At 41.1% G+C, this 72,089-nt stretch overlaps 1 protein-coding gene across 1 annotated transcript in view; it reads left to right on the top strand.

The window, feature by feature from the left end:
* The first annotated feature begins 70,193 nt into the window (after window positions 1–70,193).
* LOC140781713 (uncharacterized) overlaps window positions 70,194–72,089 on the top strand; it is a 2,493-nt gene continuing 597 nt past the window's right edge. Inside the window, exons 1-2 of the mRNA XM_073127825.1 lie at window positions 70,194–71,520; window positions 71,595–72,089. The exon at window positions 71,595–72,089 is cut by the window's right edge and continues 597 nt beyond it. Coding sequence (XP_072983926.1) covers window positions 70,382–71,520; window positions 71,595–72,089 — 1,634 coding nt within the window. The 5' untranslated portion in view covers window positions 70,194–70,381. The remainder of the gene's footprint in view (window positions 71,521–71,594) is intronic.

The following is a 72,089-nucleotide window of genomic DNA, read 5'->3' as shown; positions in this document are numbered from 1 at the left end:
TGGTGCAGCCTCGGGTACAATCTCTATACGATGGTCCGCCGCTCTCCTCGGTGGCAACTCCTACGGCTCCTCAAACACTCCAAAAAAGTTATCTAATAAATTAGACAATTTAATTGTAGTACCTAAACTCGTTTGAGGCTCATCTCCTGCTAGTCCTAATTGAAAAAGATAGGCCGAATCATATGCACCAAGCAGCCCCACCATAGGCTGCATCGCAGGAATCGGCGAAGTTCGTACATCATCAAGGCGCACATCTTTGTTTCCTTGTTTATATTTCATCCACATGCTTCAGAAATCAAATGTGATGGGTCCCAAACTTTGTAACCACTGGGCACCGAGGACAACGTCTACTCCTCTTAGTGCCAACGGATACAAGTCCACAATGATGTCGTGTCCTTGCACTCGTATACCGACTTGGCAACACAAGCTCTCCGCCCTAAGGTTCGTGCCGTCTCCAATAGCAACGTCAAACCCCGTAGTCAGTTCGGCATCCAAACCCAATCTCTTCACTAACCTCTCGCCTAGAAAGTTGTGTGTATTCCCCGAATCAATGAGGATGTGCACACAATGCTTTCTAACGAGTCCATCTACACGTAACGTCCTCGACGCAGAAGTACCCGAATATGCATGCATCGATATTTCAGCTTGGATATCTTCCTCAACGCCCTCCTCAATGGTCTCCTCTGGACACTCTCCATCATCATCAATCTCATCATCCTCCTCAGGACCATCGATAAGCATCACACTCCTGATCAGTTTAGAACACCGATGACAGGGGGTGAAACGCTCACCACATCGAAAGCAAAGGCCCTTCGCTCTTCGCTACTCCACCTGAGCAGGTGTGAGAGTTCGAACGGGGGGTCTAGTGCCTCCTCTAACATCGGAAGAAGGTCTCAAAGGTGGTCGTGGTCTAGTAGTCACAGCCGCTGTTTTTGAAACCACAAAATTTATAGCCGGCGGTCTAGGTGCAAACTACCTATCTCGGTTGCCCCAATTGGTTTTCACTGCCATCTTTAGAGCCCTATGTTTTTGTTCCATCCTCACGGCCTTCTCAAAGGCCTCCTAAAGAGTAGTAGGGCATAGAGCACGAACATCGGCTTGGATCTCCTCTCGCAGCCCTGAAATAAATGTACTCATCAATATATGTTTAGGCCACGGTGGCTCACAATGACTACTAACTCTTTCAAACTGAGCTTGGTACTCCAATACGGTTGCCCTTTGAACCATCTTGCTTAATGTGGTAGCAAAATCTTCATATGCCGCTGACCCAAATCTATATGTAATCTCCTACAAAAATCAGCCCATCAGGTAAATCCACCACCATGAATAATCAATCTATATCAATGCAATGCCGTTCTTTGGAGGTGAAATCTTGCCATCTGGACTTTTGCATCTACTGCTGTACCTTGACAATCAAAATATTGTTCAACTTGAAATACACAATTCGTTGGATCATCGCCTTGGAATTTTGGAAAGTCCAAACGTGCGGTTCTCCCCCGAATAGCATTATCAGGTTCATAAAAGATCCTTGGTTCAGGTCTAAACCTTTGTGCATGTTGATTACCTTCTCTAAATCCTCGAACACGTCCATCACCATCTCCATTGGGATCAAGCGCATCCTTATAGTGCCAATCCTCCTCATCGAAGAAGCCCACCGTTGCTTCACACTTCTCGAGTTCCACCACCGCCGGTCTTGGGTTTTGTAACGGAGGTGGGGGATGATGTGAAGGCATAGGTAGGAGGGGATCATTGACACTCATATGATGCACCTAGACCTGTGGGGTATCAATTCAATGGGGTACCACCGCTGGTCCTTCTTGAAACTCCGTTCATTGTCGAGGAGATAACGAACCCAATCGATTCACGACATATTCCTTGAATTCATTGTGATCCTTTTGTATCTTGTCAACTCTATGCAACAATGTTTGGAACATGCCCCCTAGTTCAACCATATTTGAACCCATAGACGTTGGTTGACTTGGTCCTGCCGTGGTCACTCTAAGGGAATCGGCCTCATGGTTAGGATCATCGTGCATAGAGTTCTCCCTTATCGGTGTGCTCTCCATAGGTTTCTTTGTTGATGTCATCTTCTTTGTTTCAACCATTAATGGAGGTCTGAGGTTCGCCTACTCTGATACCAAATGATAGGCTTTGATACCAAATAATAGGCTCTAATACCAATTGATAGGCTCTAATACGAAATGATAGGCTCTGATACCAATTGATGATGCTCTGATACCAATTTGATATGATCTAGAACCAAAAGATCGACAACGAAACAATTTCGTAAGATCTGAATTTATTGTAGGAAGCAGTCCATGCAACTGTGGAAAAATATTCGTTAGATATTCTTCTGTAGTTAGAAAATTATGAAACCAATTGGGTTGGATCCGTATCTTCCTAACTACAACTTTAGTATTCACGCCCTTCGCAGATTCGAACTGTAGCAGGGACAAAAATATGGAATAACGTGGATGATGATGGTGCTGATGGGTGGAGTGGATGTTAGGGTTATGGATGGATATGGAGATGAGGGTGGATTGTGGAAGTGATTCAGGGATATAGATGAAGGGAAAGAAGTGGTCGAGATCCCAAAGAAGAGGGGTGGCTCGACAGTCGAGGGAGATTAGAAGCGAGGAGAAACCTTGCCAATGGTAGAGGTGGAAGGATGGTGAAGAGGGAGGAGGGAGAAGTCTAGAGAGAAGATAGGAGGCAAAAAATCAATAATCCAATAGCAATACAAAGTTGGGTACCATCCACATATTTATAGAGGCTAGCCAATAAGTCCTAAAACAATATGAAACCCTAACAAACCAACTAAACTAGTATTCCTTATCTTCTCCGAATACCTTTTGGATTAAGCTTTTATTTTGTCATAGGTTTATTCCGAATATCAAAGTTGTAGATCTAGAGGTTGTCGACCTTATCCAATTGTTTGATATTATTTGGATATGTGTCGAATATTCTATAAATATTTTTTCAAAACTGCGCAGAGCTAGATTTAGCTAATTAGATAAAATCCTAACTAAGTCTACTAGAGTACCAAGCTAAGTTTGAAATAGTTAGTAGTCGTTGTGAGCCACCGTGGCCTGAACGTACATTGATGAGTACATTTATTTCAGGGCTGCGAGAGGAGATACAATTGGATGTTCGTGCTCTATGTCCTACTACTCTTGAGGAGGCCTTTGAGAAGGTCGTGAGGATGGAACAAAAGCATAGGGCTTTAAGGATGGCAGCGAAAAACAATCGGGGCAACCGAGATGGGCGGTTTGCACCTAGAACACCGGTTGAAAATTCTACGGTTTCAAAAACAATGGCTGCGACTACTAGACCACGACTACCTTTGAGACCTTCTTTCGATAATAGAGGAGGCACAAGACCCCCCGTTCGAACTCTCACATCTGCCCAGGTGGAGGAGTGAAGAGCGAAGGGCCTTTGTTTTCAATGTGATGTGCGTTTCACCCCCGATCATCGATGTTCTAAACCGATCGGGAGTGTGATGCTTATCGATGGTTCTGAGGATGATGAGATTGATGATGATGGAGAGTGCCCAGAGAAGACCCATGAGGAGGTCGTTGTGGAGGGCGTTGAGGAAGATATCCAAGCTGAAATATTGATGCATGTATATTTAGGTACTTCCGCATCGAGGACGTTACGAGTAAATGGACTCGTTAGAAAGCATTGTGTGCACATCCTAATCGATTCGGGGAGTACACACAACTTTCTAGACGAGAGGGTAGTGAGGAGATTGGGTTTGGATGCTGAACTGACTATGGGGTTTGACATTGGTATTGGAGACGGCACGAAGCTTAGGGTGGAGAGCTTGTGTCGTCGAGTCGGTATACGGGTGCAAGGACACGATATCATTGTGGACTTGTATCCGTTGGCGTTGCGAGGAGCGGACATTGTCCTTGGGGCTCAGTGGTTATAGAGTTTGGGACCTGTCACATTTGATTTCCGGAGCATGTGGATGAAATATAAACAAGGAAACAAAGATGTTTAGCTTGATAGTGTTTGGTCTTTGCCGATTCCGGAGGATTTGGACTATCTTCTTTAGTTAGGACCAGTAGGAGATGAGCCTGAAATGAGTTCAGGTATCCTGTTTCGGTTATCGAGGAGTTGTTGGACGAGCTTGCAGGAGAGACTATATTTAGTAAGCTTGACTTGAGGACCGGGTATCAACAACTTAGAGTTCACCCGATAGATGTGCACAAAACTGCATTTCAGACTCTAGACGAGCATTACGACTTTCGAGTGATGCCTTTTGGTCTCACCAATGCTCCAGCTACCTTCCAAGGCCTCATGAATGATATATTTTGGCCTCTCTTGTGAATGTATGTCTTGGTATTTTTTGATGATATTTTGGTGTATAACAGGACTGGATTGGAGCATTGGCGGCATTTGAAGGGCGTGCTGAATTTGTTGGAGCTAAACCAATTGAAGATCAAGAAGTCCAAGTTCATATGAGGAGTACCAAAGGTGGAGTATTTAGGCCACAGCATTTCAACGGATGGTGTAGCGGCAGATCCTCAAAAGGTTGCATGTATGACTGCTTGGCCTATTCCTACTACTACCACCGGATTGAGAGAATTTTTGGCAAGATCGCTGCTCCTCTCACTTCTTTGTTGAGAAATGACTCTTTTAGATGGACGGATGAAGCCACTTTAGCCTTTGAAAAATTAAAAATAGCAATGACGACAGCAGCCGTTCTAGCGCTACCAGACTTCACCAAAGAATTCATTGTTGAATGTGATGCATCGGATGTTAGCATAGTAGCTGTACTAATGCAAGAAGGATGTCCCATTGCCTATCTTAGCAAGGCTTTATCGCAAAAATCTCAGCAATTATCGACTTATGAGAGAGAGATGTTGGCAATTCTGCATGCATTGACAAAGTGGAGGCCTTATTTGATCGGTAGACGATTCATTATCCGAACCGATCAAAGGAGCCTTCCGTACTTTTTGGGGCAGCGCATACACACTCTGGCACAGCAGCGATGGGTCACAAAATTGCTGAGGTATGATTATGAAATTCAATACAAGAAGGGAATAAAAAATAGAGTGGCGGATGCACTATTGCGCCAACCCGATACCACCAAGCTTGCAGCCTATTCATCTCCTACCTTTCCCTTCCTTGACGAGCTGAGTATGCATGTACATCTGACCTAGATATTTTGAGATTGTTGCAGGAGGTGATGGATGATCCGGAGTGCTATCCCTAGTTGGAGAATCGAGGCAGTTTGCAGTTGGACCGCGGATGCATTCGAGTGCCCGCCAATTATACATTGCAGCAGAAATTGTTGGAGCATTTTCACCACACTCCAGAGGCTGGTCATGAGGGTATCTTCAGGACATATAGGAGGATATCTCAGAGTTGCACGTGGCTAGGATTGAGACGGGATGTGAGGAGTTTTGTCTATGCTTGCGAAGTCTGTCAAAGGGCTAAAGGAACCACTTTGAAACCGACCAGATTACTACAGCCTTTACCTATACCGGACCGTGTTTGGGAGGATATTCCTTGATACGATTCGGACTTCACCGACGTCGTCTCGAGCATGGATTCACTTTAGGAGAGTTTTTGCTTCATGTTTTAGTGTTTAATTTCCATTAAAATAAGTTTTCTATAAGTGGCGTTCGAACGCGGGTGGAGTGAGTTCGAACGCGGTTTGTGAACGGGGTTGTGAACGTGGTGAACAGAATGTACTGTGCGTTCGAACGCACTGTGAACGCATGCATCGCGTTCGCAAATACCGACAGGCGCGTTCGATCACACGTTCGAACGCTTGCATCGCGTTCGCAAATCCAGAAGAGCGAACTCGGTGCGTTCGAACGCGGTCGGGCGAGTTCAAACGCGGTCGGCAAAAATTGTGTTTTAGGGTTAATGTGAGTTGTTGGTTAGCCTATAAAAGGATGTGTAGGACAACCAAAATTAACATTGATTATTGAGATTGAGTTTTGCCTTGCCTCCTTCGTCTTCTTCGCTCCCGTTCTCTCAATCCCCGGCGACGCCGCTTCTAACCTCCCTCGTCCGGCTAATCACCCTAGTCCCTTAGGGGTGGCCCTCTTCTCCCCCTTCATCCAATCTATCCAACACTTGCCCTAATACTTCCATCAACCACAACCCTTCCACCATCACTTTTCACCGGTGCCACCCCATTAACGCCGGTCCTCCACCATCCACCATTACCTAGGATCTCGTGCCTCCATCCACGGATCCAAAACAGAGAATCCTGACGTTCATCCACTAAACGAACGATATCTCGAGATCCCCAACTCCGATTTGCCTAAAACTTGATTTGTTGGAAAGATCTTTTCCGGGCCTAAAACATATCAAAATTTCACGTCGATCCGACGGCGGAATATTTCGGGATCTTATTTCAAAGTCCCGTGCAAGATCTAGTCCAGATCTGAGAATTAGAAAAGATCGATCTTTAGCCTTAAAGGAGAGATCGTATCAATCCTATGGACTTCATAGAGAGTCTTGCACTGGTACGTGGTTATTCTGTTATCTTTTTGGTGGTTGACAGATTGAGCAATTATACGCACTTTTCAGCATTGTCTCATCTATTTTCAGCCAAGACGGTGGCTGAAATTTTTGTTAGAGATATTTTTTGATTACATGGCATGCCACGCCCGATTGTCTCGGATTGGGATCGTGTATTTATGAGGTGGTTAATCGAGGTATTGAGCAGTATTTGAGGTGTTTTGTTGGAGAGATGCTGAGATGATAGTTGGAGTTCTTACCGTGGGCGGAGTGGTCTTATAACACCGCCTACCATAGTAGCATTGGCATGACTCCATTTGAGGTGGTGTATGGACACACGGCTTTGACGTTACGCGCTTATGATCCAATGGCATCTACAGATTCGACAGAGGTGGACTCAGCATTGATGGATAGAGACGCCACATTGAGGAGGTTGTGTGCTCATCTTAAACTTGCTCAAAATCACGTGACCTTATGTCTGATGCGAAACTAAAAGTTAGCACATTACTACTTTAGTCTAGTTGCATATCGTTTGGAGCTGCCGGCGAGGGGGGGGGGGGGGGTCGAGAGTGCACCCTATCTTTCATGTTTCATTGTTGAGAGAGCGCATTGGAGGTCATGAGATTGTTGGATCGGTTCTACCGAAGCCATTGGAGGAGATAGGGATCATAGAGCCAGTTCGAGTACTTGCTAAACACCGACGACGACATGGTATCAAATTGGAGATGAAGATTCTAGTTGAATGGCTTGGCGAGCCATCTGATAAGGCGACATGGGAGTTGGAGATTGATATCTTATAGCGTTTCTCTGACTTTTCACCTTGAGGGTAAGGCGGGGGAAGCGTGGTGGGCTGATACACTTAGTTAGGATCTTTTCTTATTGCATTAGGTGTTTATTTTTATTAAAATAAAATTTTCTGTAGGTCACGTTTCAACGCAGGTAGAGCTGCGTTCGAACAACCTTGTAAACGTCTTGTGAATGCCCATGTTCGAACGCCTGGTGAACGCCGGTGTTCGAATGTTTGTGTTGTGTTTGCAAATCCGGAGAAGGGGCTTTCTTGAGTGCGTTCGAACGCGATCGGGCGCGTTCAAATGCGATCGACGGGAATCCTCTAGAATTAGGGTTTCATATTGTTTTAGGACTAGCCTCTATAAATATGTTGATGGCAACCAACCTCATTATAATATTGGATTCTTGATTTCTTGCCTCCTATCTTCTCTCTACACTCCTCCCTCGTCCCTTTTCACCATCCTTCCACATCTACCATTGACAAGGTTTCTCCTCGCTTCTAATCTCCCTCATTTGTTGAGTCACCTCTCTTCTTTGGGATCTTGACCACTTCGTTCCCTTCGTCTACTTCCCTAAATCTCTTCCATAATCCACCCTCATCTCCATACCCATCCATAACCCTAATATCCACTCCAACCGTCACCACCACCATCACCCACATTATTCCGTATTTTTTCGTCCCTACTACAGTTCGAATTGGCGAAGAGCGTAAACAAAAGTTGTAGAATAGGAAGTTACGGATCCAACTCAGTTGGTTTCATAATGATACGATTCGGACTTCACCGATGTCGTCTCAAACATGGATTCACTTTAGGAGTGTTTTTGTTTCATATTTTAGTGTTTAATTTCCATTAAAATAAGTTTTCTGTAAGTCGCGTTCGAACGGACTGTGAATGCCTGCATCGCGCTCGCAAATACCAACAGGCGCGTTCGATCGCGCGTTCGAATGCCTGCATCGCGTTCGCAAATCTAGAAGAGTGAACTCGGTGCGTTCGAACGCGGTCGGGCGAGTTCGAACACGGTCGACGAAAATTGTGTTTTTAGGGTTAATTTGAGTTGTTGGTTAGCCTATAAAAGGATGTGGTAGGCAACCAAATTGATGATTGATTATTGAGAATTGAGTTTGCCTTGCCTCCTTCATCTTCTTCGCTCCCGTTCCCTCAATCCCCGGCGACGCCGCTTCTAACCTCCCTCGATCGGCCAATCACCCTAGTCCCTTAGGAGTGGCCCTCTCCTCCCCCTTCTTCCAATCTATCCAACACTTGCCCTAACTCTTCCATCAACCATAACCTTTCCACCACCACTTTTTCACCGGTGCCACCCCATTAACGCCGGTCCTCCACCATCCACCATTACCTAGGATCTCGTGCCTCCATCCCCGGATCCAAAATAGAGCATCCTGATGTTCGTTCACTAAACGAATGATATCTCGAGATCCCCATGTCCGATTCGCCTGAAACGAGATTTGTTAGAAAGCTCTTTTCCGGACCTACAACATATCCAAATTTCACGTAGATCCGACGGCGAAAATTTTTGGGATCTTATTTCAAAGTTCTGTGCCAGATCTAGTCCAGATCAAGAATTGGAAGAGATCGACCCTTCACCAAAAAGGCGAGATCATATCAAGCTGGTATCAGAGCACCATAGCCAGAGGCGTGATGGTATCAAGCTGATATCAGAGCCACCGTTCCTTAGACAAGCGCTTCCAATGACGACTACCAGATCTATGGCTGCACGGCGAGATGATGAAGAAGAGATTCACCCAATAGAGGAGGGAGAAACGATTGCAGGGACTTCCACCTGTGGAACCGCCCGATCTAATCAGAATACAGAAGAACCTAGCGTTCAAGCCATGTTGGAGTCTCTTTCAGAGCAAATGGCCATCAACAACCAGATGATGATGGAGATGATGCGGGAACTACGGGCGACAAGGGAAGCAATGGCGAACGGGAAAGCACCATCGACCCCACGACGCGAGTCCACCCCCTTGAACCCATCGCCACCGGTTCAGCCTTTGCAACCACAAGAGCCGCTGCTACCACCACCCTATGGGCAGAGGCAAGCAAGGATGGTTACACCAGGTCCAATTGCAGGTGAACCCATCCGACGGGTGAACCACTATGGAGACCGCCTTGGAGATCAAGATCCGTGGGCGGGTCAATACGATCCGGAACCACGGCAAGTTAATCAAAACCGAAGGAAGGATCATCAACCCTTCATGGTGCATCCTCGCCCGGTTAGACAAGGACATGATCCGGAACGAGACAATGGCATCCGTGGACAAGTCGTGCGTCTCCAATTCCCCAAGTTCAAAGGTGGCGATCCGATCGATTGGTTGTATAGGGAGGAGCAATTCTTTGCATACCAAGGAACGGTGGAAGAGTACAAGGTGACGCTTGCGAGCTTCCACCTTGAGGATGCGGCGCTTCATTGGTTTCAAGCAGCCAATGCCACTGAGGCTATCGAAACTTGGGTTGAATTTTGCGTCGATATAACACGGCGATTTGGGCACCCTTGAAGCCATCCCAAGATGTGAAGTATGCACCTAGAAGAAAGAAGAGCCAAGGGTCTATGCTTCCGTTGTGATGAGAAGTTTGTACCCGAGCATCGCTGTGCTAGACCGATGGGATCGGTGATGCTAATCGATGGATTGAAGGAAGCGGAGGACGAGTTTGCAGCTGAAGGTGCAGATGTGGCTGGACATCAAGGAGAAGAAGCTGAGGAGCAACCCGTGGAGGACATGATAGCCGAAATCTCCCTCCACGCCTATTCGGGGACAGCTACGCCAAAGACCTTGCGGGTGAACGGGGTAGTCAAGAAAACCACAGTGAGAATCTTGATTGACACCGGGTCCACCCACAACTTCATTGACAAGAGGCTCCTTAGGAAGATTGGGCTCGAGTCGGAACCCACGAAAGGGTTCGATGTGATGATCGGAGATGGCACCACATTGCGAGCAGATTTTATTTGTGGAGGTGTGGAATTGAAGGTGCAAGGCCAAACTTTCACATTGGACCTTTATCCGTTGGCCTTGCGAGGTGCCGACATTGTTTTGGGGACTCAATGGCTTCAAAGCTTGGGGCCCGTAACATTTGATTTCTCAAACCTCACACTGACATTTTGGAGGAATTGAAGAAGGGTGCTGCTGGATGGAAATCAACTGCGGCAAGGTCCAACATTGCAACCACTTGTGGGTTTTCCTTGTGCAGGGGACCGAGCTCTACTATTGCAAATGGCTGTTGTTGAACCAGAACATCCACCACCAAGGGAAGTAGCTTCTGACATGGAAGAGCTGCTGCAGGAGTTTCAGGATCTCTTCAAGGAACCCCGAGGACTACCGCCGAACCGTCGCCATGACCATTGCATCCAAATCATTCCAGTGGCTAAACCTGCAAATGTCCGACCCTATCGGTGCCCGCATGTCCAGAAGGAAGAGATCAGTAAGTTGGTGGAGGAAATGCTCGAGCAAGGGATTATTCAACTGAGTAGAAGTGCCTACTCATCGCCGGTGCTGCTGGTTCGGAAGAAAGACCGGAGTTGGCGGTTTTGCGTCGACTACCGAGCCTTGAATGCAATTACTGTCAAGGACCGGTATCCAATACCGGTGATCGAGGAGTTGCTGGATGAGCTCACAGGGTCGGCCTACTTCAGCAAACTTGACTTAAGAGCGGGATACCATCAAATCCAAGTCGACTCTGAAGATGTACACAAAACGGCGTTCCGAACTCACGATGGCCACTATGAGTTCCGAGTCATGCCGTTTGGGCTCACCAATGCACCGGCCACCTTCCAAGGGCTGATGAATGACCTCTTCCGCCCACTCTTGCGTCGGTACGTGCTCGTCTTCTTTGACGATATTCTAGTATACAGCAGGAATTGGAGTGAGCACTTGCGACACGTGCGGGAGGTATTAAATATCTTGCGACAAAACCAGCTAAAAGTTAAGATGAGCAAGTGTCTTTGGGGAGAGTCAAGAGTGGAGTACTTGGGGCATATAATCTCTGTAAAAGGAGTGGAAGCTGACCCAAGCAAGATCAAGAATATGGTGGATTGGCCGATTCCTACTAATCAGAGGGAATTGAGGGGATTCCTTGGATTGACAGGGTACTACCGGCAATTTGTTGCCAACTATGGCAAAATTTCTGCCCCGCTGACCTCCTTACTCAGAAAAGGTGGGTTTCAATGGACGGGCAAAGCAACGGAGGCCTTCAAAGCCTTAAAGACAGCTATGTCTACAGCTCCGGTTCTAGCACTACCATATTTCGGCAAGCCCTTTGTGGTGGAGTGCGACGCTTCGGGTGAGGGCATTAGAGCAGTTTTAATGCAAGAGGGCAGACCCGTGGCATATATGAGCAAAGCATTGTCAAGTCAGTCGCGACAGCTATCTACGTACGAGCGTGAAATGCTAGCGATTCTACACGCCGTCACCAAATGGCGACCCTACTTGATTGGCCAACGGTTTACTATCCGCATGGACTAGCGTAGCTTACCCTACTTCATAAAGCAACGTGTGCACACCCCAGCCCAACAACGGTGGGTCACGAAACTCCTTGGGTATGACTACGAATTAGTCTACAAAATGGGGATTGAAAATTGAGCCGCCGATGCTCTTTCGCGCCAACCGAACACAAGTGAGCTTGCCTCTCTTTCAGCACCAGCATTTCCTATATCTTCAGATATGTGGGGAACCAATGCAGAAGATCATACCATGGAGGAACTTGAGTCAGAGTTCAAAGATCGCTTCACAAACGTGGGTGGATTGATACGATTCGGACTTCACCGACGTCGTCTCAAGCATGGATTCACTTTAGGAATGTTTTTTATTTCATGTTTTAGTGTTTAATTTCCATTAAAATAAGTTTTCTGTAAGTCGCGTTCGAACGCGGGTGGAGTGAGCTCGAACGCGGTTTGTGAACGGGGTTGTGAACGTGGTGAAGAGAATGTATTGTGCGTTCGAACGCACTGTGAACGCCTGCATCGCGTTCGCAAATACCGACAGGGGCGTTCCATCGCGCGTTCGAGCGCCTGCATCGCGTTCGCAAATCCAGAAGAGCGAACTCGGTGCGTTCGAACGCGGTCGGGCGAGTTCGAACGCGGTCGACGAAAATTGTGTTTTTAGGGTTAATTTGAGTTGTTGGTTAGCCTATAAAAGGATGTGGTAGGCAACCAAATTGATGATTGATTATTGAGAATTGAGTTTGCCTTGCCTCCTTCGTCTTCTTCGCTCCCGTTCCCTCAATCCCCGGCGATGCCGCTTCTAACCTCCCTCAACCAGCCAATCACCCTAGTCCCTTAGGAGTGGCCCTCTCCTCCCCCTTCTTCCAATCTATCCAACACTTGCCCTAACTCTTCCATCAACCATAACCCTTCCACCACCACTTTTTCACCGGTGCCACCCCATTAACGCCGGTCCTCCACCATCCACCATTGCCTAGGATCTCGTGCCTCCATCCACGGATCCAAAACAGAGCATCCTGATGTTCGTCCACTAAACGAATGATATCTCAAGATCCCCAACTCCGATTCGCCTGAAACTAGATTTATTAGAAAGCTCTTTTCCGGGCCTACAACATATCAAAATTGCACGTCGATCCGGAGGTGGAACATTTCGGGATCTTATTTCAAAGTTCTGTTTGAGATCTAGTCCAGATCAAGAATTGGAAGAGATCGACCCTTCACCAAAAAGGCGAGATCGTATCAAGCTGGTATCAGAGCACCATAGCCAAAGGCGTGATCGTATCACATAATTGTCAAACTACGGAGAATATCTGACAAATATTTTTCCACGATTGCGCGGACTGCTTCCTACAATAAATTCAAATCTTAAGAAATTGTTCCATAGCCGATCTTTTGGTTTCAGATCCTATCAATTTGGTATTAGAGCCTATCAATTTGTATCAGAGCTTAACAATTGGTATCAGAGCCCTAACAGGTGGTATCATAGCTTATCATAATAATATTATGACATTCCTACGACTCGGTCGGATTGGATCTATTCGCGGAATATTTGGTTCTGATACGATACGGTCGGATTGGATTCACTCGCGGCATTGGGTTCATTAGGATGATCCTATTTATCTAGTTTTGTGTTTTCTTGTGGGAATAAGGCCTTTTGCCAGGGGGGCGTTCGAATGCCATGGACCCGCATTCGAACAAAGCTGTTCGAACGCCTGCACACGTTTGCAACTACAGAGAACGCAATTGAACGTTCGAACGCACCGTGGTGAAAACTGTTGGTTTTGTTAGAGTTGTTTAAGTTAGTTAATGAGTCCCTAGGGTGAGCCTCTATAAAAATATGGAGGAAACCCTAATTAGAGTTTATCTTAGATAATTGAAATTGACTTTGGCCTTTATCTCCTTCTCAACTTGTCTCTAGCCAATGGCGCCCTCTCCCGCCTCCCTTCTTCCACCGCCTATGTCTTTGGTCGGCCTCCTCTAGGTTCTAACCCCCCCTCTTCTACAGCAACTTCTCCCTCTTCACACCAAAGAGTTATCCTAGCATCTATCTAGCCATTGGAGGGCTATCAAGCTAGGATTTAATTGACCTTCGGCTACTATTTGGTCGATATCTTCAGATCTAACCATCCAAATTCGGTAATATTGGATTCATTAGTTATAATTTTATCAAAACCCTTTGGAATTTATGAGCCTAATCGACTCCAGAACCATTACGGATCGGATTAGACCGGTTCGTAATAGGTTCATTGGGATGAGCCTATTTATTTAGCTTGATTTCTTGCATTTCTTTTTCGCAGTGCTCTTGTTAGTTGAGCCATAAACTCGAGTACGTGCTAAATACGTGCTAAATATGGACTCAACTTATTAATTGATTGAGTCTAGTCAAATCGATTAATTATTTTAGTCGAGTCATGAGATGTATTGTGAACTCGAGTTCGACTCGGGTTAGTCGAGTGGTATTGGTTTATCTAGTCATTATCTAGGTCGATCTAGGGTTAGCCTCTATAAATATGTGGAGGAAACTGTAATTTGATTATGATCTAATTATTAGAGCATTATCGCCCCCTGTCTAACTCTCTCTAGCCGTCAACTCTCCTTCCTCCTCCCTCATTTCCCACCGCGCCATCACTCCATTGGTTCGATCTCTCCTAGCTTCTAGTCCCCCTCTTCTACATCCTCTACTTCTTCTAATATTTCTACATCGCCCTAACCTTTGCACCATCCCTAACATTCCACCGCCATTATCCCTACCGGTGCCACCCCATTGCTGTCGGCCTACCACCACCATACCTCACCTTGGAGTTCGTGCCTCTATCCACGAATGTCAAATCCCATGCAGACTTGAATCTCGTAGGTCTGACCCGCCAACCTTTGTCTACCTTTTTGAAGATATCTTCCAATTTATGTGGAACTAGATTCATTGAAAAGCTCTCTCCTAGAGCTACCTCATATTAAAATTTCACATTGATCTAACGGCTAGATCCTCTGAACTATCTCTTGAAAGTTTTGTGCAAATTTTGACGAGAACCAATTGCGAGATGATCAAATCTTTTGAGGGGAGATCGTAACAGACATTTACGTTCATGTGTTATTTATCAGCATTTATGTATTATTATCTCATGAGGATTGAATACATGATATGCACGTTATATGCGCTGATACGATTCAGACTTCACCGAGTTATCTTGAGCATGGATAAACCTTATGGATGTCTTTTCTTATTGTGTTAGTATTTTATTCAGAGAAAAATAAGATTTCTATAGGTTGCCTTCGAACGTGGGTGAGTGCGTTCAACTGCACTTACGAATGCTTGTAGGCATTTATATCGACAGAGAATGCAAATTGTGCGTTCGAACGAGCTTGACCCCCCCATTTGAATGTTCGCGTGCGAATGCCTACATATATTTGCATTGATAGAGAATCCAATTTGTGTGTTCGAACGCAGTCGGCGGAAATCCACTATTTCTAAGGTTAATAATTGTCATTTTTGACTTGTTTGGTTAGCCTCTTAAGGTGTGGATGGGAACAAAAAAGAGGATGATCAATGAATTAAGTTTCTTGCCCTAATCTTGTTCCTCTCCTTCCCTCTCCTTCCCTCATCCCACGACTCCACCGCCTCTAGCCTCCCTCGACCGGCCACTCACCCTAGTCCCCCCCCCCCTCTTCAAATCTCCCTCTACCTGCACCCTAACCCTTTCCACCATCCATAATCCTTCCCCATCACCTTCCTTGCCGGTGCCACCTCCGACCTACCACCTCCATATTCCACCTAGGATTTTGTGCCTCCATCCACGAATCCAAAATTACATTCTGGTCTGAATTTTGTAGATTAGACTCCCTAACGTTCGCCATCTTATCCGAAGATATCTCCAGATACCGCCGTCTGAATCACCTGAAATTAGATTCATTGGGAATCTCTTTTCCAGGGCCCCTATAAAAATTTCACGTTTCTTCGATGACTATATCTTCAAGAATATCCTTCTAAAGTTCTATGCAAGATCCTGCCCAAATTTGATAATAGGATAGATCAAACCAAATCCAGAGGAGATCATATCAAAGTGGTAATAGAGGCACCGTTTCTCGGACACGCACTTCCTATGATGACAACCAGAGCAATGGCCGCATAGAGAAATGAGAAGGATGAGATTTCCCCAATGGAGGAGGGGAAAACGGCTGCGGGAACCTCCAACACGGATTTGCCCAACCGAATCTAAATATGAAATAACCTAGCGTTCAAGCCATGATCGTACCAAGCTGTTATCGTAAGAGATCGATCTTTAGCCCCAAAAGAGTGATCGTACCAAGCTGGTATCAGAGCTCCATAGCCAGAGGCGTGATCGTATCAAACGCATGTACTCGCGTCCGAACACGTTTGTGAACGCAGCTCTCGGTCTGGGTGAACGCAAGTACCCGCGTTCGAATGTGTTTGTGAATGCAGCTCTCGATCTGTGTGAACGCAAGTACCCGCGTTCGAACGCGTTTTGGAACGCAGCTCTCGGTCTATGTGAACGCAAGTACCTGCGTTCGAACGAGTTTGTGAACGTGGTGTGAACTCAACAACTTTGGTCCAATAATCTTGTAATTCTTCAAATCAGAGATTTTCTAAACTTGTATAAAGCTCATAAACATATAAAAATACACTTAGAATATTTTGTACACAATTGCCAACAATTAAAAACCTAACAATCTCCCCATTTGGCAATTTGTGACAAAACATCTTGATTACAAGATATCACAAAGAATTCAAAATGAGCATTCAACAAGTCTAGTACATGTAGCACATCAATCCCTGCAAATAAAAATATATCAATCCAAGATCAAGTGTAAATAACAAGAATTGAATAACAATCTAAACATAAGTAATCAAACAAGCAGTTCACACGTACTCATGCAAAGTTATTATGCAGTAAACATAAGCTAGTAAACTCCCCCTACGCCAGTAGTCCCCCTACGACAGTAAGCTCCTAAACTCTAACCACACGTCTAAACTCACTAAACTCACTCTCCCCCTTTTTGACACAAATGCCAAAGACTAGGAACTCGGAGGGAACTGACGATGAAGAATCGACAACACGGAGTCGAGTACGGTCCCCTAACAAGCTTGCTCAGCTCGTAAATCATTCATGACTGAATGGAGGTCCTGCACCTGAGTGCTAAGCTAATCAAAATGGTTAGAGAACTGTGGTAACTCCCCTTCAGTATGTGATGAATCATCATCATAACTGTCATCAGAAATGTCGAGGTGTGATGAACATCCAGCGGCAGAAGAGGACGGCTTGAGAGGAGACGACTGATCATGAGATTGACTCCGCTTAAGAGTTATCCGATCCAACGGTTTTTGAGAAGTAAGCGAAGCTTCTGAGGCATCCACTTGCACCCCACTCTGAGTGCACAAATTGGTAATAAAAATACCAAACGGCAACCCTTCACGAGGCGCTTCTTTTTGTGCAGCTGTCAAAATGGAATCGTATATCACCGTAGCCAAATCAATAGAAACTCCCAACAACATCGCATGAAGGAGGAAGACACGATCCGGACTAATACTGCAATGTCAAGTCTTGGGGGTGATGTTGTAAAGACAAAACAGGTGAAGCATACGAGCCACTAATGTCAGTTTCGCATGAGGCATCATGTTTCCTTTCCAACGTTCCCCTTTGATTAACACAATACCAGCATAGTCTTTAACATCAGGAAGCGGATCAGATGATGGATACTAGAACTCATCATCAGGAAGTTGGAGTTCAGCACGAATGACATTGAAGTCCAAGTATATCGAAACCCCACGGACAGTAGAACATATACAACGTTCCAAAACCGTGGCATTGCTGAAAAATTCCTTGACAACTTCCATAAATACAGTCCCGTTCATCCGACACACGGACAACCAACCTCGCTCTGTAAATATCTGTTCGATCCCTAAGGCGGAAAAATCAGAAATGACAACTGGCCGTTCACAGATAATAGATCGAGTACCAAAATTATGTTTATAACGGCCTGCAGTAGTAGATGTAGAAAACTTTGGAGCCGAAGTTGGTGACAAAGGCGGCCTTGGTTTCTTGGAAACTGCAGCTTTTCTAGGCATTCTAGAGAAAGAAAAAAGTCGCAAGATTCAACATTCCCCCAAAGCATACAAAAAGATAATAAGAAATCCAAAAAATTCTAGAAACCATGAAGGCCCTAAATGAAATCCATCTTCCACTTGAAAACGCTAAGATATCACGTTCAATCGGACAAGAAACATCAAGATATTAACTTTAACGTGATCAAAACTCGAAAACACACGAAATCAATCAAGATCAAGAGACTCAATTGAATAAAAAAATAAGAAAATTGATGGATGATCATACCTCACAAAAGTGAAGAAAAACTAAAAGTTTCAACCGAAAGACGCTAGATCCGGAGGAGAACTACCCTCTAAAAGGGTTTGAAGTGAAAAATTTGATGAAAAAGACCAAGATCATGAAGATTTGAGAGGGAGAAAATGAAGGGTTTCTAGGGTTTGGAAGATGGAAGATGAAAACCCTTGGGTTCGGACGCACTATATAAAGAACCCTCGAGTGTGTTCGAACGCATTAGTCTGCGCGTTCGAACGCGCCAGTTACCGCGTTCGAACTCAAAAATCTGTGTTCGAACGCCCCCTTTTTGTTAAGTAAAAGAATCTAAGAAAAAATCAAAAATCTTTTTGGAGATGCACTTCTAGAAATTCAAAATAGATTCAAGACATAAAATATGACAATCAAATGAAATAAGTCATACATAGATCAATCAAATCATCAAAAGCATATTATAATCAATTCTAATGCATCACTCAAAATTAAATTAATCTTGATTGATCATAACAATATGCATTTTTGATGACTAAGCATGAGGTCAAACTGTGTAAATCAAATTCAATAGTGAGCTATTTAAAAAAATATTTCAAGATGTCATGCTCACTCAAAAATATACACACATTATAAGTGCATTAAATTTAGTTTAATTATCATAGAAGTCGAGAGAGTGAATAAATCAGAAATTATACAATATACTACAAGTTGACAAAATTGACTATAATAACTCATAATCAAGAGAAAAATCATATTTATATGTCAAGAGTATATTATTGAATTAGGCGTGCATCAATTTTTTTTATGACAAAAACTCTCAACAAATCTGAAATTAAAACCAAAGAAAATTTCAAAGTAAAAGAAAACCAAAAAAAAATGAAATGAAATAAAAAAAACACGCAAATCAAAACACTAAAAAAATCAATCCAAAGCACAAATCCCTAAAGAAGTACGAAGATATTCAAATCTCTGTAAATCCAAAGGTTTTCTAAACAGATCAGCCAACTATTTCTCCGTCTCAACATGTTTCAGTGCTATTATTTTGTCTTCAACTAACTCGCGTATAAAATAATGTCAGATATCAATATGTTTTGTATGCGAGTGTTGAACAAGATTTTTCGATATATTAATAGCACTCATGTTGTCACAATAAAGCACCATAGTATCTAGTTCAATGCCGTAATCTTTGACCATCTGTTTCATCCATAGTAACTGAGAACAACAACTTCCCGCTGTAATGTACTCGGCCTCCACAGTAGATAAAGATATCGAGTTTTGTTTCTTACTGTGCCAAGCAACCAAATTGTTTCCAATATAAAAACATCCACCTGAGATATTTTTTCTATCATCACATGAACCTGCCCAATCAGAATCCGAGTATCTAGATATGATAGCTCCCGAGTCATAAGTAAACCAGATACCTAAATCAACTGTGCCACCGATATATTTTATGATACGTTTCACAGCAAACAAATGTGTCGCCTTAGGTTCAGATTGAAACCTAGCACACACACCGATACTAAATGCAATATCTGGTCTACTAGCAGTTATGTACAGAAGACTACCAACCATGGTCCTATACAGTGTCTGATCAACACTATTTCCTAAAATATCCTTACCTAGTTTGATAGTTGTACTCATAGGAGTTCTAGCATGTTTTGCATTTTCTAAATCGAATTTAGTCACAAGATCCTTAGCATACTTGGTTTGAGCGATAAATATCCCTCTTTCCAATTGAGTAATTTGAAGTCCCAAAAAGAACTTCAACTCACCCATTATACTCATCTCAAAATGACTATGCATGAGATCTGCAAACTCCTTAGCTAAAGATCGACTCGTTGCCCCGAAGACAATGTCATCCACATATATTTCTGCCACAACTAAACTCTTGTTCAACCGTCTAATGAACAATGTCTTATCCACTCCCCCTCGAGTGAACCCCGCATCCACTATGTTAAGTTTTTAATTGTTGGCAATTGTGTACATAATATTCTAAGTGTATTTTTACATGTATATGAGCTATACTCAAGTCTAGAATATCTCTGGTGTGAAGAATTGCAAGATCATTGGAGAAAAGCCGTCGCGTTCACACCGCGTTCACAAACGCGTTCGAACGCGAAAACTGCGTTCACACAGACAGAGAGCCGCGTTCACAAACGCGTTCGAACGCGGGCACTGCATTCACACAGACCGAGAGCCGCGTTCACAAACGCGTTCGAACGCGGGCACTGCGTTCACACAGACCGAGAGCAGCGTTCACAAACACGTTCGAACGCAACCTAAAGAATTCAAGCTGTTGCGTTCGAATGCACTTGGGCCCGTTCGAACGCACCTGAGATCAAGTCAGGCCGTTCGAACGCACACGGGCCGCGTTCGAACGCACCTATGAAGTTTGCAATTTATTGGATTTTCGTGAGTACGAATATAACTTGGATTTGGCTCTATCTTGGAGATGATATATAAGGATAGTGTTGCCCTAACTTGAGGGGGTTGAAGAAGATTATTCAAGGAGACTTTTTGGAGGCTACATCGGTTCTTCAACTAACAAGGCTCTTCTCATCTACAAATCTTAATCTTTCGTCTTAAGGGCTATCGAGACGAAAGATCAATCTCGAGGGTTACTGAGATTGGACTTCAATCATGAGAAGCAGTGAATCATGGGTTCTAGCGAGCAAGACTGAGAGGAACAAAGTCGTTTGGATCGATGGATTGTTTTGTGAGTCAGTCTTGTAACTGCTACTATTCTAGTTATTAGTTTTGATCCGAGTTTGGATCAGTGGTTTTTTCCCGTTTGGGTTTTTCCACGTTAAAATCTTGGCGTACATCTCTGCTTTCGTTTTTAATATTTCGTCCAATGTTTACTTAAGCAAACGAAAAATATCATTGCCTAGTGTTTACATACATAGGTGTGTCTAGGGGTTATTTCAATTGGTATCAGAGCGGGTTCTCTCACTCTTTGAGAGAGATCAGATAGGCATGGATTTTCATAGAGATGGACCCTCATCTATTAGACCTCCTATTCTAGATGGATCAAATTATGGATATTGGAAAGCTAGGATGAGAGCTTCTTTGAAGTCTATAGATGAGCGTGTATGGATGGCCATTATGAACGGTTGGAGTCCACCAATGTACATGGTGAATGATAAGTTTTTTGATAAACCGATTGAGTTATGGGATAAGACAGATTATGAAAAAGTTGGCTGGAATAGCAAAGCAATAAATGCAATTTTTAGTTGTATTTCCTCAGAAGAATTTAGAAGAATTTCTACTTGTGAAATAGCAAAAGAAGCCTGGATGATCTTAGAAACAACTCATGAAGGAACTATGGCTGTAAAACTTTCGAAACTTCAGAGGTTGACTACTAGTTTTGAAACCCTACGTATGGAGGAGAATGAGACATTTAATGAGTTCTATGCAAAGCTGAGTGATATAGTCAACTCCAGTTTCAACCTAGGAGAGAAAATTCCTGAAAACAGAATTGTCCGTAAGATTCTTAGGTCTCTTCCAGAAAGGTTTCAGGCGAAAGTTACAGCTATTGAGAAAAGTAAGGACATCGACTCTATGAAAGTTGAACAATTGGTAGGAAATCTTCAAACATTTGAGTCCAGTCAATCAAAACCGAGGAAGTCCAAATGGATGGCTCTATCCACTGTTGAACAAAATTTAGAGGAGTCTGATGATGAAGGTGATTTAGATGTTGAGATGTTTGTTATGTTTGTCAAAAAGTTCAATAAATTCTTTCGGAAGCCAAACAAGTTCAATAAATTCGAATATCACACAAGAAGGTAAATTCAGCTACCACCAACCGTGTGCTTCAATTAGTTCACATGGACTTGATGGGTCCAACAAAAATGGGAAGTCTTGGAGGTAAACGCTATATATTCTTAATGGTCGATGATTACTCCAGATATACCTGGGTTACTTTTTTACGTGAGAAGTCTGAAACTTTTGAAGTTTTTAAATCAGTATGCTTAAAATTGCAGAATGAAAATTCTACTACCCTAGTTAGGATTCGTTCTGATCATGGTAGAGAATTTGAAAATGAAAATTTAGCTCCTATAACTCCACAACAAAACGGGATTATGGAAAGAAAGAACCGAGTTGTGCAATTCTCACGTAAAAAAGTAACCCAGGTATATCTGGAGTAATCATCGACCATTAAGAATATATAGCGTTTACCTCCAAGACTTCCCATTTTTGTTGGACCCATCAAGTCCATGTGAACTACTTGTAGCACACGGTCAGTGGCAGCTGCATTTACCTTCTTGTGTGTGATCCGAATTTGTTTTCCAATTTGACACGAACCGCACACTCTTTTTAACATTTCTTTCATCTTAGGTATTCCTCTTACCACTTCTTATTTAGACAGAGTAAATAATTTTTTGTGATTCACATGTCCAAGACGTTGATGCCAAAGATCTGCAATGTCGAAAGAGGCATTGTTACATTTCAATTTATGTGAAGTTCCAACAACATAGCAATTATCAGATGTTCTAGATCCATAACATATAACATTACCAGCATGATCTAGAATAGTACAATCAGTTTTGGAGAATTTTACCTCATAATCTTCATCACAAAATTGACTGATGCTTAGTAGATTTGCAAAAATCTAGGTTTTTGCAAAAATTTGCAATGAGGTCGAATATGCCATAGAATACCGCAATGATAGCATGTCGGAACAAACGCTTTTCTACTCATCTTTTGTCGAGGAGTGTGCCTAAAGTTTACCTTTGGTGCCGTTGAAAATTCACCAGTTTGTAGATTCAACTTCAGTTTAGAAGCATTTATCCAGGATTGCTTTGTAAATGCAGTTGATGACTTCAGATATTCTTCCTTTTGTATACTTGTAGAAACGAAGACAGTTTTGTTATTATTTGAATTACTAGTGTATCCAACACTATACCTGTATTTTCCAGAGATCTGAGCTTTTAGAATCTCGTCAAGTTTGTTCTTCCCTTTTAGAAATGTCACTTCCTTATGCAATCACCCGAGTTCAATTTCATCAGCCTTCATTTTATTTTTCGCATTGTCAAGTTGTTCAGAAAGGTCTTTGACACGTTCAAGTTCCAAGACGTACTTCTCCTCAAATTGAATTCTTTCTAGTTCGATTACCTTGAGTCGTTGAAGTAGTCTAAGATTGCTTTTCTTGAGTTTAAACAACTCAAGGTACAGGTCATTATATGCCTTTTGAATTTCAGATTCATCTTCCTCAGCTGGTAACATATCCTGATCAGTATACGGGTGCAAGGACACGACATCATTGTAGTCTTATATCCGTTGGCGCTGCGAGGAGCAGACATTGTCCTTGGCACCCAATGGTTACAGAGTTTGGGACTCGTCACATTTGATTTCTGGAGCATGTGGATGAAACTTAAACAAGGAAACAAAGATGTGCGGCTTGATGGCTTTCGATCTTCGCCAATACCTGCGATGTAGCCTATGTTGGGGCTGCCTTGTGTGTATGATTTGGCCTATCTTTTTCAGTTAGGACTAGTAGGAGATGAACCTCAAACGAGTTCAGGTACTACCATAGAATTGTCTAATTTATTAGATAACTTTTCTAGACTATTTGAGGGGCCACAAGAGTTGCCACCGAGGAGAGCAGCGGACCATCGCATAGAGATTGTACTAGGGGCTGCACCAGCGAATGTGAGGCTATATCGGTATTCACATGTGCTAAAATAAGTTATCTCTAAGATGGTAGCCGAGATATTGGAGCAAGGCCTCATTCAATGATACAATCTCCCTTTTTGGCAAAAGCTCAATCCATTCCAATTTTCAGATCTGGACAAGATATGATACGAAAATTTGGAAATAGATCCCAAAAGATGCTGCCATCGGATCGATGTGAGCTTTTGAAATTTTGTAGCCCCAAAAAATCACTTTCCAACAAATCAAGTTTCAGGCGAATCAGATGTTGGGATCTCGAGATATCATCCTGTTAGGTTTTTATTTGTTGGCAATTGTGTATAAAATATTCTAAGTATATTTTTTCATGTATATGAGCTTTACACAAGTCTAGAATATCTCTGGTTTGAAGAATTGCAAGATTATTGGAGAAAAGCCGTTGAGTTCACACTGCATTCACAAACGCGTTCGAACGCGGAATCTGCCTTCACACAGACAGAGAGCCGCATTCACAAACGCGTTCGAACATGAAATTTGCGTTCACACAGAAAGAGAGTCGCGTTCACAAACGCGTTCGAACGTGGGTACTATGTTCACACAGACTGAGAGCTGCGTTCACAAACGCGTTCGAACGCAATCTAAAGATATCAAGTTGTCACGTTCGAACGCACTCGGGCCCGTTCGAACGCACCTGAGATCAAGTCATGCCGTTTGAACGCACCAACTAAGTTTGATAAAATTGGACTTTCGTGAGTACGGATAAGACTTGGATTTGGTTCTATCTTGGAGATCATATATAAGGATTGTGATGCCCTATCTCTAGGGTGGTTGAAGAAGCATTATTGAAGGAGACTTCTTGAGGCTACATCGGTTCTTCAACTAACAAGTTTCCACTTATCATTAAAAAGTTAATCTTTCGTCTTAAGGGTTATCTAGACGAAAGATCAATCTCGAGGGTTACTGAGGTTGGACTTCAATCATGAGAAACAGTGAATCGTGGGTTCTAGCGAGCAAGACTGAGAAGAACAAAGTTGTTTGGATCGATGGGTTGTTTTGTGAGTCAGTCTTGTAACTGCTACTATTCTAGTGATTGGTTTTGATCCGAGTTTGGATCCGTGCTTTTTTTCCGTTTGGGTTATTCCACGTTAAAATCTTGGCATTCATCTCTGCTTTCGTTCTTAATATTTCTACGGACTTTTACTTAAGCGAACGAGCGATATCATTGCCTAGTATTTAGATACATACTTGTGTCTAGGGGTTTTTCACATCCGATTAGTGGAAGAACGTTAGGGAGTCTGTCTTAGGATCCATGGATGGAGGCACGAAATCCTTGGTGATGGTGGAGGTTGGTGGACCGGCGTTAGCGGGGTGGCACTGGTGGATAAGTGGTGGTGGAAGGATTATGGGTGATGGAAGGGTTAGGGTAATGTGATGGATAGATTGGAAGAAAGAGGAGGAGTGGGCCGCTCCTAAGGGACTAGGGTGATTGGCTGGTCGAGGGAGGCTAGAAGCGGTGACGCCGGGGAACGAGAGAATGGGAGTGAAAAAGTCGAAGGTGACGAGGCAAAACTCAATTCATTCAATAATGATTCCATGGTTGCCACCCACACTTTTAGAGGCTAACCAAATAATTTAATAATGGCAATTATTAACCCTAGAATAGTAGAATTTTGCTGCCTGCGTTTGAACGCGCTTGACGCACATTTGGCGTTCTTTGTATGTGCGAACACAATGCAAGTGTCCGCAGGCGCATTAGAACGCAGATTTCACACTCTTTGGATGTGCAAACTTGATGCAGGTGTTCACAAGCGCGTTCAAATGCACTCCACCTGGGTTTGAACGCAAAATATAGAATACTTATTTTTTTAAGAATTAAACACTAAAACAAGAAGCAAAGACATCCCTAAAGTGTTTCCATGCTCGAGACGACATCGGTGAAATCCGAATCGCATCAATCCAGCACGCTTCCCTAACCTTGTCCTCGTGGTATGAAATTCGGGAAGTGATCTTTGAACTCTGACTCAAGCTCCTCCATGATTTGATCCTCTGCATTGGTTCCCCACATATCTGAAAATAGAGGGTGGGTTGGTGCTGAAAAGGAAGCGAGCTCACTTGTGTCCGGTTGGCGTGAAAGGGCATCGGCCGCTCGGTTCTCGATCCCCTTTTTGTACACTAGTTCATAGTCATACCCAAGGAGTTTCGTGACCCACCATTGCTGTGCTGGGGTGTGCACACGTTGCTCCATGAAGTAGGGTAAGCTATGCTGGTCTATGTGGATAGTAAACTGTTGGCCAATCAAGTAGGGTCGCCATTTGGTGACGGCGTGTAGGATAGCTAGCATTTCATGCTCGTAGGTGGATAGTTGTCACGACCAGTTTGACAATGCCTTGCTCATATATGCCATGGGTCGGCCCTCTTGCATCAAAATAGCTCAAATGCCCTCACCCAAAGCGTTGCATTCCACCACAAAGAGCTTGCTAAAATTCGGTAGTGCTAGAACCGGTGTAGTAGACATGGTTGTTTTCAATGCTTTGAAGGCCTCTGTCGCCTTGCTCGTCCATTGAAACCCTCCTTTTTTGAGTAAGGAGGTCAGCGGGGCAGCAATCTTGCCATAGTTGGCAACAAACTGCCGGTAGTACCCCGTCAACCTAGGGAATCCCCTCAATTCCCGCTAATTAGTGGGAATCGACCAGTCCACCATATTCTTGATCTTGCTTAGATCGGCTTCTACTACTCTTGCTGAGATTATATGTCCCAAGTACTCCACTCGTGGCTCTCCACAAAGGCAGTTTCTCATCTTGACTTTTAACTCGTTTTGTTGCAAGATATTCAACACCTCACGCACATGCCACAAGTGCTCACTCCAATTCTTGCTATACACTAGAATATCATCAAAGAAAACGAGCACGTACTAATGCAAGAGCAGGCGGATAAGGTCATTCATCAGGCGTTGGAAGGTAGGTGGTGCATTGGTGAGCCCAAATGGCATGACTTGAAACTTATAGTGGCCATTGTGAGTTCGGAACGCGGATTTGATGGTACCCCGCTCTTAAGTCAAGTTTGCTGAAGTAAGCTGACCCTGTAAGTTCATCCAGCAACTCCTCGATCACCGGTATTGGATACCGGTCTTTGACGGTGATCGCATTCAAGGCTCGGTAGTCGACGAAAAATTGCCAACTCCCATCTTTCTTTTGAACCAGCAGCATCGACGATGAGTAGGCACTTCTACTCGGTTGAATAATCCCTTCCTCTAGCATCTCCACCACCAATTTTCTGATCTTTTCCTTCTAGACATGCTGGTATCGATAGAGCCAAACATTTACTAGTTCAGCCCCTAGAATGATCTGGATGCGATGGTCGTGCCGACAGGTCAGCGATAGTCCTCGAGGTTCCTCGAAGAGATCCTTGAATTCCTGCAGCAGCTCTTGCATGTTAGCGGCTATTTCCCTTGGTGGTGGATGTTCTGGTTCATCAATAGTCATTTGCAATAGTAGAGCTTGGTCCCCTGTACAAGGAAGTCCCAAAAGTGGTTGCAATGTCGGCCCTTGCCATGGTTGGTTTCTATCCAGCAGTACTCTTCGACAATTCCTCTGAAATGTAAGTGAAAGGTTTGAAAAATCAAATGTTACGGGCCTCAAGCTTTGAAGCCATTGGGTCCCCAAGACAATGTCAGCACCTCACAAAGCTAATGGATAGATCCAATGCGAAAGTTTGGCCTTTCACTTTCAATTCCACACCTCCACAAATAAAATATGCCCGCAATGTGGTGCCATCTCCAATTGTCACATCGAACCCTTCTGTGGGTTCTGACTCGAGCCCAATCTTCCTAAGAAGCCTCTTGTCAATGAAGTTGTGGGTGGACTCAGTGTCGATCAAGATTCTCATTATGGTTTTCTTGACTACACCATTCACCCGCAAAGTCTTTAGTGCGGCTGTCCCTGAATATGCATGGAGGGAGATTTCAGCTATCATATCCTCCATAGGTTGCTCCTCAGCTACTCCTCCTTGATATCCAGCCACACCTTCATCTTCAGATGCAAACTCATCCTCCATGTCCTCTAATCCATCGATTAGCATCACCGATTCCATCGGTTTAGTGCAGCGATGCCTGGGTACAAATTTCTCATCACAACAAAAGCATAGGCCTTTGGCTCTTCGTTCCTCCACTTGAGCAGGTGTGAGTGCTCATCCCCGACGATGGCTTTGATACCAACTTGATACGATCTCCCCTTTTGGCCAAGGCTCGATCTAATTTGTTTTTTAGTTATGGACAGGCTTTGACATGGAAGTTTGGAAATAGATCCCAAACAATGCCGCTGTCGGATCGACGTGAGATTTTGATATTTGTCGCCCCAGAAAAGAGCTTTCCAACAAATCAAGTTTTAGGTGAATCGGATGTTGGGATCATGAGATATCGTCCGATTAGTGGATGAACATTGGGGAGTCTATCTTAGGTTCCGTGGATGGAAGCACAAAATCTTTTGTGATGGTGGAGGTTGGTGGACCAGCGTTAGCGGGGTGGCACCAGTGAATAAGTGGTGGTGGAAGGGTTATGCGTGATGGATGGGTTAGGGCAATGTGATTGATAGATTGAAAGAAGGGGGAGGAGTGGGCCGCCCCTAAAGGTCTAGGGTGATTGGCTGGTCGAGGCAGGATAGCAGTGGCGACGCCGGGGAATGAGAGAATGGGAGAGAAGAAGATGAAGGAGACAAGGCAAAACTTAATTCATTCAATAATAATTCCATGGTTGCCATCCACACCTTTAGAGGCTAACAAATAATTCAAAAATAGCAATTATTAACCCTAAAACAGTAGATTTTCGCGGACTACATTCGAATGCTCCCGATTATGTTCGAACACACATTTCGCGCTCTCTGTATGTGCGAACACGATGTAGGCTTCCTAGGCGCATTCGAATGTGGTGTTCGAACGCACATTTCACACTCTATGGATGTGTAAACCTGATGCAGGCGCGTTCACAAGCGCGTTCGAACGCACTCCACCCGCGTTCGAATGTGAAATACAAAAAACTTATTTTTTTTAAGAATTAAACACTAAAACAAGAAACAAAGACATCCCTAAAGTATATCCATGCTCAAGACAACATCGATGAAGTTCGAATCGTATCTTTTTTACATTGTCACATCCATTTTCACCCAAGTCAGTGGCTGAAATTTTTGTGAGAGATGTTGCTCAGTTACATGGCATACCACGCACGATTATCTCAGATCGTGATCATCTATTTCTAAGTGACATTTAGACGGAATTTTTTCAGATTATAAGGGAATCAATTGAACTTCAGTTCGGCGCACCATCCACAAACGGACAGCCAAACTGAGATGGTCAATCGAGGCATTGAGCTGTACTTGAGGCAAGATGTGAGGAGTTTTGTCCATGCTTGTAAAATCTTTCAAAGGGCTAAGGCAACCACATTGAAACTGGCCACATTACTTCAACCTTTACCTATACCAGACCGTGTTTGGGAAGGTATTTCTATGGATTTTATAGAGGGTCTTCCGTTGGTATGTGGTTATTCTGTTATCTTTGTTGTGATTGACAGATTTAGCAAGTATGCGACCTTTTCGGCATTATCACATCCATTTTCAGCCAAGTCAGTGGCTGAAATTTTTGTTAGAGATGTTGTTTAGTTACATGGTATCCATGCATATGATCGTGATCGTGTATTTATGAGCAACTTTTGGATGGAGTTTTTCAAATTGCAGGGGACTCGATTGAACTTTAGTTTGGCCTACCATCCACAAACGGATGGCCAAACCGAGGTGGTCAATCGAGGAATTGAGTAGTACTTGAGATGCTTTGTTAGAGAGATGCCGAGATGATGGTTGGAGTTTTTACCGTGGGTGGAGTGATCTTATAATACGACCAACTATAGCAGCATTGGCATAAATCCATTTGAGGTGGTGTATGGATGCACGGCTCTGACGTTACACGCTTATGATCTAGTGGCATCTGTAGATCGAGGTGGACTTAGCCTTGATGGATAGAAACGCCACATTGAGGAGGTTGCATGCCCATCTTAAACTTGCTCAAAACCACATGAAGCAAGTTTATGATCGCAGGAGTTCAACATCAACAATTAGGAGTTTGCGAGGGTACAGCTGTATCGACAGGTGAACTTACGTTCGATGCATAACCAAAAGTTAGCTCATTGCTACTTTGGTCTATTTCGGGTGTTAGAGCATATTGGTCCGGTTGCATATCGTTTGGAGCTGCTGGAGGGGTCGAGAGTGTATCCTGTCTTCCATATTTCATTGCTAAGGGAGCGGATTGGAGATCATGAGGTCGTTGGATTAGTTCTACTAGAGCCATTGGACGAGACAGAGATCGTAGAGCTAGTTCATGTACTTGCTAGGCAAGCATCTGATGAGGCAACATGGTACCAGATTAGAGATAGAGATTCTAGTTGAGTGGCTTGGCAAGCCATCCGATAAGGCGACATGGGAGTTGGAGAATGACATTTTGGAGCACTTTCCCTACTTTTCACCTTGAGGGCAAGGTGGGGGAAGAATGGTGGGCTAATACACTTAGTTGGGATCTTTTCTTATTGCATTAGTTGTTTATTTTCATTAAAATAAAATTCCTATAGGTTGCGTTCGAAAACAAGAGGGGTCATGTTCGAACGCCCTTGCGAATGCCTGTATTAGGTTCGCAAATATAGAGAACGCATATTGTGCATTCGAACACGGTCGGACAAGTTCAAATGTCTGCGTTCAAACGCCTACATCACATTTACACATATAGAAAACGTCTTTTGTGTGTTAGAATGTGTCCAAAACTAGAACATTCAAAACATCGAACTTTATTCTCAGAATTCTTATTTTTCTGTTTGACACCGTTGTTGCTCACACTTGTGTTCGAACTCGCAGTATTCTTCTTTTTCACAAATGCTTTGCTTTTCTCAAGTTTTTCAGCATTCAACTTATTTGGCTTCCGAAAGAATTTATTGAACTTTTTGACAAACATAGCCAACATCTCAACATCAAAATCACCTTCATCATCAGACTCCTTTAAATTTTGTTCAATTGTGGATAGGGCTATCCCTTTGGACTTCCTCAGTTTTAAAAGACTGGATTCAAATGTTTATAGATTTCCTACCAATTGTTCAACTTTCATAGAATCGATGTCCTTATTTTCCTCAATAGCTGTAACTTTCACCTGAAATCTCTTTGGAAGAGACCTAAGGATCTTACGGACAATTCTGTTTTCAGAAATTTACTCTCCTAGGTTGAAACTGGAGTTGACTATATCACTCAGCTCTGCATAAAACTCATCAAATATTTCATTCTCCTCCATACGTAGAGTTTCAAAACTAGTAGTCAACCTTTGAAGTTTAGAAAGTTTTACAGCCATAGTTTCTTCGTGAGTAGTTTTTAAGATCGTCCAAGCTTCTTTTACTATCTCACAAGTAGAGATTCTTCTAAATTCTTCCGAGGAAACACAACTAAAAATTGCATTTATTGCCTTGCTATTCCATCCATCTTTTTCATAGTCTGACCTATCTCATGACTCTATCGGTTTATCAGCAAGTTTATCATTCACCATGTACATTGGTGAACTCCAATCGTTCACAACGGCAAACCATACTCGTTCATCTATAGACTTCAAGTAAGCTCTCATCGTAGCTTTCTAGTATCCATAATTTGATCCATCTAGGATAGGAGGTCTAATAGATAATGGTCCATCTCTATGAAAATCTATGCCTATCTGATCTCTCTCAAAGGTGAGAGAACCTGCTTTGATACCAATTGAAAAAACCCTAGACACAAGTATGTATCTAAATACTAGGCAATGATATCACTCGTTCGCTTAAGTAAAAGTCCGTAGAAATATTAGGAACGAAAGCAGAGATGAATGCTAAGATTTTAACATGGAAAAACCCAAACGAGAAAAAACCACGAATCCAAACTCAGATCAAAACCAATCACTAAAATAGTAGCAGTTACAAGACTGACTCACAAAACAACCCGTCGATCTAACCAACTTTGTTCCTCTAAGTCTTGCTCGCTAGAACCCACGATTCACTGCTTCTCGTGATTGAAGTCCAATCTCAGTAACCCTCGAGATTGATCTTTCGTCTAGATAGCCCTTAAGACGAAAGATTAAGTTTTGTAGATGAGTGGAACCTTGATAATTGAAGAACCGATGTAGCCTCAAGAAGTCTCCTTCAATAATGCTTCTTCAACCACCCTTAAGATAGGGCATCACAATCCTTATATATGATCTCCAAGATAGAGCCAAATCCAAATCTTATCCGTACTCACGAAAGTCCAATTTTATCAAACTTCGTTGGTGCATTTGAACGCGGCCCGGGTGCGTTCAAACGACATGACTTGAACTCAGGTGCGTTCGAACGGGCCCGAGTGCGTTCGAACGCGACAACTTGAATTCTTCAGGTTGTGTTCGAACGCGTTTGTGAACGCAGCTCTCAGTCTGTGTGAACGCATTACCCGCGTTCGAATGCGTTTGTGAACGCGGCTCTCTGTCTGTGTGAACGTAGTAGCCGCGTTCGAACGTGTTTGTGAACACGGCTCTCTGTCTGTGTGAACGCAGTACTCGCGTTCGAACGCGTTTGTGAATGTGGCTCTCTGTCTGTGTGAACGCAGATTCCGCGTTCGAACGGATTTGTGAACGCGGTGTGAACTCGACGGCTTTTCTCCAATAATCTTGCAATTCTTCAAACCAGAGATATTCTAGACTTGTGTAAAGCTCATATACATGAAAAAATACACTTAGAATATTTTGTACACAATTGCCAACAAATAAAAACCTAACATGAGGAATTAGACAAAGTGAGGTATCATTTACTTATTATACATCTTCTTTTGAACCTAAAAATGTGAAGGAAGCATTGTTAGACGATTCTTGGGTTAATGCTATGCATGAGGAATTAGAGCAATTTTCTAGGAATGATGTTTGGTATTTAGTTCCTAGACCTAAGAATGTGAACGTCATTGGAACAAAATAGATTTACAAGAATAAAAGTGATGAACATGGCAATATAGTTCGAAATAAAGCTAGACTCTTAGCATAAGGATATACTCAGGTTGAGGGGTATAGATTTTGATGAGACATTTGCTCCTGTTGCTAGATTAGAAGCTATTCGTATACTGCTTGCTATTGCTTGTCACTTAAAATTTAAATTATTTCAAATGGATGTTAAAAGTGTTTTTTTAAATGGTACTCTAAATGAAGATGTTTATGTGGAACAACCAAAAGGGTTCGGAGATCAAAAATTTCATTCTCATGTGTTTTAACTGAAAAAGGCCCTCTACGGGCTAAAACAAGCTCCAATAGCTTGGTATGAGAAGTTGACCACTTTTTTAGTGGACAAGACATTGTTCATTAGACGGTCGAACAAGAGTTTGATTGTGGCACAAATACATGTGGATGACATTGTCTTCGGGGCAATGAGTCAATCGTTAGCTAAGGAGTTTGCAGATCTCATGCATAGTCATTTTGAGATGAGCATGATGGGTGAGTTGAAGTTATTTTTTGGACTTCAAATTACTCAATTAGAAAGAGGGATATTTATCGCTCAAACCAAGTATGCTAAGGATCTTGTGACTAAATTCGGTTTAGAAAATGCAAAACATGCTAGAACTCCTATGAGTACAGCTACCAAACTAAGTAAGGATATTTCAGGAAAAAGTGTTGATCAGACACTATATAGCAGTATGATTGGTAGTCTTTTGTACTTAATTGCTAATAGACCTGACATTGCATTTAGTGTCGGTATGTATGCTAGGTTTTAGTCTAAACCTAACGAGACACATTTGTTTGCTGTGAAAGGTATCGTAAAATATGTCGGTGGCATAGTTGACTTAGGTATCTGGTTTACTTATGACTCGGGAGCTATCATATCTGGATACACTGATTCTGATTGGGTAGGTTCATGTGATGATATAAAAAGTATCTTAGGTGGATGTTTTTATATTGGAAATAATCTGGTTGCTTAGCACAATAAGAAACAAAACTCGATATCTTTACTATGGATAAAACAGATTGTCAAAGATTACGACATTGAACAAGATACTATGGTGCTTTATTGTGACAATATGAGTGTTATTAATATATCAAAAAATCCTGTTCAACACTCGCGTACAAAACATATTGATATCCGACATCATTTTATACGCGAGTTAGTTGAAGACAAAATAATAGCACTAGAACATGTTGAGACGGAGAAACAGTTAGGTGATCTGTTTACAAAACCTTTGGATTTACAGAGATTTGAGTATCTTCGTACTTCTTTAGGGATTTGTTCTTTGGATTGATTTTTTTTTTGTTTTGGTTTGCGTGTTTCTCTTTTATTATTTATTTTTCTTTCTTCTTAGGTTTTATTTACTCTGAACTTTTCTTTGGTTTTAGTTTCAGATTTGTCAAGAGTTTTTATCATAAAAAAAAAATGTGATGCACTCCTAGATTCAATGATATACTCTTGACATATAAATATGATTTTTCTCTTGATTATGAGTTATTATAGTCAATTTTGTCATCATGCAGTATATTATATTATTTCTGATTTATTCACTCTCTCGACTTTTATGATAATTAAGTTAAATTTAATGCACTCATAACGTGTGTATATTCTTGAGTGAGCATGACATCATGAAATTTTTTTAAATAGCTCACTATTGACGTTGATTTGCACAGTTTGACCTCATGCTTAGTCATCACAAATGTGTTCATAAAATATCAATGAAAAGGGCTACACTGAGTTAGTGTGAAAGCTATCTTGTTTAGAGTTCAGTTTGACTTAGTATATTGTTTGGAAATTAAATATTTTTTTTTATATTTGTGAATATCTTCTTGCACATTGTTTGATATGTACTACAAAAAAATGGCTACCTACTCATGTGTGAAAGCCATCATTGCACCTGTATGGTTTATGTATAAAAAAAATTACAAGAAAAATTCATGTTCTGTTATAGAGAATAAGTCGAAAAGTGCAAATTTGAATACTAAGTCGGTTTGACTACTGTGTTGTATTATTGTTTAAATATGAAAGTTTATTTAAGAAGAATGTTTCATGTTATCTATGCTCACCTTGCATATGCATATTATTATGATCAATCAAGATTAATTTAATTTTGCCTGATGCATTAGAATTGATTATAATATGCTTTTGATGATTTGATTGATCTGTGTATGACTTATTTCATTCAATTGTTATATTCTATGTCTTGAATCTATTTTGAATTTCATTCAATTGTCATATTCTGTGTATGACTTATTTGATTTTTTTCTTAGATTTTTTATTTAAAAAAAAGGGTGTTCGAAGGCAAATTTTTGAGTTCGAATGCGGTGACTGGCGAGTTTGAACGCGCAGACTGGTGCATTCGAACTCACTCGAGGATTCTTTAAATATTGCGTCTGAACCCAAGGGTTTTCATCTTCCATCTTCCAAACCCTAGAAACCCTTCATTTTCTCCCTATCAAATCTTCAAGATCTTGGTCTTTTTCATCAAATTTCTCACTACAAACCCTTTTAGAGGGTAGTTCTCCTCCGGATCTAGCGTCTTTCAATCGAATTTCTTAGTTTTTCTTCACTTTTGCGAGGTATGATCATCCATCAATTTTCCTATTTTTTTATTCAATTAAGTCTCTTGATCTTGATTGATTTCGTGCTTTTTCGAGTTTTGATCACGTTAAAGATACTATCTTGATGTTTCTTGTATGATTGAACGTGATATATTAGCGTTTTTAAGTGGATGATGGATTTCACTTAGGCCCTTCATGGGTTATTATTATTTTATTTTTTTTGGATTTCTTGCTTCTTTTTTTTTGTTTGCTTTGGGCATGTATTGAATCTTGCATATTGTTTCTTTCTCAAGAATGCCTAGAAAAGCTGCAGTTTCTAAGAAACCAAGGCCGCATTCCTCACCTACTTCGGCTTCCAAGTTTGCTACACCTACAGTTGCAGGGCGATACGAACACAATTTTGGCACTCGACTTGTTATCTATGAATGGCCCGTGGTCATTTCTGATTTTTCTGCCTTAGGGATCGAACAAATCTTTACTAAGCGAGGATGGTTATTCGTGTGTCGGATGAGCGGGACTGCATATGTGGAAGTGGTTAGGGAATTTTTCAGTAATGCCACAATTTTAGAATGTTGTATATGTTCTACTGTCCGTGAGGTTCGATCTACTTGGACTCCGATGTTATTCGTGCAGAACTCCAACTTCCTGATGGTGAGTTCCAGTATCCATCGTCTGCTCCATTTCTTGATGTCAATGAATATGCTGGTACTGTGTTAATCAAAGGGGAACGTTGGAAGGGCAACATGATGCCTCATGCGAAACTGACATCAGTGGCTCGCATGCTTCACCTCCTTTGTCTGTACAACGTCACCCCCAAGACTCGCCACTCCAGTATTAGTCTTGATCGTGCTTTCCTCCTTCATGCAATGTTGTCGGGAGTTTCTGTTGATTTGGCTGCGGTTATCTACGATTCCATTCTAACAGCTGCAAAGAAAGAAGCGCCCCGTGAAGGGTTGTCGTTTGGCATATTTATTACCAATTTGTGCACTCAGAGTGTGGTGCGTGTGGATGCCTCAGAACCTTCTCTTACTTCGCAAAAACCGTTGGATCGGATTACTCTTAAGCGGAGTCAAGCTCATTATCAGTCATCTCCTCTCAAGCCGTCCTCTTCCGCCGCTTGACATTCCTCACACCTCGACAGTTCTGATGACGTTTCAGACGATGACTCATCTCACACTAAGGGATAGTTACCACAGTTCTCTGACCGTTTCGATCAGCTTATCACTCAGGTGTAGGACCTCCATTCGGTCGTAAATGATTTACGAGCTGAGCAAGCTCGTCAGGGGACCGTAGTCGACTCCGTGTTGTCGATTATTCATCGTCAGTTCCCTCTGAGTTCCTAGTCTTTGCCATTTATGTCAAAATGGGGGAGAGTGAGTGTGAGTTTAGATGTGTGTTTGGAGTTTAGGAGTTTACTGGTGTAGGGGGAGTAATGGCATAGGGGGAGTTTACTAGTTTATGTTTACTACTTAAATACCTTTGCGTGAACACCTGTGAACTTTGTTTGCTTGAGTACTAGTGAACTGCTTGCTTGATAACTTGTGTTTGGATTGTTATTCATTTCAAGTTATTTTCACTTGATCTTGGTTTGGTATATTTTTTTTACAAGGATTGATGTGCTAAAAGTACTAGACTCGTTGAATGCTCATTTTGAATTCTTTGTAATAACTTGTAATCTAGATGTTTTGTCACAAATTGCCAAAGGAGGAGATTGTTACGTTTTAAAATATTGGCAATTGTGTACAAAATATTCTAAGTGTATTTTTACATGTATATGAGCTTTATACAAGTCTTAAATATCTCTGGTTTTAAGAATTGCAAAATTATTGGAGAAAAGCTGCTGAGTTCACACCGCGTTCACAAACACGTTCGAACGCGGTGCGTTCACATACGCGGGTACTTGCGTTCACATAGACTGAGAGCTGTGTCACAAATGCGTTCGAACGCGGGTACTTGCGTTCACATAGACTAAGAGCTGCGTTCACAAACGTGTTCGAACGCGGGTACTGCGTTCACAAACGCATTCGAACGCAACCTGAAGAATTCAAGTTGTCGTGTTCGAACGCACTCGGGCCCGTTCGAACGCACATGAGATCAAGTCATGCCGTTCGAATGCACTTGGGCCGCATTCAAACGCACCAACGAAGTTTGAAAATATTGGACTTTCGTGAGTACGGATAAGACTTGGATTTGACTATATCTTAGAGATCATATATAAGGATTGTGATGTCTTATCTCTAGGGTGGTTGAAGAAGCATTATTGAAGGAGACTTCTTGAGGCTACATCGGTTCTTCAACTAATAAGGTTCCACTCATCTACAAAACTTAATCTTTCGTCTTAAGGGCTATCTAGACGAAAGATCAATCTCAAGGGTTACTGAGCGATCAATCATCTACCAAACGCGTCCTAACCCTTACTCACACTCGAGTATCCTCACGCTTTCTATCAACTATCCTATCAATCATATTTCATGCTATCCTTCTAAATGACAGATCATATGTATATATTCTGTACGATAATAAGTTAATGCATAATAGGAATTTTGGTGGAATCGAAATCAAGAGAAAAATAATGCAATATAGTCTCCAACCCTATAGTCAACACATGCATACACATGCTAATCTATTACAACATGCATACTCATGCTACAGATCATCTGGACATAAAATTATAGCAGTATAGTCATCTCTAATTATCTATATATATTATCATATACTCATATCCAAGATCAACCTAATTGCATGCATGATAAAATATGCTGAACTATAATCATCTTTAGATAAAGTTATATAATTATGCTGAAAGCCAAAAAATGCATATACATAATATATAATATAACCTAATTTGAGAAAGGCATCTAGGGGATAAGACTACTCACCTCTTATCAGAGACCCAATACATGTATCCCTTACGCCCATCAATTAACCGCTACTCATCACTAGTGAGATCCCCGGGGTCTCAAATAAGGGGGTTCAGAGTCTAAAAATATTTAAGTAACATAAAATTAATTGTTTATCCGATTATAATCCGTTTGAGTAAAATATGATATTTTATAAGGTTTAAAATTGATCAGATTCATAGGATAAATTTAATTATGATAATATTAATATGCTATTCCCATAATTTATATTTAATAAAAATCCTAGTTTGCTAATTATAGAATACGAAATAACTATATAGTAATTTATCTCCTTTCTGTAAATAACCAAAGACGACTATATATATGATTTAATAAATATATAAATAAAAATAATAATATTATTAATATTTATTTTGTAATACCTACTCTTATTTAATCAATCATAAATTATACGCAAAATAGTCATTATCCTATTATACATTTTAATATGCAAGTCTAGTATTTCATTTTATACAAACTATTAGACAATAATAATATACTAAAAATAGTTATATAAAATATAAATATAAATGTAAGATTATCAACAAGACTACATATATTAATCTAATAAATAATAACTAACTATTAATAAATTTATAGGCAATATTTATAATTATAATTAATAAATTATTATACTAAAAATACTTAGTTAATTATATTAGTGAGTGTAAATTATCAAAAATAATTAATTATCTAAATAGACTAATTTACCTAATATTGGAAAATAATTATATAATTAACATTAAAAAACCAATAATCAAGAGGAGGAGGAGGAATCAAGAATGGAGAAAAAGAAAGGAAGAAGAAAAGAAAGAAAGAAAGAAAAGAAGGAAGAAGAAGAGGAGAAGAGAGAGGAGGGGAGGGAAGTGCAGACCCGGGCCGACGAGGAGGGCATCGGCTGCTGCTAGCCAGCCAGCGACCGGCAGCTCGGCTCCGACGAGCCTGAGCTCGTGTGTGTGTGTGTGTGTGTGTGTGTGTGTGTGAGAGAGAGAGAGAGAGAGAGAGAGAGAGAGAGAGAGAGAGGGGGGAGGGAGGGAGGGGCTCACATACACTTGAGGAGGTGGCGGCGGTGGTTTCCAAGGATGGCGGCGGCGGCGGTAGGCCCGCCTTGGAGAGAGAGAGAGAGAGAGAGGTGGTGGGGACGTCAGCGCTACGACTCCGACGTCGGGGGGCCCACCAGGCTAGCTGGCCCTGCCTGGTTGGCCGAGCTAACGGCTGCTGGTGCGTGGCACCCTTAGCTCGCGCCAACCCAGCATGGCACGAGGCCAGCCACGTCATGCCATGCAAATTTTTTATTTTTTTTAGGGATAGGTTGTTATAATTATTCTCTACTTTTATGGTATGAAAATTTATATATTTGAATGTAGGATTCCAAGATTGGACGCAAAAGAAGAGAAATGCATTTGTGAAAAATATGTTCATGAAAAAAATGCTGATAATGTCAGTAATAGTTGCGAGCAGATTATGAAGCTTTCGTCACACAAATGATTCATCAGATGAAAAACCCGAGGTTTTACAAGAACCAAAGAACCATGTCAAAGAATCAACAGTTGCAGAAAGAGTGAAAAAATTAAATGGAAGGCATCGAGAACCAAGTAGATATTATAAATCACCATATTTACCAATTTAGCGAAAAGCTAGCGCATAGGATGAATTTGATGACATCATAAATGTACACAAAGATCTTACATTTGAATTTGAGAATAACACGGATAATGCAGAGCATTGGAACATATTAAAAGTGATGATGCAAAAGATATAAGTTCTCAATATTCGAAGATGTTCATATCCAAAGAAATTGCTGCTATCAAATACATAATGATGCATGCTTCTTCAGATAAATATACTATTATTATGGAAGATATTAAGCTGAAGGGTATATGGATGTATTGTCTAATTACACATGTTAAAGAAGATAATATGAATAAATGGATACTAGATGAGGCATTTAGCTATATATTTTTTTTCTTATATCTGATTTCCTAGCATAATTTACTTAATTGATTGTTTGATTGTTGTTAGGTTATTAATTTATTTGTAAAAATTTTGAACTATGAGAAAAGTGTGGCTAGGTTACATGTTTTGTATGAAAGCACATATTAATATCAATGGTTGCCTGGATTGAGGAACAATTATAAAAATAATCAGCAATGCAGCAAACGAACAGAATCACGAATTAAGAAGATTGGTGATAGTTATCTTAGAAGTGACATGGTAAATTCATTTTTATTTTTTTAAGCTATTTATAGTGTTTTAAATTATTGATTCAATTGGTTTGTTGCTGTCCTACATATCTTACGTAACGAGTTTCAGATATTGAACTCCTTACACTTTGGTATAAATTATTATGAAGAAGCTATGGAGGACTTGGTATGTATATTTTATTTACTAAAATTTGTAAATTTATTCAAAGATGTTGTGGAAAATTAATAATTATTATGTAGAGAATTAGCATACAATATTGAATGGAAGCGACAATTAGTAGATCTTCTAAATTGAAAGATAAATATGGCCATATCAATATATAGAATGGGCAATTAATGTCGTCAAAAACATACCGCACCAAACCGATAGGTTTTTTTCTGGAAATTTCCTACTCTGTCTAGTTATAGTATGATCCAATTTATAAATATGTTGCTTTTTATATTGCAGCTGCTCATGTGACATATTTACAATAAAATATATGCAATTTTGGGATGGATTAAAATTGACCGATAATTTCGTACACGTATTATTAATATAAATTTTTGTTCATTTATATATTATATAATAGTCATTTCCCCTAGTCAGTATAATAAATATTTATTTACTTTTATTTGATGTTTTTGGCAAATAAAGTAAAAGAAATTGATTCGAGTAAGTTTGTTTGCAATTAGAGTCCAGGCGATCCAAAGAGAGCAACAAATTGTCACCATGTTCTTTATATTTTTATTTGATTATTTTAACTATTGCATCATGGACTGTTTTTAAATTACACTTTTATCTAAGTCATGATGATACCGTGTAGGAATGATGTCAAATACTCTAAATACTGTTACAGCAGATAACTTATTTTTTTAATGTGGAATTTTCTATGTTTAATGTCAAGTTTCTTCCCTTTGTTTATTTCATCAAGAATGAGTGGCTGAGTCTAATTCTACTTAAAATAATTTTCCTTTTCATTGCTAAACATATAGCTTCTTCCCTCAACTGAATGGAGAGCTCAGTTCACATTTTTTCCACTAATTTGTCACATAAGCAATCATTTCTTAAGGTACCGGTGCTATCCTGATATACCATAAATGTGCACATATAATGAGAACTTCCGTAGGATCTTTATTTTGTCTTTTCTTGTAAGAAATTTGTCAAAAATTCTTGTAATTGATCTGAGATAGCTGCTTTGAAAGTTGCATCATATTTGCCATTTCCTTACTCTGCGTTGATCTCTCTACTGATTATTCCTGTGCCGGTGAGGGATGCTGTCTATGACTATGTTGCAAAACATGTCATATGTGTTTTCCATCTGATTTGAGTTTAAGTTGGCTTATGAAATTTTTGTCTGACGAATAACATGAGGAAATAAATACGCAGGCCTAGGCTTTGGAACAAGAAACCTCTTCTTAGTTAAAGATATTATGCTTACTAAAATTATTGTATACTTTGTACTGGATAAGTCATAGCTGATAGTATTAATTGGAATTAAACTAATTTCATAGAGAAGCTAATGTCATATTCGGTATTCCACCGTTAAAGCTGTTCTGTTCTGATTCCATAAACAGAGTAAAATTAGTATTAAGATATCATCTCTTCTCTAGTCACAAAATACTTTAGTAAGCTTATTGTCCAAGAAGCAAATACAACAATCAACTTTTCAGTTTCACAACCCAAATAACATTACACAAAAAAACTACAATTGGCAACATCTAGCCACACAAGAAAGAATAACTCAGCACATCAAATGAACTCATGAAAATACTCAAGCCATTTCAGCACTGGCATTTGCTAATGGTTTATCAATGGCTATATCATCTAGTGAGGGCTTCTCAGTAGTTGTCTCTTCCAGTAATCGGTACTCGGTGGCTTCACCGTCTTCTTGCACACCACGTACTTGTCTTGAGTCCCGATAAATATACTACAAACTTGGCTATTAGATTGGCGCTGTATAATAGCAGCATGACATTGCTTAAAAACAAATGTATTATAAATGACTTTCAAGTATCACATATATCCTACTTAATGATTAAGAATAAATCCTAATAGCAGGGGAAACTACATATATAAATACTTAGAGAATACCTCATCTCCATTGGCTCACTCTCACTGTTCAAAGGTTGTTTGGGCATAGTAGCTTGAATAGTGGAAATGATTTATCGGCTATTAGATGTGCTTTTACTACATTTATTGTTAATTCATTAATAGTTATATGTCAACTTCTTTCTCCTTTTCTTAGATGGCTGTTTATTCTAGCTTAGATTGGTGAGATTCCGCAGATATTGAAGATGGACAGAATTTTTTTAGAAAAGTTGTACATGGAGCTTCTCTAAAAGATTGATAGGAATTCATAAGTTGATACCTTGATAATAGGTGGCCATGAGAACAACAATATCGTGATAATAGAAGATGATCAAAAGATAGGCTTTTATATAGAAACTACCTTAGCTATAGCTGCCAAAGTAGAAAAAGAGGCATCTCGCACTTCAGGGACGCCAGCATTCAAGCACTATTAACATTGTAGAAGTGCATAGAAAAGAGAACTGACGTTATCATATGTCAGGAAAGAAAATGATCCTAAAAGAAATTAGTTGAGTAACAAAATGTGAATGTTTAGTGACCTCCATACATATAGGGACATAATCCTTGTGCAATTTAAGAATATATGTTTTATACTTGTCTCAATATAAAATGTCACCTAGTTTAATGTCAATGATCGTACAAGAGGAACCTTATTTTTGACAGCCACTCTAACATCTGCAGTAATAAGCAATAGAGTATTTAACATGCTCGGAACACCCACTAAATTAGCAAGGATAGCATTAATTTGTTCATACATCATACTAATTCAAGTACCAAGAGTAAGAATGACCTTCAATTACATCAGCATGTGTCAAACAATCAGACTTTTGCAACATCTGAAGTGTTTGGAATGATGTGAAGCACTGAGGTAGATTTAGGACATGTAAGAATATAAATTGAAAATTTTAAGAATTTTTTCATGGAGCCAACAATACACTCCAAAAACTCTTCTAAATATCCAATTTTGAATGAACTATAAATATATAATGTATAAAATAGAAAACAACCAACAATTTTTATGAATGCCAATAATATAACAAGCTCTATGTACAACTCATCTGATGGATCAACAATACGGCTCAAGACATTTGAAACTAAGAGAGGCACCAATGTCGCTTGACCAATTGCAAGTTGATGGGATGATCTAAAGTTCTAAACACAGCATAAACAAATATTGGAACGAAACCAGAATCTGTATTTACAAAATAACTTGTTGCAAAAAGAGTAATCTAAAATAAAATTTCTATAAAATATTGTAGTACTTACATAGCCCATAAATGGGATTAAATCCAGCAAGCTCATAAGACATTGCCTGATTAATTCGTAACAAACAGATGAAAATCCAAGTTAAAAGGAGACAAATTTAATAAAATAAATTGCAAGCTTTTAAATTGAGCAAGTATTGATGAACCAAAAACACTAATGCACCTGCAAAAATAAACTCTCTTAGACCCTATATTATAAATTCATTATGAAAAAGAGGAACTAAAGATTTGCATATAAAATAAAGTAAATGTTTATGTTGAAGAAGGTTAACTAGAAATATATAGAAAAGATAATAATCGAAGACCCTATATTATAAATTCATTCTGACAAAGAGGAACTAAAGATTTACATATAAAATAAAGTAAATGCTTATGTTGAAGAAGGTTAACTAGAAATATATAGAAAAGATAATAATCGAAGACCTTATGAGTATAGTTGTTGAGAGGTATAGTGAAGGTTCTTCCTAGCCCTAGATCTGCTCTTCAACATACCTTTCTCTTTATCAACCAAGAGATTTTGTAGCTTTAAATCCCTGAAATTATAAATTTCATATAAACCAATTTTATCAATAAATATTATTATCAATTGAAAAAAATATAACATAAATATCACCTCATTTTTTAGAATAAAAGAATACTGCTCAAACTCTGTTTGCATCTTTCTCCCTGGCGGGGCATGTACGTCTTGAATGTCTAACTTTATTACAAAGTCCACATTTATATCTTTGAATCTCATTAAAAGATTTTATTCTCTTTTTAGATGCACCTTTAGATGCCACAACCATAAGATCAAGAACTTTATCTGATAGAGTGATTTTTTCTTTTGATTCTCCATCTATTTCGATATTATTAAGTTCAACTCCCGAATCATGCTTAGGTGTTCTTTTTTGTTTTCTTTTCTGACTTAAACATTTCATCCAGTCTTGAAACTCTTTTTTTGACTTTGACGCTTCAAAAAATACTTCATTGCTAATGTTAATTAAAGTATGAAATCTAGATATTTGTTCACTCCATTGGATTGTATCACCCCTTCTATCAGAAACAAAAGCCAACTTTGCATTCTTGGTCCATTTTTTCTAAATGCAACACTTTGGAATAATCACTTTATTAAGTTTCTTTAAAACAGTAAAAATATGGGTGCAAGGAATGCCATCACATTCTAATTTCAAACAATTGCAAAGAATATTATCAATACTAGTACTTTGTGTGACATCAACAAAAAACAAATCATCAACATGAGTAAGTAAAGCTACTATAAACTTTGAAGACTCATCAGAATCTAGTATATCAAAAACTTTATAATTTTCCACCAACATAATATCAGCTTGTACCAAATAAAAAACTTTTGGAGTATACATTTGTGCAGCAAATGTTTCTATTTTAATCATATTCGTTTTATTTACGAGAATAGTTTAAGAAGTTATACAGTCATCTTTAGCCTCATTTTTGCGAATGCGAGATAAACAATATTCATAGTGTTCTACAAGATCAAGTAATAAAAATTTTCAGTCAAGATGCTTATGTAATGTAGAATTAAGACTCTCACTTCGTTGGTTACTTCTCATTCTAAGAAAAGATTTACTTTGTAAATATTTTGCTGCCCATAGGTTTCTAATCTTATATATTCAATTCAACCATTTATGATCTTTAGAAATTTTATATTTAATAATAAATTTTTTCAATCTTTGCTTGAAAGAAACTAAATCATTAAGGTCATATAGTAATGATTTAAAATCATTTACACTTGAAGAATATAAGTGACGAGTTATATTTTGTTCAATCAATCGATGAGTAGTATTTTGTAGTATGACTTTTATAGCAGTTCGCATTGCTCTATCACCATAAGTAATTATAGATTTAGGACTTTTTTGATACATTGCTGTTAAAAATGTAGATAACAACCATTTATATGAATCTACAATCTCATCTGAAATAATCCCACATACAAAAATAATAGTCGAATGATAATGGTTAACAACTATAAAAGGAACGAATGGTATTTTATATCGATTCAGACAGTATGTACTATCAAACACAACAGTGTCACCAAATACTTGATAATCATTTCAAGACTGACAATCACACCAAAATAAATTTGTTAAATGACCTTTTGTATCGATGTTTATTTCGTGTAATGTAATTTCGATGCGTTTAATTAAAAAATTAATAATTTAAAAATACTTCTGAAACTAATGAATATTAGTCTTATTTTAAAGATCTCGATGAGAGTTTTCTAACCATATATTTTTATTAAAAAATAATAACGCTAAGATGACCTATTAAGTAATTTAAAATAGCTAATATAATAATATATATTATATTATTATTTTAATATATATGGAGCCCGGTGCGTTGGAGTGCACATGGAACCCGTTGGAGATGCTCTTATGGAATTCTAAGCATTTAGCCTTCTCTCATGCTACAGCAATTTCCCTTTGTCACTCAAATAAGCAACATTCCAATGCTATAGTAGACAACTTATTGGATCAGTACCTAACTGAAAATCCATGAAAGCAATCTTCAAAGTGTACTTCCTCACAGCAAGGAGAGAATTATCAATGGCTGAATTAATGATTATTAAATGGAGAGCAAATGAAAAGATAGATGATTATGTCACTCATTGAAAAACTCATTCTAGTAGATTGCTGCTTGAACTCTTTTTTTGGATATTGCTGGTAAAAAATAAGCTCTCTTTCCCACCCAAGAAATCTTCTTGAAGCAAGAACACTCTTGTAGATGTGAAGAAGAAAATCCTTGTGTCTTAATCCCAACCAAAAATCTTTTAGTTGAAAACCCTTATTATATATAGAGAAAAAAAAACCTCCTTTTCTCTTGTCTTCTTTTTTACTAAATGGCATGAGCAAAAGTACCCTCTTAACTAAAGTCTAACTCAGCCACTTATTAGCCAAGTAAATCACTTCATGGGGTTAAGCCAAACCAACTTAGTTAAGTAAAACCCAACAATCTTCCCCTCTAGACCCATGAGGGGAGTCTTCATTCTCTTAATGAATTTCATGCCCAAATGCCAATACTCACCAAACATCAATATACACCAAGTCTTTACAAAGTTCTTGCTTCACCTTTGTAAGAGCCTTGGTCATCATATCCGATGGATTATAGTCCGTGGATATCTTCACAAGCCTCAACCATTGCTTCTCCAAAACATCCTGGATTCAATGGTAGCGGACATCAATGTGTTTGGTTCTAGCATGATAAGTTGTATTGTTGCTAAGATCAATGACACTTTGACTATCACAATGGATGACATATCCCATCTTGCTCCAAACCCAATTCTTGCAAAAAGTTCTTCAACCACAACATTTCTTTGCAAGCTTCGGTAGCAACTATATACTTCGCTTCGGTTCTAGAAAGAGCAACACACTTTTGAAGCCTTGATTGCCATGATATGACTCCTCCTCCAAAAGTGAATATGTACCCCGAAGTAGACCGTCTAGTGTTGACATCATCGGCCATATCGAAATCCGTGTAGCCCATCAAGAGAGATTTTCCACCTCCAAAACACAGACATAAATTAGAAGTGCCTCTTAAATATCTCAGCATCCATTTCACGGCTACCCAGTTCTCTTTTCCCGGATTGGAGAGAAATCTACTAACCATACCAACTGCATATGCTATATCCGGCCTTGTGCAAACCATTACATACATCAAACTCCCTACGGCGGAGGAGTAGGGAAAACTCTTTATTTCAATTTTCTCCTTCTCATTTGAAGGACATTGCCTTGAGCTCAATTTGAAATGACCCACAAATGGTGTTCCTACCGGCTTGGCATTATTCATATTGAATCTCTTTAAAATTTGCTTTATATATTTCTTTTGTGATAGCCACAACTTCTTTGCTTTCCTATCACGTTTAATTTTCATGCCCAAAATTTTCTTTGCCGGTCCCAAATCCTTCATGTCAAAGGATTTACTCAAATCTTTCTTCAATTTCTTGATCTTCTCTACATCCTTGCTAACTAAAAGTATGTAACACCCCCGCTCGGCACGGACACGTGCACGCCCACACGGCACGCGCGGCACGCACGACAAGTTGGGCGAGGCCCGTCACGCATAGATACTCTCCTGTGCACATATAATCATGACATCATCAAATAAAACTTGCTAACCTATCCATGATCACATAATCCATCACCAGATAAATCATACTATTAACCAAATAAACCTGTTAACATATGAATATCCCAGTCCACAATAATATACATTAAACCACTACATAATCTGGCAGAACCCACACTGTAACGCCCCCGCCCAGCACGGGCACGCCCACGCGCCCACACGACACGCACGCACGCGACGGGATGGGCAGGACCCGTCACGCATAGATACTCCTGTGCACATATAATCATGACATAATCAAATAAAACTTGCTAACCTATCCATGATCACATAATCCATCATTAAATAAATCATATTAATAACCAAATAAACTTGTTAACATAAGAATATTAAAGTCCACAATGATATACACTAGACTACTACATAATCTGGCAGGGCCCACATAGGCCACAACAAACCATCAAGATATAATTAAACAACTATTACACGAGTGCACTATAATCTGACATAGACTATACAAATCATCGTCTGATACAAAAGAGTATAAATATCAAATAATGGGTAACTCAATTTTTATATAAACTATCATCTATACCATCTCGCATCTATAGTTCACCTCATCATCGCTCTAAAATATCTTCTCAAGATATCTCAAGTCGCTATCATGTACCACATATCTGAAGAGGTCGAAAAGAAATAGAGAGAGAAAGTCATGAGCAAAAGGCTCAGTGAATAGACCCTACCCTGAATCAATGTGATACGATCACACCTCTAGCTATGGAGCTCTGATACCAGCTTGATACGATCTTGTCTTTTTGGTGAAGGGTCGATCTCTTCCAATTATCAGATCTGGACTAGATCTGGCACGGAACTTTGAAATAAGATCCCGAAATATGTCGCCGTCGGATCGACGTGAAACTCTGATATGTTGTAGCCCCAGAAAAGATATTTCCAACAAATCTAGTTTCAGGCGAATCTGAGGGGATCTCGAGATATCGTCCGTTTAGTGGACGAACATCAGGATGCTCTGTTTTGGATCCGTGGATAGAGGCATGAGATCCTAGGTAATTGTGGTTGGTGGAGGACCGACGTTAATGGGGTGGCACCGGTGGAAAAGTGGTGGTGGAAGGGTTATGGATGATGGAAAGGTTAGGGCAAGTGTTGGATACATTGGAAGAAGGGGGAGAAGAGGGCCACCCCTAAGAGACTAGGGTGATTAGCCGGACGAGGGAGGTTAGAAGCGGTGTCACCGTGGATTGAGAGAACGGGAGCGAAGAAGACGAAGGAGGCAAGGCAAAACTCAATTTCAATAATCAATAATCAATTTGGTTGCCTACCACATCCTTTTATAGGCTAACCAACAACTCAAATTAACCCTAAAAACACAATTTTCGTCGACCGCGTTCGAACTCGCCCGACCGCGTTCGAACGCACCGAGTTCGCTCTTCTGGATTTGCGAACGCGATGCAGGCGTTCGAACGCGCGATCGAACGCGCTTGTCGATATTTGCGAACGTGATGCAGGCGTTCATAATGCGTTCGAACGCAGAGTACATTCTCTTCACCACGTTCACAAACCGCGTTCGAACTCACTCCACCCTTGTTCGAACGCGACTTATAGAAAACTTATTTTAATGGAAATTAAACACTAAAACATGAAATAAAAACACTCCTAAAGTGAATCCATGCTCGAGACGACGTCGGTGAAGTCCGAATCGTATCAATCCACCACGCTTCCGCAACCTTGTCCTCAATGTTTGAAATTTGGAAAGCGATCCATGATATCTGACTCTAGCTCCTCCATGGTATGATCTTCTGCATTGGTTCCCCACATATCTGAAGATATAGGAAATGTTGGTGCTGAGAAAGAGGCAAGCTCACTTGTGTCTGGTTGGAGCGAAAGGGCATCAGCCGCTCGATTCTCGATTAGCAAGTTCCAAGTCAAGCTCGGTCCTATCCATCGCCGCGAGTCTTTCGTAGGCACGCAAGATAGGGGAAGTGTGACCATAACCGCCTCAAAGGGGTTCATTCTTAGTCGAGCTTGGATACTTGTACTCCTACTAACCTAAGGTGGAATTCGGGTCCATCTACATTGAGTCCACTTGGTGTCGGGTGGTCGAAGCACTTGACTCAATGTCAGTTCAGTAATAGAAATTTGGTGCATCCAATTACGCTCGGGAGGTCGAGTAAGATGCAGTTGGTGGATCCGGATTTGGTCCTCCCAATGACTCGAGTTAGGTTCCGCGACAGCCATTTGCAATAGTAGAGCTTGGTCCCCTGCACAAGGAAAGGCCACAAGTGGTTGCAATGTCGGCCCCTGCTGCGGTTGATTTCCATCTAGCAGCACCCTTTGACCATTCCTTCGAAATGTCAGTGTGAGGTTTGAGAAATCAAATGTTACGGGGCCCAAGCTTCGAAGCCATTGGGTCCCCAAAACAATATCGACACCTTGCAAGGCCAATGGATAAAGGTCCAATGTGAAAGTTTGGCCTTGCACCTTCAATTCCACACCTCCACAAATAAAATCTGCTCGCAATGTGGTGCCATCTCCGATCGTCACATCGAACCCTTCCGTGGGTTCCGACTCGAGCCCAATCTTCCTAAGGAGCCTCTTGTCAATAAAGTTGTGGGTGGACCCGGTGTCAATCAAGATTCTCACTGTGGTTTTCTTGACTACCCCGTTCACCCGCAAGGTCTTTGGCGCAGCTGTCCCCGAATAGGCGTGGATGGAGATTTCGGCTATAATGTCCTCCACGGGTTGCTCCTCAGTTTCTTCTCCTTGATGTCCAGCCACATCTGCACCTTCAGCTGCAAACTCGTCCTCCGCTTCCTCCAATCCATCGATTAGCATCACCGATCCCATCGATTTAGCGCAGCGATGCCCGGATACAAACTTCTCATCACAACGGAAGCATAGACCTTTGGCCCTTCGTTCCTCCACTTGGGCAGGTGTGAGTGCTCGTCCCGGACCTCTAGGTGCGTACTTCACATCTTGGGATGGCTTCAAGGGTGCTCGAGGAGGTACCACTACAGCAGCAACTCTTGGTGCTCCGGTGATGTTTCCTGCTGCTATGGTTGGTTGAGATTGATTGCGGCTTCCTTGGCTCGTCCAACTCTGTTTCAGGTGTATCTTCATGGCCCTATGTTTGTCTTCCATAAGCACCGCATCTTCGAAGGCCTTCTTTAAGGTTCTAGGCCTTAAAGCCCTCACATCGGCTTGTATGTCACCCCGTAGCCCGGAGATGAAGGTGCTGCGAAGTTGTTGATCCGTCCATGGTGGATGACATCGGCTACTAATCCTCTCAAATTCTTCTTGGTATGACCCAACCGTGGTCTTTTGCACCGTCTTTGAGAGGAGAGCATCAAAGTCTTCATATCCCGATGCTCCAAATCGCCGTGTGATATCGGCGCAAAATTCAGCCCAAGTTTTGATAGCCTTAGTGGCATTGGCTGCTCAAAACCAATGAAGCGCCGCATCCTCAAGGTGGAAGCTCGCAAGCGTCACCTTGTACTCTTCCGCCGTACCTTGGTATGCAAAGAATTGCTCCGCCCTATACAACCAATCGATTGGATCGCCACCTTTGAACTTGGGGAATTCGAGACGCACGACTTGTCCACGAATGTCGTTGTCTCGTTCTGGATCATGTCCAACTCCTTGTCTAACCGGGGGAGGATGCACCATGAAGGGTTGATGATCCCTCCTTTGGTTTAGATTAACTCGCCGTGGTTCCGGATCGTATTGGCCTGCCCACGAATCTTGATTTCCAAGGTGGTCTCCATGGTGGTTCATTCGTCGGATGGGTTCACCTGCAACTGGACCTAGTGTAACCATCCTTGCTTGCCTCTGCCCATAGGGTGGTGGTAGCAGCGGCTCTTGTGGTTGCAAAGGCTGAACCGGTGGCAATGGGTTCAAGGGGGTCGACTCGCGTTGTGGGGTCGATGGTGCGTTCCCGTTCGACATTGCTTCTCTTGTCGCGCGGATTTCCCTCATCATCTCCATCATCATCTGATTGTCGATGGCCATCTGCTCTGAAAAAGACCCCAACACGGCTTGAACGCTAGGTTCTTCCGCATTCCAATTAGATCGGGCGGTTCCGCAGGTGGAAGTCCCCGCAATCATTTCTCCCTCCTCTATTGGGAGAATCTCTTCTTCATCATCTCGTCGTGCAGCCATGGATCTGGTGGTCATCATTCGAAGCGCTTGTCTGAGGAACGGTGGCTCTGATACCAGCTTGATACGATCACACCTCTGGCTATGGAGCTCTGATACCAGCTTGATACGATCTTGCCATTTTGGTGAAGGGTCGAGCTCTTCCAATTCTCAGATCTGGACTAGATCTGGCACGGAACTTTGAAATAAGATCCCAAAATATGCCACCGTCGGATCGATGTGACTGGTATATTGTAGCCCCAGAAAAGAGCTTTCCAACAAATCTAGTTTAAGGCGAATCTGAGTTGGGGATCTCGAGATATCATCCGTTTAGTGGATGAACATTAGGATTCTCTGTTTTGGATCCGTGGATGGAGGCATGAGATCCTAGGTAATGGTGGTTGGTGGAGGACCGGCGTTAATGGGGTGGCACCGGTGGAAAAGTGGTGGTGGAAGGGTTATGGATGATGGAAATGTTAGGGCAAGTGTTGGATAGATTGGAAGAAGGGGGAGAAGAGGGCCACCCCTAAGGGACTAGGGTGATTAGCTGGACGAGGGAGGTTAGAAGCAGCGTCGCCGTGGATTGAGAGAACGGGAGCATCGTATCACAATGATGCCAAATAAAGAGTAAATCATGTACTGGATAATACGAATCAGAAAGAGCATCATGTCATTAATGAATATATATGAATGTATCCTCAATAATATATAAATGAAAAGTAGATAACATGTCATAACTGATAAAATTATATAATTCTCGACAATGAGTAAACAAATCTTCATGTCGTACTTTCATCATAACTTTCTCTCAAATATGACACATGATGCATGCCGACCATGACCATGCTATGATATCAAATGCAACCATATATGATGTATATTAACCATTCGATAATCAGGTAATCAAATGATAATAAAATCATATGCATTTCTCAATATCTTAATCATTAATGTCCGCTCTATATGTCATCATCATACTAGACCACTGTGTATAGTCAACACCCGGTACCCGGTCTCAACATCATGACCGAAGGCTCAAAGCATACTCCGCCACCCACAAGATTATCTCAAATATAACCATACCCCGCCACTCGCTAGGGTATCAATATCCATCCAGACCGAGCACCCTTCTAGCTGATAGAAATCTCGTGAGGATAACTCGCCACATATGCCCTGGCGAATGACATGTGTCTGAATGTCTGCTGTGCACACAGACTAACGACCTCGGACGTAAGGCCAACAGGATCGTGACTATGTCGAGCGATCAATCATCCACCAACTAACCCTCGTGCCCACTTGGGTATCCTCACGCTTTCTATTAACTACCCTATTAATCACATTTCATGCTTTCTTTCTAAATAATAGATCATATGCATATATCCAATACGATAACAAATCAATGCAGAATAGGAATTTAGGTGGAATAGGAATCAAGAGAAAAATAATGCAATATAGTCTCCGATCATGTAGTCAACACATGCATACTCATGTTAATCAATTACATGCATACTCATGCTACAGATCAACTGGACATAACATTATAACAATATAATCATCTCTCATCATCTCTATATATCACCAATGTGCTCATATCCCAGATCAACCTAATCAGATGCATGATAAAATATGCTCGACTATAATCATCTCTAGATAAGGTCATATAATCATGCTGGAGGCCAATATGCATGTACATAATATATAATATAACCTAATTTGAGAAAAGCGTCTAGAGGATAAGACTACTCACCATTTGATCAGAAGACACAAACCACGTATCTCTCATGTCCGTCAGTTAACCGAGTGACACTCATCGCTAGCAAAGTCCACGGGGTCTCAAATAAGGGTGTTCGAGATCTAAAAATATTCAAGTAATATTAATTAGTCATTTATCCAATTAGAATTAGTTCAAGTAGAATATAAAGGTTTATTTGGTTTAAAATCACTTCTTTTACTTTATACATAACTAGATTCATATTATAGGTACGATTCAAATATTATAACATACTATTATTATAAAATGCTAGTTATAATATACGGAGAAAGGCTCATTACTTTTTATTTAATATTCTAAATATATAATTATAAAGTAAAAGCTAAACCGTTATAAATGGGATATAAGTATAGATAAGATCTATTTATAATAAATTTATATTTCTTAGTCTATTTTGATTAATTAGAAGTTATATAGTATTTACTTCATTATGCAAAATAATTAATTAATTAATAAGACTAGTATCTTATTCTACACACGATAGTATATAATAAATTGTTAAGATGACTTAAATTGCATATATTATGAATATCAGTACATAAAAATAATAATTATAATTTACAACACTATCTATTAATCTAATAGAAATATAAATACATAGTTACATCAAAATAAGTATTACCTATATTTATGCATAATAGTTTATAACCTAGTTAATCATTAATTATACTAATTATAATTAATAATCATCATGTTGAAGAATATACATTATTATTAAAATAATTAATGTCTAAGTAATTTCTCTACATTAATTAAGGAAGTAATACCTAATTAAATAAATAAATAAATATAAAATAAAGTAGATAATAAAACAATGTCACTAGTGCTCGGCCCAGCACTGCCACTGTGTAGAAAAAAAGAAAGGAGTAGAAGCCGAGGAGGAAGAAGAAAAAGAAAGAAAGCAGAAGAAGAAGAAGAAGAAGAAGAAGAAGAAGGGAGGAGAAGGAGAAGAAGAAGAGAGTGGGGGAGCTGAGGGAAAAGAAAGGAGAAAGGAAGAAGAAATAAGAAATAAGAAATAAGAAGAAAGAAAAAAGAAGAAGAAGAAGAAGAAGAAGAAGAAGAAGAAGAGAAGAAAGAGAGAAGGTGAGGGAGGGGGTTGCGGACCCGAGCTCGTGCAAAAGAGAGAGAGAGAGAGAGAGAGAGAGAGGAAGAACTTCTCACCGGCGGCGGCGGCGGCTTCAGGAAGGTGGCAGTGGGCCGACGTCGGCAAAGAGGAGAAGAGAGTGGAGAGAGAGTGGAGTGAGATAGAGACCAAGAGAGAGATAGATAGAGGGAGAGAGATTTAAAGAGAGAGAGAGAAGGTGGTGGAGGAGTTGCGGCGGGTCCGGGGCCCGCCGCGGCTAGCTGGCCGCAGCCCATTGGCTGCGGCTGCGGCAGTGGGCGCGTGGCGCCCCCACCATGAGCAGCTTGCATGGGCACGACGCCGGCCAAAGTGTGGCCGGCCACGTCATGCCCAAATTTTTTTTTTTGGGGGTTTGGATTGTTACACACACAGGCCACAACAAACTATCAAGATACAATTAAAATAACTAATATAAGAGTACGCCATGATTCAACCTGTATCATATAGATCATTGTCTAATACAAAAAGAGTACAAATATCAAATACTAATACAACTCAATTTCTATATAAATTATCATCTATACCGTCTCGCATCTATAGCTTACTTCATCTTTACTCTAAAATATCTCATCAGGGTATCTCAAGGCGATATCACATAACATAATATCTATGGGGGTTAGAAATAAAGAAATAAAGAGAGTCATGAGCAAAAGGCTTAGTAAATAGACCTTACCGTCTCACATCTATAGCTTACTTCATCTTTGCTCTAAAATATCTCATCAGGGTATCTCAAGGCGATATCACATACCATAATATCTATGAGGGTTAGAAAGAAATAAATAAAGAGAGTCATGAGCAAAAGGCTTAGTGAATAGATCTATACCATCTCGCATCTATAGCTCACCTCATCATCGCTCTAAAATATCTTCTCAAGATATCTCAAGTCGCTATCACGTACCACATATCTGAGGGGTTAGAAAAGAAATAGAGAGAGAGAGAGTCATGAGCAAAAGACTCAGTGAATAGACCTTACCCCGAATAAATGACGTCAGATAGAGAGTAAATCATGTACTGGATAATATGAATCAACAAGAGCATGATATCATGAATGAGTATATGAATGTATCCTCAATAATATATAAATAAAAAATAGATAATATGTCGTAACTGATAAAAGTATATATAATCCTCGACAATGAGTAAACAGATTTCCATGTTATACTATCATTACAACTCTCTCAAATATGACATATGATGCATGCCGACCATGACCATGCTATGATATCAAATGCAACCATATATGATGCATATTGATCACTCGATAATCAAGTAACCAGATGATAATGAAATCATATGCATTTCTCAACATCACAATCATCACCAACATCTCGGTATAATATCATCATACTAGACCACTGTGCACAGTCACTACTCGGTACCCGGTCTCAACATCATGTCCGAAGGCTCAGAGCATACTTCGCGATCCGCAAGACTATCTCAAATATAATTATACCCCGCCATCCGCTAGGGTATCAACATCCATTTAGATTGGGCACCCATATAGTTGATAGAAACCTCGTGAGGATAACTCGCCACATATGGCCTAGCGAACGATATGTGTCTGATTGTCTGTGCGGATAGACTCAACTGACCTCGGACATGGGCCACGAGATATCGCATATCAACAACCATAATCATCACCCCAAGCACCCCTAACCCTCACGCCTACTCGGGTATCTCCACGCTTTCTATCAACTATCCTATTAATCACATTTCATGCTTTCCTTCTAAATGCTAGATCACATGCATATATCCAGTACGATAACGAGACAATGCATAACAAGAATTTAGGTGGAACAGGAATCAAGATAAAAATGATGCAATGCCGACTCCAACCATGTATCTAACACACGCATACTCCTGGTAGTCTATCATATGCACACTCAACTAGAAATCATTCTCACACAAAGTCATAACAGTATAGTCATCTCTAATGATCTCTATTTATCATCATCATACTCATATCCAAGATTAGCCTAATTCTATGCATGATAAAAATATGCTCGACTGTAATCATCTCTAGATAAAGTCATAGAATCATACTAGAGGCCAAAACATTCATGTACATAATATATAATATAACCTAATTTGAGAAAGGCGTCTAGGGGATAAGACTACTCACACTTGATCAGAAGACGCAAACCACGTATCCCTCACATTCGCCAATCAATCGAGGGACATTTATCGCTAGCAAGGTCCACGAGATATCAAATAAGGGGTTCGGGATCTAAAAATATTTAAGCAGTATGATGTTAGCCATTTATCTAATTAGAATTAATTCAATTAAAATATAAAGGTTTATTAGGTTTAGAATTACTTCTTTTTATTTTTGATTACATAACTAGATCTATATTATAGATACGATTCAAATACTATAATTATACTATTATCATAAAATACTAATTATAGTATAAGGAGAAGAGGTTTGTTTTCTTTTATATAAGAATATTTCTAAATATATAATTATAAAATAAAAAAAATAAAAGGATAAATAACTATAAGTATATTATTGGTCTAATTATAATTAATTTTATAATTCATACTCTATCTTGATTAATTAGGGACTATGCAATCTTTACTCAATTAAATAATAAATAAATAACTAAATAAGCCTAATATTTTATTTGTTTTAGAATAATAATATATAATAAATTAATAGAATTACTTAAAATATATATATCATAAGAATATTAGAATATAAATCTAATAATTATAATTTACAAATCTATCTACTAAACTACTAGACATATAAGTAAATAAATAAATAAATATTGGTATTACCTATATTTATACGTAATAGTTTATAACCTAATTAATCATTAATTAATTATAATCAACAATAATCATATTGATGAATATATATTATTATCCAATAATTAATGTCTAAATCTATTTGTATTAATTAAGAAAGAAATATCTAAATAATTAAATAATGAAAATAAGGATTATTGCACTAGTGTTGGGCTTGGTCTAGCACTGGCTTGCTGTAGTGCTGGGCCGAGCCTAGCACTTTAGCAGAAAACAAAGAAGAGAAGAAGCAGCTAAGGAAGAAGAAGAAGAAAGGAAGAAGAAAGAAGAAAGAAGAAGAAGAAGAGAAGAGAAGAGAAAAAGAGAAGAAAAAGAGGAGGGGAGGGAAGTACGGACCCGGACCGACGGGAAGGGCACTGGTCGCTGCTAGCCAGCTAGCGACCGGCCTCTCGCCGGCGGCTCGGCTCCAACGAGCCCGAGCTCGGGTGTGAGCGAGAGAGAGAGAGAGAGAGAGAGAGAGAGAGAAGGAAAAGGGCTCACCATCGCTCGCGGAGGTGGCGACGGTGGTTTCCAAGGACGGCGGCGGCGGCGATAACAGTGGGAGAGAGAGAGAGAGAGAGAGAGAGAGAGAGAGAGAGAAAGAACTATAAAGGTGAAGAGAGAGGCGGTGGGGACGTCGGTGCTGTGGCTGCGGCAAGGGGTGCGTGGCACCCCCAGCCCGCGCCAGCAGCCATGTCACGAGGGTGGCCATCCGCAAACCTCTTGATATAAACATAATGATTCGCATTTGTTTTTTTATATTTGTGGCTCATCATAAAACCATCAAACTTCTTATACCAATGCTTTAAAGGAATATGTCATAAACCGATCGGTTTTGTCATCTCCTCGATGAAGATCGGTGCCTTAAGAAGGACCAGCGGTGGGACCACACCGAACCGATACCCTACAAGTCCAGGTGCGACATGCTAGTGTCAATGATCCTCTTTTACCTATGCCTACACATCATCCCCAACCTCTGATACAAAACTCAAGACCGGCAGAGGTGGAACCCGAGAGGCGTGTGGCACCGGTGCACTTCGTCAATGAGGAGGATTGGCATTTTGAGGATGATGTTGATCCCTTCGGAGATGGTAATGGACGTGCTCGACAATTCAGAGAAGGAGATCAACAAGCACAAAGGTCCAAACATGAACCGAGGATCCTTCGTGAACCCAATATTGCTATTTGGGGGGGAACCGCACGCTTGGACTTTTCAAAATTCTAAAGCGGTGATCCAACGGATTGGGTGTTTCATGTGGAGCAATACTTTGATTGCCGAGAGACAGCGGAGGACGCAAAGGTCCTGATGGCAAGCTTTCACCTCCAAGGAACGGCATTGCATTGGTATCGATCGGTTATTCAAGGTAGAGGATTTACTGGTTGGGCTAACTTCTATCGGAGGATTACACGTAGATTTGGGACTGCAACATATAATGATTTTATTGCAACATTAAGCAAGATGGTTCAGAGGACGACCGTATTGGAGTATCAAATAGAATGTGAAAGAGTTAGTAGTCGTTGTGAGCCACCTTGGCCCAAACCAATATTGATGAACACATTCATTTCAGGGCTATGGGAGGAGATCCAGGCGAATGTTCGTGCTCTCTGTCCTACCACTCTTGAGGAGGCCTTTAAGAAGACTGTGAGGATGGAGCAAAAGCACAAGGCTCTCAAGATGGCAGCAAAAATAAGTTGGGACAATTGAGATAGGCGGTTTGCACCTAGAACGCCGATTAGAAATTCTACGGGTTCAAAGACAGCGGTTGCTAGTACTAGACCACGACCACCTTTGAGACCTTTCGATGTTAGAGGAGGCAAAAGACCCTCGTTCGAACTCTCACACCTGCCCAAGTAGAGGAGCAAAGGGTCTTTGCTTTCGATGCAATGAATGTTTCACCCCCGGTCATTGGTGTTCCAAACCGATTAGAAGTGTGATGCTCATCGACGGTCTCGAGGAGGACAAAGCTTCGGGCGGAGAGCTTGTGTCATCGGTCGGAATACGGGTGCAAGGACACGATATCATTGTGGACTTGTATCCGTTGGCGCTACGAGGAGCGGACATTGTCCTTGGTACTTTATGGTTATAGAGTTTAGGACCCGTCACTTTTGATTTTCGGAGTATATGGATAAAATTTAAGCAAGGAAACAAAGATATGCGGCTTGATGGCATTCGTTCTTCACTGATTCCTATGATGCAGCCAATGGTGGGCTGCCTTGTGCGAGTGATTTGGCCTATCTTCTTCAGTTAGGACCAGCAGGGGGTGAGCCTCAAATAAGTCCGGATACTACCATCGAGTTGTCTAATTTATTAGATAAATTTGCTGGACTGTTTGAGGATAGAGATTGTGCCTAGGGCTGCACCAGCGAATGTGAGGTCATATCAGTATCCACATGTGCAAAAAGGAGTTATATCCAAGATGGTAGCAGAGATGTTAGCAATTCTGCATGCAGTGACAAAGTGGAGGCCTTATTTGATCGGTAGGCGATTCATTATCCGAACCAATCAAAAGAGCCTTCCATATTTTATGGGACAACATATTCACACTCCGGCACAATAGAGATGGGTCACAAAATTGCTAGGGTATGATTATGAAATCCAATACAAGAAGGGAATGGAAAATAGAGCAGCGGATGCACTATCACGCCAACCTGATACCGCCAAGCTCGCAGCCTATTCTTTCCCTACGTTTCCTATAATAACCCAAGTAGGGTAAAAAAAGCTAATATTAAAGCTTGCTGGGCATGACGCGATCGGCCACGCTGTGGTCGGCCTCGTGCCCAGCATGCCATGCATGCTGCGGTGCGGTGGGGGTGCCACGCACCTCCATCGAGCCACTCTTCTCCATGCCGTGACGACGCGTGGAGGTGGGACCCGGCCCACCGGCCACTCCGCCGCCACCACGTGACATGCTCTTTCTCTCTCTAATATTCATTCTCTCTCTTCCCCGTATTTTCTCTCTCTCTCTTGCTCACTCTCTCTCTCCCTCTAGTGCACCAGCAATCACCAGCGCTGGGAAAAAGCCGTCATTGGCCCTTCGGTCCGCCGGTGAGCCTCTCTCTCTTTCTCTTTCTCTCTCTCTCTCTCTCTCTCTCTTGCTCTTCCTCTTTGTCAGTTGCCGTTCGAGACGTCGGAGGTTTGAGCTACCGACGAGAGGCCGGCCGCTGAGTGGCCACCAGCGGCCCTACCCGTCCCCTACGGCCCTCCTCCTTCCCTTCGTTCCTCCTCTTGATTTGCATCCTGCAAGTGGTGCTAGGCTCGGCCCAGCACCCTTGCTGCGGGCTGAGCCCAGCACTGTGTATGGTTTATATATATATATATATGCATATTAGTGATTTCTAATTATATTTTATTATGTTATTAATTATTCAATTAGTTTAGTTAATTTAATGTCTTTAATTTATATGAATTAAATATAATTATATCATAGTTAGTAAATAATTCTAATTATATCATGTTTAGCAAAATACCTGCAATATAAATTACTATTTTAATCCTAGGTAGGTAATAGTAATCATTAGGGTTATGTACATATATTCTTACGTAATTATTTGTAGTAACTTAATTCTTATTTTCTTAATTATCAAGAAGAATAATAGGTAGATAACTATATTTTAAATACTCTATTAAATAATATAATTATGGTTAATAAATAACAAACAAATAAAGAAATGAAGAGTGCATAATTACAACAAGAAACTATCTTTTTGCCGAGTTAATTTTAATTAATAGAAAGACTGACATTATTTATTATAAATAATATCGGATCCCGACCGCCCTATTCAGGACCCCGTGGATTTAGCTATCGAGGCTTGATCGTTATTATAGCAGCGTGAACGAGGGGTTATTTGGTAATTGCAGTGGTGGTGAATAGTCTTATCCCCTAGACGCCTTTCTCAAATTAGGTTATATTATATATTATGTACATGAATGTTTTGGCCTCGAGCATGATTATATGACTTTATTTAGAGATGATTACAATCGAGCATATTTTTATCATGCAAATAATTAGGTTGATCTTGAATATGAGTATGATGATGCTAAATAAAGATGATGAGAGATGATTGTATTGTTGTAAGGTTATGTCCAGTTAATCTTTAGCATGAGTATGCATGTAACAGATTAGCATAAGTATGCATGTGTTGATGGTACAGTTGGAGACTACATTGCATCATTTTTCTTTTGATTCCTATTTTACTTAAATTCCTATTATGCATTAACTTGTTATCGTACTGGATATAGGCATATGATCTGTCATTTCAAAAAAAAACATGAAATATGATTAATAGGATAATTGAAAGAAAGTGTGAGGATATCCGAGTGGGCATGAGGGTTAGGGCGTGCCTAGAGATGATTGATTGCTCAACATAGTCACGATCCTATTGGCCTTACGTCTGAGGTCGTTAGTCTGTGTGCGCAACAGACATTCGAACACATGCTGTTCGCGAGGGCATATGTGGCGAGTTATCCTCACGAGGTTGCTATCAATTATGTGGGTGCCGGTCTGGATGGATGTTGATACCCTAGCGGGTGGTGGGGTATGGTTATATTTGAGATACTCTTGTAGGTGGCGGAGTATGCTCTGAGCCTTTAGACATGATGTTGAGACCGGGTACCGGGTGTTGACTATGCACAGTGGTCTAGTATAATGATGACATATAGAGCTGACATTGATGACTGAGATGTTGAGAAATACATATGATTTCATTATCATCTGATTACCTGATTATTGAGTAGTCAATATACATAATATATAGTTGCATTTGATATCATAGCATCGTCATGGTCGGCATGCACCATGTGTCATATTTGAGAGAGAGTTATGATGATTGTATGACGTTGTAACATATTTATTCAGTATCGAGGATTATGTACATTTATCAGTTATGACATGTTATCTATTTTTTACTTATATATTATTAAGGATGCATTCATATACTCATTAATGACATGATGCTCTTTCTGATTCATATTATCCAGTACATAATTTACTCTTTGTTTGGCTTCATTGATTCGGGGTAAGGTTTATTCACTAAGCTTTTAGCTCATGTCTCTCTTTATTTTCTCCTTTCCAACAACCCAAGTGAACGAGTGGAGCAGGATACTCCCTTAGAGGCCTTGCCGGTGAGTGAGGAGTAGAGTGTGGTTAGTGTTATATGCTAGATGAGTTATCTTATCTAATATATTAGTGGACATCCTCCAAAGTGTGTATGTATCCTTATCTTATATTTTAGCAGGTGACTTTGTAGTTGTATAATTATGTGTATACCACCGTTGTGTATATGTAGTTGTGAAAAGCTCTTAATGATGTGTTGTGGCCTGTGTGGGAGGTACGGTTATCTGTATGCTATTGACAGTTAGACTTGAGTTCTTCTTAGTTTAGATATTGTGGATAAAATTATGATGTTGATATATGTTTATTTGATTGTTAGTAACTAACCAAATGGTCAGGTGCCATGTAGGCTCGTGCTATGCACGTGTTTAGGGTTTGGGTGTTACATTGTCACCTTTAGTCTAGGGAAGTATAGTGATCTTAGGGTTACAGAAGAGATAAAGTTTAGAAGTTTACTTGATCAGTAATCAGTTGATTTTGATTATTTCTATAGAAAGATGCCGCCCCGTCGTAGAGGTTTACAATCTATGGTGACCTCCACAACTGAGGCCCTTACTAAGACCCTAGGAGTCCCTCCATCTATAGAGGAGCGTGATCCTATTTCGCACCTCCTGGACAGTCAAGAAAGACTTATTGAGGAAATCCTTCGAAGCAGAGGAGCTGGCATATCAGCAAAGAGTTCTGAGTCACCTCCTACAGCGGGCATCACGTTAAATAAGTTTATGCAGTTAAACCCCCCAATTTATAGTGGAGATGTTAATCCACTAGAGGCCGGTGGATGGTTACCGGACATAGAGAAAATGTTGGATACTTTAGGATATAATGATCAGTAGAAAGTAGCCTTTGCTGCCTTTATGCTCAGAGGTGAGGCAGAACAATGGTGGAAAGCTACAGAAAGACTGATAAAATCAAGGATAGGGGACACTGTTATCACTTGGGAGTTATTTCTTAATGCCTTTGATCAAAAGAATTTTCTAGCCTAGAGGAAAGAAAAGATGGAAGATGAATTTCTGCATTTACGTCAGGGTCCTATGACGGTGGTAAAATATGAGGTCAGATTTAATGATTTAGCCCGTTTTGTGCCCCCATCAAGTTCCAAATGAAGCAGCTAGAACTCGACGTTTTAAGCTTGGACTGAATTATGCTATACGTTAGAGCTTGGAGGCAGCAGGCCTCATCCCTTATGCTGATATAGTGGATAGGGCTATGGCACTTAAGGGGGTGATTCAGGAGAAGAGCGCCATGGAAGCTCGACGATCCGGGACCCAGTCTAGGCGAGGCAAAAGTTCTAGGGTTCCTTCTGTAAGCCAGAGTCTACCGCATTCGCAGTCACAATGTCGCCTTCCCTACCATCCTTATTGGGGAAGTTCTAGAGCTGGTTCATCTGTTAACCGATCTGATTCACGAGGATCTGGAGGACTTAGCTAAGTAGTGTCTCAGGTTAGCGTGACTGGACTGCCTTCCATTGGTAGAGGGGGTGGATCTACTGGAGAGCAGACTACTTGGAGAAGTCACTGCTTTGGGTGTGGGAAATTTGGTCATCATCTTCGAGATTGCCCTAACTCACAATTGTGTTTTGAGTGTGGACAGCCTGGTCATATCCGTCGTGACTGTCCGCGCGCCGCCACCGCCCTAATTTCTGCTGCTGTAGCATCTTCTAGAACTGCACCTCTTGGGGTTTCTACTACGGCTGGCCGAGGTAGAGGAGTTGTTGGAGCAGGGTCCTCTCAGCTTGGGTGAAAGTCTAAAGGTGGCCGGATCTTCGCGATGATGGAGCACGACGCTTTGGCATCTAATGACGTGGCCACAAGTACTCTGAAATTATTTTCTTATACAGCAAGAGTTTTATTTGATCCAGGTGCCACACATTCCTTTATTTCAAGTTCTTTTGCTTGCCATGCTGATATGCTAATGGAACCTTTAGAGGATATTATGTTGATTGCCACACTAGTAGGAGAGAGTTGTTATTGATTCTGCTTATAAATCTTGTACAGTTAGTTTAGGGGATAGGGAGTTCAAAGTAGATCTTTTGCCACTAGAGCTGACAAATTTTGATGTTATCTTAGGGATGGATTGGTTAGCTGCATATCATGCCAATATAGACTGCTATAGAAAGGAAATTGTGATGAATTTAGCTGATGAGGGCAGAATATAGAATTAAGGGCAATAAATCCAGCAATCCTATAGAGATAATCTCTGCATTTGAAGCTTGCAGATTATTAAAGAAAGGATGCACATATGTCTTAGCTAGCCTATCAAGAGATACTGATAAAAAGATCAAATTAGAAGATGTCTGAGTTGTTAGAGAGTTTCCTAATGTTTTCCCAAATGATCTCCCCGGATTACCCATGGATAGGGAAGTAATTTTTCAATTGATTTAGCTCCTGATAGTTCACCTATTTCTAAAGCCCCCTATAGAATGGCACCAATAGAATTGAAGGAACTTAAGGTACAGTTAGAAGAACTACTACAGAAAGGCTTTATAAGACCTAGTGTCTCTCCTTTAGGAGCGCCTATTCTTTTTGTTAAGAAGAAAGATGGGACACTCAGGTTGTTCTGTATATAGACTATAGACAGCTGAACCAAGTGACAATAAAGAATAAATATCCTCTACCTCGCATTGATGATTTGTTTGACCAGTTAAGGGGAGCTAGAGTATTCTCTAAAATAGACTTGAGTGGTCTCAATTCTCAACATTTAAAACTTAAACTAGTAAATGGGGAGCATGGCCAACTGATTGTAGATAAATATTGTCCATTAGTCAATAGGAATTATGTGTCTTCTTTAACTGATGTTAACTATAAATTTTATGCTACCAAGAACAAAATATATATAAGCTGAATAGCTGATAATGAGTAAAGTATAAAACCTCCCTATTTTCTTCAACTTTGTACTTTAAAACAAAGCAGGTTACTAACAACAAATAAAATAATAAAGGCTTAACTAGCTATCTGAACTCTCAAGAATTCGCAATACCAAATCTCTTAAGATGGTTAACCTGAGGAATAAAAGATCAGGCCATAGAGAATATATCACCATTCTTATGGAGACTTGATAGATAACCCATATAGCCTCCTCACATCACAATCAAGTCAATAATAGTTTTCCTTCAATATGAATAGCCCAACGTATCATAGAAAATAAACTTGTTAATCAAGGATATGCTACCATGTAATGCAATGCTCTCATAGAAAACAAACTTAACTAAAAGAACCACAAGGCTTCTAAAAACTAATTGAAAACATTTTCACGAGATTGACACTTGACAACTTAAACTACAAATCAAAGTAAAGGACAAATTCGCCCAACCACGAAAGCAAGGACCGAAAGCTTTTATTTCCTCGCACAAGGAAGAGAACTACTAAAGTAAAAAAAAGTGTATTACTGTATAGATGGTTGGTAGTGTTGTAGGACTTTTTGGAAGAAAAAGGATATGTAAAAAAGACAAGAAATTTCGCTGAGATTTCTTCATAGAACCACGTTGGTTAGGGATCTGTATGTCCCTTTCCTAGGCCAATACATATCCTTCCAAGTACAGCAGAGGAGAATAACTCCCATGGATCGAGATCAAAGGGAGGAGAAAGGGGCGGAGAGAGAGAGAGAGAGATCTGGAAGGAGTTGATTTGGGAGAAAAATTACTTGACTTTAATAGTGGCGTGCTTGATTTGGGGAGAAAACTGAAAACAGAGCATGGGGTAAAGAATAAATAGCATGACATCTAAACAATTATCTCTCCTTATCAGATTTACGGTGTGAAAGCTAACGAGATGATGTCTAACATAGAAGCAAAAGTTCTGATCTTAAATACTCGTTGGTGATTTTTAGAAGTCTAAATACACAAAAAAAGTAGTCTTACCAGAATATTGTGGGATCCGCTTTGACGACGCATCGAAGGCGTGGCTTCGGTTGAGATCGAAAGAAAACGGGAGAAAAACGGCATGGGAAGAGAGGATTTCAAAAGCAGAAAGAGAGAGAAAGAGCAGGAAGGGAGAACAAAAAGCAAACTTAGCAGAGAAACCGTTCATTAAAATTTTATTTTAAAAATAAATACCTATTGAATCGGCGATCCTTCTTAATTCATTTACATTTCTATTATACCCTCATAAATTCTAACTGTTGGACCTCCAATTAAGTTACCTACTCCTGGGGCATGGAAGAAATGCTCAACTTTCTGTAGGTTACGTTCGAACGCAGAAGGGGGCACGTTCGAACTCTTTCGCGAACGCCTGCATCAGTTCGTAAAAATAGAGAACAAGAAATGTGCATTCGAATGCGGTCAGGCGCGTTTGAACGCCCGTGTGCAAATGCCTGCATCAGTTTGTATCCATAGAGAACGTCTTTTGTGCGTTCCAACTCGGTCGACCCCATTCGAACGCGACCGGCGAGAGTCCACTAGTATTGGGGTTAATAATTGTTATTTTGGCTTGTTGGCTAGCCTCTATAAATGTGTGGATGGCAACCAAAATCATTATGATAAATGAATATTATTTTCTACGCCCCTCTATCCTCTCTCTCTAGTCTCTCTATCCTAATCTCCTTTCTCCCTCTTCACCAATCAGCCACCTCTACCGTTGGCAAGGTCTCATCTATCTTCTAACCTCCATTGTCTATCAAGTCCTCCCTCCTCCTTAGGATCTCAACCACTTCTTCTCCTTCGTCCTTATCCTTTAAACTACATCAACTATCCACCTTCATCTCTATTATCATCCATAACCCTGTCATCCACTCCACTCGTCATCACCATCGTCATCCCCACTCTAGCGTATTTTCGTCCTAGTTGCTATTCGAATCTACGAAGGGTGTAAATAAAAAAAGCGTAGATCAGAAAGTTACAGATTGATCAACTTAGCCTTGGTTGCGCAGACTAATTCCTGTAATAAATCTAGATCTTGAAGGGATCATTCCGTAACCTATTACCTGGGCCATTAGCTTCATTGTAATGAATATCGAATCCTAACTATATCATATTAGTGGGTTATTGGATATATTAGTAAATCTATCAAGAGAGAAGATGATGCAAGGAGTAAGGTTGTATCCTCCTTCTCTCTCACATATTGTTAGTAGGGCTTGCCTGCGAATGTGATGCGAATCGGGTCAGATCGGATTACATCAAGGGGAGATTAGACTCAATTGATTGAGTCTAGTTATCTTATTTGCTTATTTGGTTTAGTTAGAAGGTTAGGATTTTATTTAATTAGCTAAATCTAGCTTTGCACAGTTTTGGGAAAATATTCACATAATATTCTACAGACGTTCGAATAATATTAAACAAGCGGGATAAGATCACCAACCTCCAGATCTACAACTTTGATATATATTTAAGACTTCTCCAGATTCGAAATATATCTATGACAAAACGAAGGATAATCGGATAGTTAGTTAGTTAACTAGCTTTATCTTATTGTTTGAATTTCAAATAAATCGGATAATCCGCATGTGGATCCGATCTGCTATGGATTTTTACTCCTATAAATGGAGTGTATATGTATTGATAATTATATGAAAGTGAATAAAGAAAAATCTGAGTTTAGCCAGTTATTATTCTCGTCCTGATCTTTTTTCATTAGCCATTAGATTGTCTTTATTTTTATAGGAGTAGATCATAACTGTAGATCCCCTTTAAGCATCTAAACCCTAGCCACCTCTTATCTCCAGCAGCCACCTACAATACGTCCATTCACTACCACCCTTGGCCGTCTGCCACCCTCCGACGACCGCCACAATGTCAGAAATTACCATTCTATCCTCTATGCGCTATCTCCACTATTTTATTTTTATCTTTTCATCCCGACCTTCGATTTAGGTGAAACAGAGTCATTAGAACCCTAACTCAAGAGGCTACCTCCAGCTAAATTTTTATAATCATCCAACGGACGGATCGTTCCAGATCTGGTCCGTAATAGAATGCTAGTTGTGACCTTTTTTCTATACAATCCATATAAAATGGTCATCATAAGATTTGACATGTTGATACAATCTTCCCTCGAAAAGGTTTGATTCAACTTGCAACTAGATCTTGACAAAAAATTATATGAAACATTCGGAAGAATTTTCAGTGGATCTAGCTATTAGATTGACATGAAATTTTGATATATTGTATTGATAAAGAACTTTCTAACGAATCTAATTTTACTTAAATTGGATAGCTGGATTGGAAGATATGTTTAGAATAGTGGATGAAGGTCAGAAGGTCAAAGCTGTTGGATTCAGGTCTTAGCGGGATTTGAGATTTAGGCGGAGGCACGGACTCTTAGGTAGAGTATGGTGGTGGAAGGCCGAGGGCGATGGAGTGGCACCAGTATGGATGATGGAGGTGGAAGGTTACAGGTGGTGGACAAGGTTAAGATGATGGTAGAGAGATTAGAAGGAGAGGGAAGGGTGGGCCGCGCCCCTAAGGGACTAGGATGATTGGCCGGTTGATAGGGGCTAGAGGTGGTGGAGCCATGGTGGTGGCTTCTGCCAAGGGACGAGGGAAATAGAAAAAAAGAGAGGAAGAAGATTAGGGCAAAAAAAGTACAATTCATTTGATAGTTGATTACAGTGCGCACCATAATATTTTATAGGTAGCTACCATCTAGCCGGTTCAGATAACTGATTGGATTGAACTCATAAATACTTGAAAGTAAATAGTACTAGTGTAGAAATTAAATCTAATAAGCAAATAACAATAATTAAATAAAAATAAAATTAGGAATCCAATCCCTATGCGCTCGGCCTGAGACCACCAGGCTTGGCCCAAGTCATATCAATGACTAGGAGTACTTTAAGTCTCTCTCTATATATAATATTTTAAAAAGTGAGAAAATGAGTACTATCCCTTAAAAAGTTGAATTGAGCCTTCAGCACGGCTTAGCTCACTTAGAGGTCGAGTCAAAGAGTCAGGCCTACTAGCTTCACGAGTCTTGTGAGATAGCCCTAGACTTTGATCAAACGACCCAGCCCTCACGTGCCCAGCTTAGTTTGGACCAGGCTAAGCTCGGCACGAGCCCGAACTACCCACAGGCTGCACGGGCTAGCTCTTTGCCCATTCGACCCGGCCCGCAACTAGGCCCGCCTGTTCTGTTACAGTACTTACCCGTTCTCCTACAGTAAAAAGAATTAAAATTTTGGTACTATACCATTTTACATTTTTTTTTAAAGTACACATTTAAATTTTTTTAATTTATTATTATTATTTTTAAATGGACGGATAATAAAAAAATTCTAAAATAGCTAAAATGTGGGTTGGGCTGAATGATTAGTGGGTCGGGCCAACCCGGCCCAACCGGCTAGCCCGATCTCTCACGGGCCGACGGGTAGTAACGGGTTAGACTATTCTAGCCCGACCTGAACCCAGCCCGACCAGAGTAATTGGTGGGTCTGACCGTGAACAAATACTTAAGCCCGGTTGGCCCGAAAAGCCCAGCCCGGTTGGCCCGAAAAGCCCAGCCCGGTCCTCCCGATAATCATGGCTAGATAGCCCTAGCGAAGAGCCAAACCTAGAGTAAAACTGACCACCCCCACACGCCCATCTCGCACGCTCACGCGCACGCTACCTCAAACACGACCCCGCACGAACGGAAATCGCCCCCAATTCCTCCAACTCCAGCACTCATCCCGTTCCCCCTACTTTCCTCTCCCCTCCCACGAACCACCCTCCCCCTTCCGCGATATCTCAATCTCTGTCCAATCCCAGCCATGGACACGTCCGCCTACCCTGACTCGGTCGACTCATCCCCCCGCTCCCGCGGCGGCGAGTCATGGGATGAGCCCTTCCCTTCCTCTGCCGCCGCCGCCGCTGCTCCGCGCCTCCGCCTCATGTGCAGCTACGGCGGCCGCATCGTCCCCCGACCTACCGATAAATCCCTCTGCTACCTCGGCGGCGAGACCCGCATCGTCGTCGTCGATCGCCAAGCCTCCCTCGCCGACCTTCACGCCAAGCTGTCCCGCTCCCTCCTTAACGGCTTGCCTTTCTCCCTCAAATACCAGCTCCCCAACGAGGACCTCGACTCCCTCATCTCCGTCTCCACCGACGAGGACCTCGACAACATGATCGACGAGTACGATCGGATCGTCTCCTCCACCTCCTCCGGCAGTGGCGGTGGATCGACTCGTACTTCAAGACTCCGTCTCTTCCTCTTCCCTTCCAAGCCAGAGTCGACGACGTCTTCTGTTGGGTCTTTAATGGATGATTCGTCCAAGTCGGATACGTGGTTCGTCGACGCTCTCAATAGCGCCATGGGCGCTCTCGATGGATTCCCTCGAAACGATTCCGCATCAGTCAATTGCTTGCTTGGTCTTGAAGACGACTCCTCCACCCACTCCCGCGGCGGCGGCGGCGCCCCCGTTGTTAGAGCTGCTGTCGGTGCTCCAGCGGAGCAACTCCCGCGGCCCGATTCGTCGGGGAAGCTCGCTCGGCAAGATGTCCACTCGGTCCCCGACTCGCCAATGCTCGATACCTCCTCCTCCTTCGGCTCGGCGTCGTCGGCTCCCTCGCTGTCGAACCTTCCCCCAATTCGTGTTCGCGCTGATGACCGGCCTCCGGATAGCCGGATCGGCGATCTGAATGACCAATTCGCTCACATGGGCATCTCGGCGCCTTCTCAGCGGCAAGACGAGGGGTTGAGGGAGGCCGCCCTGCTTCACCACCAGCCACCGGTCCACCTCCCCGCCAGCTCTGCTTCTAACCCTACAATCTCCCACGCCGAAAACCCCAATCGCGTCTTCTCGGACGACGAGAAGTCCGACCATGGCGGTGTGCGAAGGATGCCGCAGCCGCCACCGCAGCAGCATAAGCCCTCTGTGTTCGATCTTCCCATCTCCGATCCAAACGCTAGGTGGTATACTTTTAACACCATTATTTCTTTGATATCTACTGATGGAGATTTTGACTCTGGTTTCTTGGTTGTAGACCCATGTACTACCAGGAGAGGACTTCATCGTCCGAGCTGAAATACTCCGACGCCGGAGGATATCGGGCTCCAATGCCCGTCGCGGACGCCGGGCAAATTCAACAGCAGCATCAAATCCATCACCATCAGCAGCCGCAGCCGCCGCCGCCGCAGCAATTCATTCAGACGAACCCGCACTACATCCACCACCCGGCCACCGGCACTTTCATCCCCGTTCCATCCTATTACCCAATGCCGCAGCAATCCCAGCAATCTCACTCCCACGTCCCCATGTACTACTTGCCTGTCCACCAGAACCCATCACCGCCATACAATTTGGCCTCAATGCAGCCCAATTTGTCAGACCCAACTGCCGGAAAGTCCACGGTCCCTATGGTGGCCTTGAAGCCTCAGGAATTGCCACCGTCCAGTTTGTATCGGACCGCGGCGGCAGCTGCCGCTCCTCCTGCGGCAATGCATCCGAGTTCCGGTTCCGCTCCGGCACAACTCATTCA

The sequence above is a fragment of the Typha latifolia genome, chromosome 2 (genome assembly GCF_019914945.1).
Source record: "Typha latifolia isolate L0001 chromosome 2, TyphaL0001v2, whole genome shotgun sequence".
NCBI classification, from domain to species: domain Eukaryota; kingdom Viridiplantae; phylum Streptophyta; class Magnoliopsida; order Poales; family Typhaceae; genus Typha; species Typha latifolia.
This window is presented reverse-complemented; position numbering and strand designations above follow the sequence as displayed.